We start from the raw sequence: 70,991 nt of genomic DNA on the forward strand, positions 1-70,991 counted from the left end.
TTATCTTGTAACATTATCCAGTTAACGTTCTTCATTTAATTCCTCTCCCTCTTATTTTGTGTTGGGTTGGGGGGGGGGGGGGGGGGTTTGTGTGTAATTGTTTTGTAGACTAGACTGTTGTTCCTCCTGTTGATTGTAATATTATATGGTTAATTTCATGATATACTCTGATACTCGTACGTCTGTCTTATTTTGTGGCACTGGTGATTTTGTAGCTCAGGCTCAAACTGCATTACTTTGATATTTTAGCGACGTCTTAAGGAAAAATTCAATTAATGGGTGAACGATTGCAATTATTTTTGCAAGAAAAGCAATAAGTTCTCGTTCATGCTACTGTAGCTAGTTTAATAGATTGAGGCAGCTCCAATACGAGTTTCATGAAAGGACATAGAGACTAGCCCATCCACCAAGTATTTTATAAGTAAAATTAGCAAACTGCGCATTTACATTATCACATGTATTCATATTCTGCGTAGAGGTTATAGCTAGCACACCACAACTGCTAGGATTTTCCTTCCAACTTTCATCCGCACACTGTTTACTCGGACCTCTAGACAAATAGTGAACGAACATCTAAACTTGCATGGTCTCTTAATTGTTACATAAACAACGAGCTTCAATTTCCCAAAAAATGGAGTATATTTAGAACACTGAAAATTCTATATGAGGTCACTTTTACCTATCTTTTCCGTTTCTTTTCATCAGTCTGGATACATGAATAATGACTTCTATTAGGGAACCCACCGAAAAGAAGAAAAAAACATGTAGGATTTTATTCAACAAACATATTGACAGGTTCATGACGCAAATGATGATTAGTACACACCTCAATAAATCACTAGTGGGAAAACTATCAATCTGCTAAGACTATTGATAATCTATAGTCGCGATGCACAAACAATTCTAGGCCCAACATTTCCTAACCTCGAAACCAAAAACACAATTGAACAAACACACATAGTTATCAGAAAACTTTGGATTTGAATTGTGGGGTGCGCCAGGCCAAGGCTGTAGTGTAACACCAAGACGACGCTTGAGAGCCCCGATAGCAAGCTACCATAATGAACTCTCCCCTCAAAAAATTGAGTTAATATCGTGTGGATCGATGACCCACATATCAGATATTAAACTGATAAGAACAGATACTACACTTGATCTTAGCCAAAAGGCCGAGAAAGGTATGCTTTACTCAATGCTCGGCCCAGGTCTTTATTTGCAGCTCACTTGCGTTCTTCCTAATGCACCAGCGATGTGGTATCACTCATTAGTTAAAGCAATGGGAATTGCTACCTTTGCTTAAATCATTTTATTGTTTTATAGTTTCCATAGTTTACATATTCTCCAACTTAGGATGAACTTTTGTTGAGCTTATACTAACAATATTTTTAGGATTTCGACCTCATGAGGTCCTTTAATTAATTGGAAAATACGACCTCATAAGGTCGAAATTTTTTCTAGTGCAAATAATAAATGAAAAAAATTATTTTATCCATAATATAATTTTTAAAAAAATTAAAAATTTCGACCTCATGAGGTCGAAAATTTTAGTAAAAAAGGGTCAAACATGACATAAAATTTTCGAGCTCATGAGTTAAAAAATTTTAAGATATTTTTTAACAAAGACGGGTTTTCAACCCATTTTTTTCTCAACCCCCCCCCCCCCCTCTCTCTCTCTCTCTCGTGTGTGTGTATATATATATATATATATATATATATATAGACACACACACACACACCCCACCACCGCTGTCCCCACCCACCCGCACCACCACAGGCCGCGCCGCCACCACTTAACTTAAGGCCCACGCCCCTGCTGCCTGCCTCCGCCGCCGCCTGTTTAGTTCAAAAGGGTGAGTTTTTCATTTTAGAATCTCATTTTATAATTATTAGTTGCATTACATTGCTTAACTGTTCGAAAAATTAGTAGATTTCTTAACTTTATTTATTGTTCAATATTAGTTTTTAGGGTTTAACTTTATTTTAGGGTTTTGAATTGAAATTGAATGTTGTTGTTGTAGCATTGAAATTGAAATTCCAATTAATTTGGTTCAAAAATTGCATTTGTGTTTAAACATTGCATTTGTAGTTATTTGTTAATATTTTACAATTGTAAATTGAAATTGAATGTTGTTGTTGTATTGAAATTGAAATTGCAATTAATTTGGTTTAAAGATTCTTCTTCTTGTTGTTGTATTGAAACTGAAATTCCAATTAACTTGGTTTAAGATTGCATTTGTAAATAGAAATTTCCTTCAAAGGTTGTAAATAAGTTCTTTTATTCACCATCTAAAATTTGTTCATGAGGATAACTGGGTGATCCTGTTTCATTACTGGACGACTGATCCACGATTTTTGCAACAAAGTGAGAAAGGGAAGAATGCCAAAGCCTCGAAGAAGGGTGGATCGCTACACACTGGTGGGCCTACGATCCAGATTGGCGTGAGGAAGAAGTTGGTATGTTTCATTTTATCATATTTTAAAGATACTAAATTTATTTACTTTATATGAATAATAACTCAAATAATTTGTTTACAGAAACTCTAGAGGGGGCAAGTAGTACCTCAAGACGAGGCGTTCAAGATCACTCACATGAGGAAGATGAAGAACGCCGATGGTACAGACCAATGGGTTGAGCCACAGGCTGAGCAAACCTTGGTAAGTCAGTAATTAACAATAATAACTACTTTCTTTTTCTAAATTTAGCTACTAACATTGTATCCTTCAAATTCAGAACGAATTTCAACAACACTTTGAGGAGTTTCGTGCCACTCAGCCAGCTGGTAACCCCAGATATAATAGAGCAGCAGTGGATGGAGAGTATTGGTCGGCCGACAAGGTTTGGGACAGCTTATGGCACGGCTAATCGAGCCTTTCTTTACTTCCTGTCGGCCTATAAGGCATAGGTTCTAGTGATGAGGGGGTTGTGGATCCTAAGGAGTACCTAGCAATGAAGCAGCATGTTACTCAACTAACAAGCACACTTAATGCCTCGTAGGCCAGGATGTTGGGTATGAAGGCCCAAATAGACAACTTACTTAATTCGGGAGTTTTTTTTATTCCCCCATGTCTCAGGGATTCTCTTAGGTAACAACCCCCTGACCTTCCCAAGGTAGACAACGTAGGTCACGTACTAATGTAGATCATGCTCTTGTTGATCAGTCTAGTGGGGAAAATACGGATCACGTCTCTAACACACAACGTTGACCTTTTTGATTTGTATACTTTTGAATTCTAACTTTTGTTGGATATGTATATATTGTTTAAGTTTATGATGTTTAAGTGTCTGAATGTAGTTTTAATTCGAACAAGAAGTACTTTGAAGTTGAATTTGATGTATTGTTGCAACTACTTTGAACCAATTGGTTGTAGAATGTAGTTTATGCATGGTTGAAGTGGTTGTTGCATAGTTTATGTTGCATTGTTGAAGTGGTTGAATTGGTGGTAGAATGTAGAACCAATTGCTCGTATAGTTTATGTTTGTTTTGGTTGGATTATGGTAGCTATTTGAGCTAGTTGTTCAGGTTTTGGTATTGTGTTTTATTTGGCAGGTGGGCTACTGTAAAAGCAGCCAAATTCTGAATTTTTTTTTCCAGATATTACTAATTTTAAACATCATGGGGTCAAAATTATACGTAGAAATTAGAATTTTGACCTAAACGAGCTCGAAATTTAGCAATATTGTTTCCAGATTTTGACCTCATGAGGTCCAAATTCTGCCCAGCATTTTGGATTTCGACCTAATGAGGTCAAAATCTGGCAACAATATTGCTAAATTTGGACCTCATTAGATCTACATTCTAAAAATAAAAGTTTTTTAATTATTCATCGAGTTTTCGACCTCACGTGGTCGAAAATATTAAATAATATTTAAATTTTTGACCTCATGTGGTCGAAAACATTAAATAATATTTAAAATTTTGACCTTAACAGGTCGAAATAATTAAAATAAAAAAATTATTTTTATATACTCATTCATGTTTTCAACCTCATGAGGTCGAAAACATTAAATAATATTTAAATAAAAAAAATACTATGTTTGACCTCATGAGGTCGATTTTTTTTTTCGACCAAGCTCTTATCGACCTGGGTTTAAGGTCGAAAATTTGACTTTTTCGACATCACGAGGTCGAAATTTAAGATCGTAATTCACTATTTTTTTTAGTAGTGTTTAAACATGCCAAGAATCCTTGTGGTCAATACTTGGCAATAAGCAAAGGGTGAATTAAAGATGTAACTTTCACAAAATTTTCATATAAAAGAGAGAAATGCCCACTGATTTCTATAACATCTCCGGAAAGTACAAAAGGGAATCCAAAATTGGAGTACATTTCTCAAGGAGATCCATTGTACCACAATTATGAATAGTTATCTTAAAATGTTAAAAGACACAACTTTTCGGGCATAAGTAGTTCAGTTTTGCCACTGTTTGGAGAGATGGGAACTACATTAAAACAGGCTTAATCTTCTCTCACTCAACTTTGTGATTTATTTGTTGATTTCACCCCATATTGTAACGACCTATTAGGTCATTTTGGTTGTTTTCCTGTTTTACCCCTATTAACCTTTCTTCTATCTTTTTAGGGTTTATTTAACTTGAGGGGATGGGTGACGCGATTCCCGAGGCATTCGAATGAGATTTGGGTAAGAAAATGAGGTTTTTAGGAATCCTTAATTAATTAATTGGTTGATCAAAGTCAACATTGGGGACAAATGAGTCTTTTTGAAAGTTTCGTCTTCTATTAGGTCCGGAATATCGATTATGACTTGGCTGAGTGGTTGGTTCGGTTCCCGAGGAATTTGTTGAAAATCTAATTTTATGGGATTTGGAGTTGACCACGGTCAACACCGGATCAAGATGACCTCTTTTGAGAATTTCGAGTATGTGAGTGAGTTCGTAGCGTGTTATTTTTCTTGGTTTCAACTGTTTCTGGTGTCCTTCGCGATCGCGATGCCACGTGGCTCGATCGCGAGCTGCAGCTAGTTTGGTCATCGCAGTCGCGATGTCTTGGGCTGCGATAGCGAGAGAGAGATTTTTCGGTGTCCTGCGATCGTATGAGTGGGCACCGCGATCGCGATTAAAGGGATGATCAAGGGCAGAAACTTAAAACCCCATCTCGAACTTGAACATTTCATTCACATATTTTGAGCTTGAGACCTCGTTTTGGAGAGTTTTTGGAGGGGTTTGTCAAGATTCTTCTCAAGGGTAAGTTCGTAATCCTACTTTTACCATTATACCTTTGATTATTAAGAAAATTTATCATAAAAATCATGATTTAGGATGACGAGATTTGGGTTTATGAACCCTGTGTTGGAATTGGGAATTTCTTCAATTGAGTATCAATTTGATGTTAGATTTGGTTCTTTTTTTATTTTTAGACTCCAGATTCCATGGATTATGGGTAGACTAAGTTTGGACAAATTTCCCATTTTACCCTTCGAGGCACAAAATTCTATTTTGAGTGGCTTTTTAGGTCCGGAACTAAAATATAGAACTATGGGTATCATTAAATTCTTATAAATCCCTAGAGTAATAATTTGACCATATTGAACTCGATTTTGCAATGAAATTATGATTTTGACCTTCGGGGTTTGGAGCGGAGTTTTGGGTTAGCTTTCTAGACCCGAATCTTTTGTATGGATTTATGGATACCGATAAACTCGTATTCTTATCTAAATATCATATTTGGACAGTTTGAGATCGTTCGGAGGCTTTACATAAGGGCAAGATTGTGTTGTGATCGTTCGACTTCAATTTAGACAAGTTGAGACTTTCTGACCTTCACTAAAGCGCCGTGGTTGGTCTAATTGAATTAATAAGAGAGGATTATGGGGTATCAAAAGGGGGTCCCGATACTTGTGAGGTGATGAGCACTTGTATCGCGTATTTATGTAATTTCTGTTGTATAGTCTGGTGAATGTCATGCTTTGGGCATTAGCTGATAACATAGATTGATTTGTATCTGTGATTGGGATATGAGGTCCATTATTTATTGCTTCTATGCTATTACCTGTCTTATTGTGATTATGTGTTCTCATCACTCCTAAACACTCGTTTAAAAGTTGGGAAAAAAGAGCTAAAGATTGAGTCTTTATTGCTTAGCTTGATTGCTAATGGTAGTGCATGTTGTGACGGTCCACATTTTTCGCGGGCGGGGTTAGCGCTCGGAAAAAGCTTCTTCGAAATCGTTGGTGCTCTTTCGGACTTTTTTTTTAAAAGAGTCGCCACCTAATTTTTAGGAAATTAGGAAAATCAGTTTTGAAGGGTTTATTCATTCGCCGTGAAAAATCTTCTTAAGCCAAAGTTCTAGGTAAGGGTTCTGATGATCCCCTAGGGAAGGTGTTAGGCACCCTAGTATTAAGGATCCGTACTATACGGTTGACCTTCGAGTTCCAATGTGTGGGCATTTGCATGAACTGTTTATTTAGTGTTAATTCCCGTAAAATCTGTCTTTTTATTTGCATATCAAATTCTTTTCTTGAAAAATTTGAGTATAGTTCCCTTATATATGGGCTATTTTTTAGGCTGAATCTATCGTATATAAAATATATTTCCTCTTATATATGAGGATAAATGATCTTTTTCAAAGAGGGAAAATGAAATATATATGCTTTTAGTTCATGCTTTGCTCCACATAGGTTCAGGTTAAACATATACTTTTATTATATGAAGGACGTCTTAGTATATTTGAAATAGGTTATTTTAATATATTGGTCCGCGAAAACAAGTTGAATTGGTGAAGGATAATTACCTATTATATATTTTGGACTTAAAATCTTATTAAAAAAAAAAAAAAAAGGAAGGATAATGAATTTTTTGATGCAATGTTGACGGATTCTAGCCCAAAACTTATTTCTTTTGGTTTTCAAAAAAAGGACTCAAGACTAACTTTAAAATTGAAATCTGGTCTAATAACAGTTTAGTGGGCCGTGGCCCAAAAATTCAATTTTGTTGGTTTGAGACTTGTCAAAATTAGGGGTGTTCATGGTTCGGTTTGGGTCGGTTATTGGTTAAAACCATAACCAAACCAATTTAGTCGGTTTTTAAATGTCTAAAACCATAACCAAACCAAGTAAAATAATAACCACCGGTTTGGTTATTGTCGGTTTGGTTCGGTTTGGTTCGGTTTTTCAATTTATGACTAGCCGTGACAATTCAAATATTCTCTCTCTACATTCTTCAAATTTCTTATGAAGCTCTTTTTTTCCTCACGGCCCAAGTGGCGAAGCATTGAGGAAAGACATGCGGCAATGTAAAATGAAAAGAGATAGTAGGATTTTAACTTTTTTCCCTTATGCTTACGACTTATATTGGGCTTGGATTGTTGGACTTGGACATATTCTTTTAAGACATGGGCCTTAAAAATAAGTAGACCAAAATTAAATTAATAATTAAAAGGTATAAAATATCTTTAATTATTTATGAAAAGTTAATATTATACATATAAATAATTATAAATTTTATGTATATAATTATCGGTTTGGTTCGGTTATTTATTCGGTTATTGTTTACTATAACCATAACCAAACCAAATATTATCGGTTTTTCAAATTTAAAACCAAACCAAACCAAACCAAACCAAATGTCGGTTTTTTTATTCGGTTTGGTTAAATTTTCGGTTTGGTTTTGGTTTTAACCAAAACTGTGAACAACCCTAGTCAAAATCATGCCAGTTTCTCAAGAGCAAGGCACAGTATACACTTTGATTTGTTTTTTGAGTTTACCATGATACCGAGAACCTTTCATTGCTATATATTTTTTGCAAGCTGGATTTATTTATGAAAAGAGTCGTGTCCCTTTTAACGCTAAGTGAAGATTTTGACGACTAATTTTGATAACAAAAACCGTTTAAGTGCTAATCTCTGCCAGAGTTTCCAAATCCGATTTGTTTCTTTAGGAAAACATATGTTTTGTTTTCTGTTTTAGAAATTCTTTTTGAAAGTGAGAAAATAAAATAGGTTTTTGGAAATTCGCAAAAGGGGCCTAAAGTCCAACTAAACGGCTTAAGTACCGTTTGCCTAAAACGTCTAGTTCCAACCATTTGGTTTCCAATAATGTTGTGAGTTGTGAGTTTTACAAATACAAATGAGGATAAACATATCATATCACAAGAATAAAACAAAACTTGGGGTGTACCAAGCCCCTTAACCATTTTCACCCATGGTTGGGCCTTCATAGACATATATTAGCTTCCCTTATTTCTCGTACTTGGCAGAATTTGAAAGAATTGTCCTATTGGGCCTTAGGCCCAATAGGGAGGCTGTATCCCGACCCAAGTGGCCATGCGAAGAGTAAGAGAGGGGGGGGGAAAAGAAAAGGAAATAGGTTAGACTGAATCCTATGAAAATTCACATAATATATGCTGAAAATATACACATATAATGATAACATTGAGATAGGAATAGCCAAGCTGTCCTAGCATGATATTTTTTCCATGATGCATTTTAGTGATGTGTGGGCTGAGTGTATTGGAGTGGTATTAGGGTGGTTTCCACCCTTCTTGTTCCCAGTGTCGCACAAGATCCAAGGGGTTTCATCGAACCCTAGGCATGGCTGGCACTGGGGGAAGGTTTGGCCAACCCACAATCAATCACAAGTGCATAACTAGGATCCAATATCACTAAACAACTTTAGCCTTCATCCCAGGATGGAGTACAAATATAACTCTTAAGAAAAAAGACACTACTTCATTTCTACATTCATTACTGCCATTTAATCACCAAGGAAACCGGAGCATGTTCATCACATTATGTATTGTATTTAGGCTAAGAGTGGTTTATGCCAAGTAAACTTATCAGTTCCTATATATAAAATATACAGTCATAGCAAATATCAATATGAAATTTAGTTACAAACTACACATGTATAGAGAACCCAACAGACCCTGGCAAATAAGGAGATGTATCCTAAGTCACAGTTTACAAGGCCAAGTATAGACTGAGCAGACAGATATCATCATAGAAGAGGGACTAACTTTAAGTCAAGCTTAAGATACATGAATCATGGAGATAGGTGGGTGAATTCCAGGTCCCAGTTGGACCAAACAAGATGAAGACACCAAGCAAGAATATGCAAGCTACACTTATAATATAAAGGGGTATGCATGGAATCATTTATGTCTCTTTGGGTGGTGTTCCTTTTAAAAAGAAAACTGTATGATCTTCAACAATCTTAATAACTCTGTTTCAATTTTAACCCCTGATTATTCAAATTTCCTATTTACTCTTTTAAAGTTCTTCCCTTGGTATTCAGTTAGATTATGTACATCATGCTCACTGGTTCGTCAGTAAGTCTTTACTAAGCACTTATCAATGCATGTCTGATTCAGCTTATTCCTTTAGGTCCTGGCAGTAAGTCTACATGATTTTGGAAGGATGTATTCAGTCAACCTGCACCACCATAGGCTCAAGAAAATGCCATGGTGCCTTTTATACAAAGGGAAGATGTGGTGGATCCAACAGTGTCATGATCACCCCTTCTTTAGATCCCCTCTCAAAGCACCTCTTTTTGAAAAGACTCTTCCTGGTCATGGGGTTTGAGTTTACCTTCAACCCCTTCCAATTATAAAGGCTATTTGCTACCAAGAATCTTTTCTTATAGCCAATTGTCTTAATAAGTTCATTACAAGGATGTATAAATGGATAGGATCATTTAGGCTAGAGTCATGATCATTTCAACACTAGAAGCTAACAAGTTCCATGCAGGGTCACAACATAAGTCAAATGTCACCAACAAATTTCTTAAGTCACTTCATAGAATTACCCTAGACCAACGTAGGAATTTAACAATGTTATGTCATATCACAAGCCTCATCTAGGCAGGCCATAGGAAGTGTATAAGAGACAGTCAAGGAGATAAAGGCAAACAAAACATCTTGACAGGGCATTAAAGATCAAGCCTAGACATAAATTTACTCAAGTAGTGGACAGTAGGCAATTCCCATTTTTATCTTAAGCTGGTTAGGTTCCAACAGACTCATGCAAGGCATTTCATGTTTTAATTAGCACAAGCCAAATGGGAAATTTGACCTTGGATATGGGGTAGTCACTTTCTTTTTAAGAAGACAGCATTCAGAGTCTCTAAATGGAGCACAAAGGGAACTCAAACTACCATTTACCAAATGGCCATGAAACAAACATTTATATTTTTTAAGTAAACTCCTCCATTTTTCTAAAGGGCCAGATCCTTAAGCTTTTAAACATAACAAGATTCACAGAAGTAGAAAAACAAAAGGAAAAGGGAAGATATGCATTAACTGGCAAATGAAGCACATTTCTGAAACTGTCATACAAGTGCAAAGAAACAAAGTGACTCTTCATGAACAGATCACATGGCAGACACTTTAGGTTTCTAATCCAATTTTTAAAAGGCTAGTTAATTAGCAAAAGATTGACTTAAACCCCCTCCCTCCCTTTGCTAACCTAATCTCTAGACAGAATCCTCCTTAACCTACACATGGTTCAATCTAGTCTAAACAGTCTCACGTTCTTTTTCCTTAGTCATGTTTTAACAGGTTGAAATAACAGGGTAATGACTTTTTTATCAAACCAATGGTTCATTGTTAATCTAGACCTTTCCATCCCTCCACACAGTCTTGTTTCAACACCCTCCTAAACTTATTCTCATTATGATTCTATCCCTGATTTGCCTATTCAAACTTTTGTTTTTTAGTAGTGATTAATTACTGAGACTAAGTCCACTCAACAACTCCTCTAACCCTGCACTTATATTGTCAACAACAACTAGTCACTTTCATTAGTCAGACCTGATCAAGAAGGCACAATCCAATAAAGCTCCAAACACATCAACCTCCCATAAAGGGAGAAGAAACACACATACTAGGCTGTTAACCTTGTTTTAATTTAGCTTGATTTTACAAATGAAACAGTAAGCCAAGCTGATTCTCAGGAAAAAAAAAAGTGGTTCCTTATTTAGTGAAGAATAAGAATGCTTGATCTATCTATGTCTCTAATCCCTTTTCATCTTATTTACCAAGGTCAATACAATTATTGCACATTCATAGAGTTAACCAGCTAACAGGAAGTAAGAACAAATCACACAGAAGATCAACCTAAGTCACTGGTACAGCAAGGTAGCACCAACCATAGATGACCCAACACATTTTCACACACACACTCTTTTAGGCACAGTCTTAAAAGAATTTTCAACTCAAGCATGATAAGATAGGAGCAGAGCAGCCTTACTTTGTAAAGAAATATCACAAATCAAACTGGTGACAGTCTCAGATATGTTCAATAAGGCAAATCAAGAGGTCCTCAAACATAACTAAAAATACTTAAGTCATGAATTCCTTTTGGAGACAGGTATTATCATATCATGATGCAAATATTACAATGCTGATCCCACAAACATGTCATAATGACTTTTAACACTAAGCAGTGTCCATCAAACAGTCATACAAACCAAATTAATATCCTAAGCAACCTTACAACAACCTAGGTATTTTCTTATTAAACTAGACCCTCTTGTTTCAATAAATACATATTAATAGTGTATTGTGACCCTTATCAAAAATTCAAGATCACACAAGCCATTTCCAGATTCCAACAACCTCAAACACCTTTGCAAAGTTATAGCATTGAGATAGGGCACCCACCTTAAACCAGATAATCATGTACACATAAGTAAAGCATCATATTTGTAAAGAATTTACTCTAAAGCTTGCTAAACAGTGCCTAAATCAACAATTATACTACAAGGCCATCAACCAAGAGCATTTTAACAATACAGACTAACAACTAACTTATAAAATGACAAAGAACATAAAAGAGGGGCTGGGTATTACCTTTTTTCGATGCAGCCCTTGTCAAGAATCGATTCGCAAGCTCCTTGTGCTTCCAACCCAAACTCAACCACAACAAAGGAGAAAAAGTAAATAAATTTTTGACTAAGGGACTAAAACCAGACGAAGAGGTTTTCTTTTGAGTCTAAAAAATTATACTTTGCTTAAATTTCAAGTTTTTAACTTAAAATTCTTGCTTTCTTTGATTTTTTCTAATTCTGAAAACCTGTTTTGTGATGAAGGTTGGGGTTCTATAAAATAGAACCCCAAGGCTGTGAAAAAACCTAATAATACCGATCTGGGACGAACCAATTTCTTTCAAATCACCCTTGCAAATGAAGATCTACGGTTGAAATCGACCAGAATAAAAAACGCATGGCTAGATCTGAGTATTGTTCTACTCGATCTGGCCCGTTTGTACTCAACCAATGAGAATCAAACAAAATACAACAATACAGTAGCGAAAATAAAAAACAAATGCAGAAATCGTGTAATAGAATAAAAAATTAAAAGAAAGATCGAAGCTAAAAGCGACTTATACCGCGTTTGGAGCGATTTTGAGTGAGAAATCGTTAGATCATTAATTTTGCATGCATTTGGATGCACAAAAAGATTTTGAGGTCTGAGACCTCTGAACGTTTGCCATTTTTGGCGATGAGAGAGAAGAGAGAGCATAGGCGGCGTTAGGGTTAAGCTGGAAGAGGAAAGAGAGAAAGGGAGAGGGTGTTTGGCCCTTTCTTTTTCTGAAAATGAAAAGTGAAAGGGGTAGTTACCCCCTTATTATTTGACTTGGGTCGGGTCAGCCCCTATTGGGTTTGGACTCGGTCCAGTTGATTTGAGAAAATAAGATGGCCCTTTTTTAGTGTATACACATATATCTCACATATATGTTGTGTATACTTGGTTTATATGCTGAATATATTTAGTCATTAACCTTTTATAATTAAAAATACTATTAAAGAAAATTTAAGCCATGGGGAAAAATAGGTTGCTATGTATTTTGTAATAAATAATAATAAATAAAAAAAGAGAAATGATTTTTAAATGCTGGTTAACTCGTTGATGGGCCTAAAATTCAATTGGTCCAACACATTCATTTTAATTGTGGCCTCTTAGCCTAGATTCTTTTTTTAGAAAATTAAGACAACATATTATTTTAAATAAAATACCGACATGCTAATCTAAAAAATATGAGCTAATTCCTTTAAATGAAAGAACAATTAAATTAATTGAGACTAAGGCAAAAATCAAGAAAAAAGGAAAGTCTATATGAAAAGGGCTGAGTTTTGCAATAATTATTATTTAATTAATTAACTAGTATAATTAAATAATTAAAGGGCGATTATACTTATTTTTTGTAAAAATCAGGAGTAGTAAAGAAAAGGTAAATAATTAATTACTTAAACTATTTAAATTATCCAAATTTCAGAGGTGAAAATAAAAAAGAGAAATGTTAAACAAAATAATTTTAAATGATTAAACAAGAATAATTCAACCAAATATCTTGAAAATTATTTATTATTCTCTAAATAAAATATGATGCATGAAAAATCTTTTTACCGATTTAAAAGGAAGAAATATTGACCTAGGCATTTTTTTGTAAAAATCATTTAAAGCCATGAGAGATATTCAGCTTATTCAATTATTACCCAGAGACCCCGAGTGATTAAAGTGACTTACGGGAGGTCAAAAATTATGTGTCACCACATGTCATATTCATGCTTTATATAGTATCTCATAGGCATTAGAGGATACATGTGCAAGATCCGAGGGAAAATGGTTTCAGACGGAGTGATACTGATGATATGAGCCAGATTGGTTAAGTGACAGGTAATGTGATCCTACGGGTTGAGTTTGATGTTTTGGAAATCCTAAAGAGGCTAGGAACCCGAAGAAAATTGATTCTGGATTGGTATATGGACCTCGCGAGTGCCCCACGAGTCACGATTCATAGCATTTGAACGTGTGTGTACCGGGTGATGGAAAAGGCCTTGCATTACGTAGCATTTGCATATCATGTTATTTCTTTGGTTCCTTGTTTGTATGACTTACTTGGATTGTTGTCGGAGTTGCCCTTAATGCTCCATTGGATACTTGACAGACTTGAGGATTTAGAAGCTTTTACCTAGGCCTGTAACCTGAGATTATTGTGCTTATTGCGATTATTATTGTGGAATAGTAGCAGTTAAGTGTGGAAGTAGTAGTCGTAGCCCAATCCTCGTCTCTATTTTTGTTATGGTCGGTCTATAATCTTTGCTGAGTACACATTGTTTTCCCGTACTCACGCTACACTTGTCGCACCCTTTTTATGTGCAAATTATGTGCCCAGTGCCAATGGATCTCGTGATTACACTGGTTATTAAGGAGGCCATCTGCAGAGTTCAGGGTGAGCTACATGAGGATCCATAGCACCGGATTTTCCCTTTATCCTTTACTTTCTATCTTTTACTTCCTAGACAGTATTTCGGGTTGCAACTCAGACTTGTAATTCTTTAGCCAGTTCTTGTACTAGTCTACCAGATTTTGGGGGTTGTAACACTGTCTTCATGTTTTTATTATTATCAGACTTATTAAGACTCTAAAATGACTTGTATGATTTCTTTCTGCATTAATTTCCTTGTTGAACTTTTCTAATTGGGTTGTGGATGGCTTACCGACTTAATGGGACTTGATGCCTTCACGACTTAGTAAATTGGGGCGTGACACATATGATTTATCAATTTAATTTTTATAATTTTGATGGTAAATGTGCATGTATGATCTCAAAATTTATTTTATTTGCATACCATATTGTTAATTAGTGTAACGACCCATTTGGTCGTTTGCAGTTTATCCGTTTTCTCCAAATTACACTTCCCGTAGTTGCATTTCGGGATTTATGACTTGCAGGGATGAATGACGCGGGTCCCGAGAAGACCGTTTGTGTTTCGAGTCATTGGTTGGAAATGTTGGAATTGAGTTTTGATTGTTGGGATAGACGCATATCGAAATTTGTGAGTCGTAGCAACTTGAATCGTCAAATTCCGATGTCGTATGAGGGAGTCATGATCATTTTAGTGCGGACAGCTGTTGCTAGTTTCTAGTGAGTTTGCAAATGCGAACTTTTGGTTGCAAAAGGGATATCTGGTCCCAAATGCGGCATTCTGGTCTAAAATGCGAAGAAATCTGATCACTAATGCGTAAAGTTGGTCGCAAATGCAAAGACCTCTATGTATAAAATTTCAGACTTCGTCCATTTGAAATTTTCATCATATCTTGAGTTCTAGAGCTTTGTTTGAGGTGATTTTCGCGTGTTGTTCTCTTGTCAACTGGGGGTAAGTATCTAACCTTTATTTTGGTGATTCCCCATTATTATTTTTGTTGGTTATCATTTTTATTCGTGTTTGGGTTGTAGAAATTAGGGTTTTTAACACAAAAGTTAGAAAATAGTAAATCATGAATTTGAGGATCAAGATGATGGCTTTTTGAATGGATTTTCTGGATTTAGACTAATTAAGCTATGGGTAAACCAAATTTGAAATAAATCAGTTTTACCCTTGTGGGCTCAGGGTTACCTTTTTGTGTTCATTTTTAGGTCCGAAACTATAATATAACAATACAGGTATCTATGGATTCATATTTTAATATAAATTCTATATTTGATAGACTTTGAGCTTTCAGAAACACTTCAGAAGGGAAAGGCTCCGGCTTGAGGTTCGTGGCACCTATTCGGCCTTCGAGGTAGGTTATGACTTATCTTTTTAGACCCCGATTAGAGATTTGTATGTAGTTCGTAGTTATTGACGGGGAAAGCATGATGGCCTCGGGCATGGTTGTGGTGATGAATCCACTGATTTGGTATGCATGTTGTTATGTGGGCTTGTCGCCATGTTTGCTAATAATTGTGATTATTGATTGAATCTACCTTCTTACTTGATATCTTACTTATCTCATGGAGAAGGGAAGGATAATATTATCGACTTGAGTTGTGATTGTATTCATGACGTGCATTTATTGCTTCTATGATTCGCGATGTTGTTGAAATTGATTTTCATGCATGACATGCCTTCTAATTTCATAGATGACTGATATGATGGTGAGAGAGTGATTGATAGCCTCTGAGGTCTTTGCCGGAGAGCGAGAGTGGTACATGGACGTCGCCATTCCCCCATGGGTCATGGCTTTGAGGCATAGCCCTTAGCATGCATGTATGGGAGTGAAGAGTTGGCCAAGGCATTGCATTGTATTACATTTATTCATCTAATTCTTATTTAGTGATTCACATTTTCTTTCTGAACTTTTACTTGAAGTATGATTTCGTGACTGTACTTGTTGATTTCTATATCCTTATATGCGTTATCTAATTGTTGTCGGCCTATGATGCCTATAGGTACTAGTGTTGTACTAATACTACTCTTGCTGCACTTTTTGTTGAGTGTACAGTTTAATCCAGGTTCCAGTTCGCGGCCTCGTAGTTGATCCCGAGGCTATCGCATTCCGGATTCTAGGGTGAGCTATAGTTGGCCCGTAGCCGTGGATTTCCTCTATTTATGTTATTTTGTCCTTTATATTTCGAGACAGTTTCTTCTTTTGTATCTTCAAAGACTTGTAAAATTCTATTAGAAGCTATCGTACGAGTTAGCGAGGTCTTAAGTTGTATTTGACTAAGTTACATTCCACACTTATATAACTACGTTGAGACTGTTGGGTAATGTTGTCAATTCTTTACTTTACTTTTTAAATGAATAGCTATTTAGGGAATGGTTCGCCCACTTGGTGGGATAGTGTAGATGCCATCATGACCCGTGAATTTGGATCGTGACAAGTTAGTATCAAAGCTTTAGGTTCACCAGTCTCACAAGTACAAGAGCAATTTCTAGTAGTCTTGCAGATTGGTACATAGACGTCCGTACCTATTCTCGAGAGGCTATAGGAAATTTAGGAAACTTCCATTCTTTCATTTCTTATCGTGCGTATTTGATTATGAGTTCTTCATTGCTATCGTTCACCACCAAATGATTGCGAAGCATGTAAAATGTCGGGCCCGTGCTTGCACAGGACATCAACATCTAGTATAAATATAGGTAAGACTCCATAATAAATTAGATAGTGACTTGTGAGATCAATCAAGCAACGTGGTAAAACATGTTAGATTACCCTAACAGTATAAAAGTTACCTATGATGTAGTATATATGTGCGTTCGAGTAGCGTAATATCAACAATGACTACAAAAGTTGGTTGGATGGATTACAAACTTATAATTTCTTAGGATTTGATGGATTTTGTAGTTGGAACTTGGATTATGGGACAAACACAACTCAACCAGTAATACTTTTTTTTTTTTTTTGGGAACTTGGAAGTGTCAGAATGATGGATCACAAACTTACGACTTCTTTTTTTATTGCTTTTCCAAAAAAATTCGCTAAAAACCTTACTATTTGATTATACATTGTGCCGACTTTTCACTCCAAACCTCAAAAAAAAAAAAAAAAAAAAAAAAAAAAAAAAAAAAAGGTTTGCAGCTCGAAAGAAAATTCCCTCACAAGACTTAACATTTTCTCAATTGAAATGCATGTCTAAACGCTACTTTAATTTTCAAATACTCTTCTTCAACTTAACTTCAAATACTATTTTCTTTTCAAATATCACTATATTCATATCCAACGCCTACTTAGTAAACTAATTACCTTACAGGAATCATCATCAAAGAACACGAATTTCATGTATGGCACCATCAATAAGTGATACAGAAAACATATTGGCCAAGCCAGAAATTTTTCTACATCTTGCAATACCAGTGCTCATTGAAGTAAGACGAAGGAACTTGCTGTATTGCAAGACAGACAACCTAAAGAGCATAGCATGACCTCATTTGAATTTATTGCCAACTTTATTGAAAATTCCAAATGGCACATCATTTAGTGCTAGAACCATATCAACACAATACGTCAAGACAACAGAAAGCAACATCTGAGTCTGACCAATTTACGACACGAGATCGAACACACACGAATATCCACTTCATGAAATTAGTCTCATTGCAAACCAATTTATTTCACGAGGCATGATCACATAATATTGCAAAACATCATCAAGCACGTTATTGCAGCAGCAGCACGAGTTTGCCACGACCAGAGAGCCTGGTAGAAAGGGAATTCCATTAGTTAAGAATCATATGAAATAAATCTCCCCGAAGCTGAGAAGAAGGAATTGCTTAGCTAAAGAAGCGGCAAGCAGATATGAATTAGACAAAAAAATTACAGGTAAACAAAAGAAAATTTAGGACCAAAGAGAAGGGATTCTCCTCCAAAACGGAATCAAGGCACAGTGCATATTACACTTTTCGCTCATACTTGCATTCTGATGGTTATTGACTGGCTAATAGCATTAAATGTCCTCCTCTAATCACTTCCGAATTCCGGTTATGGAAGCCTAGCTTCCTACTTGGAAAGCACACCTTAGCCCATAATCAAAGCCAAACTAAACATCTCTGAGCACACGTTGACTTATATGTATATTCAAAAAGATCCATCTCTTCATCATTTCAATGGTAAATTGTTGCTTTAGCGAACATCTTACTCTACTTGTTTTTTGCAAAAAAGGCAAATGGTTGTCCAAAAAGGCATGGTAGTAGCACATGCTTCGCACTTTTTGCTCTTGATCCTTTAGCTTTTTTTGTAGACTAGCTCGAAACAAATCTAAAGGGCAGCCCTACGTGATGCACAAAGCATCTCGCGTTCACTCAGGGATCGGGGAAGGAGCCCACTCTAAGGGGGTGTGATCCAGACAGTCTACCGTATGCAAGGGTCAATGATTGAATGTACGGCTCAGACCGTGACCAATAGGTCACGGGGAGACAACTTCACTGTTGGTCCAAGCCCCTCCCTTGAAAATAAATTTAGTATTAGTAACTTATCGGCCCAACAACAAATAAGTTACCCATCCCAAAGACCATATATAATTCTCACCTAAATCAACTGCAATCTTCTCAATACCTTTCAGAAGTAGACCGACTATTGTTTTATAGGAGTTAGAAGCTTGAATGGTCACTCAACTTTAGGTAATTGGCCGTCATAGTCACTTAACTTTGTTTTGCCTTCCAAAAGTCACTCAACTTTGGAGTTAGAAGCTTAGACGATTACTCAACTTTGGGTAATTAGCCACCATAGTCACTCAACTTTGTCGTCTTTCAAAAGTCACTCAACTTTGCCTAGTTACCGTCTATGGTCATTTTAGCTAGAATATAAGTTTCGTCTTCCGACACTTCTTTACTAACGTTGCAGCTATAAATTTCTAGAAAAAAATATTTAAAAAAAAAAAAAAAAAAGGATCCAATTCATCAACAATATATTTTATTTTTATGTATTAATGATGAATAATATTCTTAATATGACATGCAGTAATTATGATGAATTAGATCCTAAATAAATTTAAATATTAATTTTAATTTTTTCAATATTGTTTTTCTACAAAATTATAGCTGTCACGTCATTAAATAAGTAGCAAAAATTATATTTCCAGATACAAATGATCATTGAAGCTAACTAGGCAAAATTGAGCAAATTTTAGAAGACAAAACAAAGTTAAGTGACTATGGTTGTCAATTACCCAAAGTTGAGTGGCCATCCAAGCTTCTAACTCTGTTTGATGGTAGACACTCATGAAAATTGGAGTGCACTGCGGTTCCAATATATACTCAAATGTAGTTAAATGCTTGCTCATTTCTCCCTTTTTTTTCCCCTTAAGTAAAATGGTTGTTTCATCATGATTTAGTTTCGGCACAACATAACTACTCCAATTTCCCATTTTAACCTTCAAAGCATTTGATCTACTTGCATCTTATGCATTACCTACTAGTCAAAAACTTGTGTTAGATGAATCTGGTGATAACTACATACGGAAGGGATCAGAAAAGGCACAACCTCCCTATGGTGGTTCTCGATAGTTGAGAAATTCTAGTAGTATGCCCAAGTTATAAGATACTCATTTGCACAGCAAATAGTTTCCATCATGTCTATTTTAGACAATTTACTGCAAACAGTTGTGTTGTCAGAGCATCAAGACATTCTACTTCCAAACAAACTAAAAATATGTTCTGGAATTGCATCCTAAATCTTCTAATACTGTCTGTATATGTCAATTATTCCACCATACCAGCTCTAAATGCCTCCCTTCAATGAAAAGGGTGATACCCGCTTAGTTGAAAAAAGTGAGAGGAAAATATTGCATGCTATGTCACAATGTAAACACTGCAGAATAAGTGACCGGAACAAGCTTCCCTAAATCAACGAAATCCACAAATCCACAATCCCTAAGTCTGTTGGTTGAAATAGATTAGACAACAACAGAAGCAAGTCCACCTTAAGAGGTGCATTTTTCACCAAATTATCTTCACGGCTAGTCATTGTTATAACTTAAAACTCACAGAAGCTTGTAATGTGTATAGCATGACCTGACAGGAAGAAAGAACCCCCTTTTTCACCAATTCTCAAGGAGTCAGGTTAAGCAAGCAGAATTAGCTACTTCTAGCTCCTAACTAAAAAGATCAAAGTGTCAACATTCATATTTTGCCAGTTTCTTCTAAACATTAGCTCTTGTTCATGATTTTGTTTGCATTGTGATATAGTGACTTCAGTCCCCTTCTTCTTTCACGGGATAATGGAACATCAGTCCTTTTTATTATAAAACACATACACACACACACAGAGGGAGAGCGACATCAACCTTAACAGCAAGGTTAAATAAATCAAGGATCTCCTCTTTAAGAGGAATATGTCAAACCAAAGATGAAGCCGTAATTCCGGTTTCCTGCCATTCCTCTTTGAAGTACACTCTGATGGAGAATTCATATACTTATAGAAAACATGATATATTTGCAAGGCCAAACCCATTGGCGGCCCCTCGTGGTCGTCAAGATTTTTCACTTAGACACCTCAACTAAACTTTATTCCATTTAGAATGTCAAATATGTAAAAAATATATAACACACTCGCCAAGGACATGTAAAAGTGACGAATTAAATTAATACACATGGCATTAATAATAGTTAAAAATGAATTATGAGAAAAAAGAAAAGAAAAAATACTTTTCAGCAACAACTTAAAAAAAAAAAAATTGCTTTTTTTTTTTCCCTCTCCAGCACCACTTCGACCAATTTGCCTCCTCCACTTTCACCATTGTTGTGCCTCCATCACTTTCAGATCTGGAAGTTCAAATTTGCTATCTAAATCTTGATTAAAGTGAATATTTAGTGTTTTTATGCTGAAATTCGTGATTAAAATATTATTTCGACACTTTAAATTGAATAAGCTGAGTTAAAATTTCAAAACTCCATTAAACCTGTTGAAGCTTCGTGCTAATCAGTCCACTCATCTTCTCTGAATAAGGGCTTTAGTTGAAAATAGACTCCATCAAACCAAATGTACTTAAGAGGAGTTGATAGGAACATGATAATTAATCCCAACACCTGATTCCGTGATACTCTCTATAAATGGGTCTTCCCTGCAGGCTGCACCACTTCTCCAATCTAACCTCACATTCTTCCTCTTATCAATTTCTGTGTTTTTAATTGATTCGTTCTCAATTTCCCTTATCCAACGGTGAAAAATTCAAAATTATCCAATGAACCAATCTTCTTGGCCGCCTTCCTTACGCAATTGGAGATAAAAATGGGGAAAGGTTTCTTAATGGTAGAATATTAAGTGGAGAAGAAAGAGAAAAGAATAAAGAAGAAGAAGGAGGAGGACATAAAAAGAATAAAAAAAAAAAAAACCGTTTTTAGGCAATAGGGTTTTCCACGCGCCTGTTTGGTGTGAAAATCACGCAACTTGCCAAGTCAGCGAAAAGTGACTAAATGACACAGTCGAACTCTACTTCATGTGTTTAAATGGTAGAAGTCTTAGTAGAGATGCCTAGGTGAAAAATGTTGCCAACCTTAGGGGGCTTCCGATGGGTTCAGCCTATTTGCAATAATCAGAGAGTCTTCTAATACTCCTTTTGATCTTGACTAATCTTCATGACCATTCATACGTAAGGCTTTTGCAATGTGATCAGGTTTCTTGCCAATAATCAGCCACCTTTTTCTTGAATAACCTTTCCGACTTTACCAAGTGAAAGTTTATGAGAAGTTCCTCCTAATTTTGTCCAGCTTTCTCTCAACTGCAGCTGGTATTTGGAAAACAAACATTAGATATACAGGCATCGTCCATTACACTATTAATCAATGCTGATCTGCCTCCCATGCATAAATATTTTAATAGTCTTTTTCTAATTTGAATTTCCCCCCCCCCCCCCCCCCCCCCCCCCTCAAACTTCACTACTGCCCCCTTCCATGGGGAGATGGAATTATGTCAAACCTCCAGAAGTGATCCAACATATACAGTAGAAAATTCACCAACTCTGCAACCAAGAATCTCTTGTTGGTCATTTTATGCTGTCGGTCATTGTATGCTCAGAACTTCATTGACTTGGTATAGAAAATTTATGATGAATTCATATGCAATCCTCTACAAGAGTTCACCAAATTCTTTCTTTGAATATCATATGCAGTTTAGAGATTTAAATCCAAAGCAGATTCCTTAAAGAGGCGAACTCTCACGTCATCCTTCAATTAAGGATATAATAAAAAACCTAGCTTTTTTCTCCTCTTAGAATAACCAACCAATATCATGAATCTGTCTCCACTCTTTATTCAGAACCAACCCCTCATTAGCATTAGCAGTCAAAACACTAGTATTGACTAATCGCTCTAACAAGAAGTTCTAACTTCATGAAAAGAATACACATACCTAATCATTCCATTGAACATTTAGCATGGCAAGACTGGTTTTTTTTACGGAACTTCTCCAATATTTAGTTACTCCACTAAACTTCTACCATAGCAGAAGTCATTTCCCTTTGTAGCTACCGATTCCTATTTCACATCACTTGCTTCAATCAACAGCTATACACTGCTATCCACCTTTAATATAAAAAATATCACTAAAACATTATCTTCGTACCTTATTCTATAATTTGTAGGATTATTAACATATATCACCCACTTTTACATCCAACCAAACACTGATCTCCTACCAAAAACACTTCCATGAAAAATATTTTTTTCCTAGGCAAGCACACCTAACAGGAAAAAGATAAATGCACTAAAACTAAAACCCAAGTACTCCCTCCTTCCCAATTTAAGTGTCTTAGTTTGACTGACCACAAAGTTTAAGAAATTAAATGAGAGTTTTGAATCTTGTGTTCCTAAATTAAAGATGTGTGTGATGTACTAAAATATCATTTGAATCTTGTGGTTTTAAAATTGCCATGCAGGATGTTTGAATTGTCAACTTACCAAATATAAAAAGAGACACTTTTTTTTAGATGAAGCAACACTTAAATTGGGAGGGAGAGAGTACAAAATATAAAAAGGTGTCATTCTTTTGGATTGACTAAAAGGTAGAGAGTGTCACATAAATGGGGACGGAAGGATTAATATTTTGGTCAAAGCAAGAATACCTAAGACCTAACAGGAAAAATAGATAAATGCACTAAAACTAACAAAACATATGCTTTCTCTTCAGCCAAACGAAAATAAAAGAGGAAAAACAAGCCATATGCTATACCTTCTATTTCTGGTAGCCACCACCAATAGCATTATCATCTTCCTCAACCTTAGCAGTCAAATACGGCTTAGGAAAATCATTAATATCAAATGTCTTCTCCTTCATCATCTTCTCAACATCAGCTTTTTTAAGTACAGTTCTCCTTATAGGAGGACGATTACGCCTTTGGTCACGTGAAAAGTAGTTGATATCATATACAGTCTCAGGATTTGATGATGGGACTATAGCTTCAGCTTGTGGAGTTGCAGGTGAGAATATTCTGTACTCTGTAGCTTTTGGTATGGAGGGTACATATTCAGGACTTGATTGTGGTCCTGTTATTTCCCAAGGTTTCTTGAAGTAGCGTTTTAGTGTTTGGATTAAAGATTTGGATGTGGAGGACATTGTTACAAGTTTTGTAGTGCTTCTGATCTGTGTGGTGCTGTGCTAGTTGTGACTTGTGATATTGTGATGGTGAAGAGTAGGTGCAGTTATAAATGGAACTTCTTCTAGAATTCTCTTTACTTTTCTTGTTTTTTCGAATGAATAGTTTCGGTTAATTTGGCGGCAAGGGTATAAATATGGAACGAAGAGGTGTTAACGGAGAAAATCCAACTTTTTTTTAGTGAAAATTCAAATTCAAATGTTATATCGAAATACCGACATATTTATTTTTGGCTAGATCAATGGCACTCTCTCAGTCTCAATTTATGTGAGGTGTTTGACTCGGAATCGAGTCTAAGAATGAAAAAAAGGATTTTTAAAATTTGTGATAGAAAATGAGTCATAAATATTTGTGTGACTATAAATCATCTCATTAAGAGTAAAATGAGAAGTTTAAAGTTAAATTGTTACTAAAAATAAAAAAATATTATTTTTTAGGACTAATAAAAAAGAAGAAAATATCATATAAATTGAGACGGATAGAGCAGTATGATTATTTAAATGTGCTTACATATAACGATTACATTTACTTTATTATTATCGAGGGAGTATTGTTAGAAGTTTTGTGGTGCTTTGGATCTCTGTGATTCTCTGGGACACAAGGGTAGAATTTGTTCGAAGTTGTGATTTTGTTGGCGAAGAGTAGATGTGCAGTTCTAGAATTAGAAGGTCTTCTAGAATTCTGTTATAAGCTCAATGTATCCATTAATGCGGATGTCCATCTTAATTTATTCAATAATGTATTTAATAGACTAGTTAATACATTGTACGGAAAAGGGCCTAAAATGTCCTTGAATTATCGTTTTTGGTACAATAATACCCTCCATCCATCTTTCGGGCCAAAAATGCCCCCGCCGCCGTCACCCTTTTGGCTCTAAAATATCTTTATTTTTATTGGCGCCCTATGAAATTAATATTAATGAATTTATTTATTACGTGAGCGATTCTATTGGCTAATTTATAATGATCCTAATTAATTAAAATTCCAACCCAAACCTAGATCCATCTAAGAGCCATACCCGCCCCGCCTAAAAGCCCCATTTAACTAAGGAAAACACCCTCAATTCTTATGGATTCACAACATACCCATTTGGGTGTCTTCAAGTGTCACGACCCAACCCCGTAGGCCGTGACTGGTGCCCTAATTGGGCACCCATACACACCTATCAGACGCTACCTCGAATTATATCAAACGCATCCAAGAATATCACAAAAGCCGACAAGGCGGTGTTTCAAAGTTAGATAATTTCCAGAAAAATTTCGGCAGAGTTTCCTTTGTTTTACTGACTATCCAAAATAACCCTGCGTACAGAAAATACCAACAGAGGTCACACAGGACCAACAGAACATCATATGTACATATGCGGACCGGCCGCCGCGGCGAATGGGATCCCCCAAACACAACGTATACAAACACAACTGAGCAGAGGTAGGCACGACCCACAAAACATGTCCACAGACCTCTAAACAGACAAACAGAATCATATGGCGGAACAGGGCCCCGCCGTACCCATGAACAATATATACAAAAGCAACAGACGAGCATATATATATATACCAAAAGTATAAGCTCCGGAATGAGGGGAGCACTCCAAGTAGCAAGGGTGTCCTAAACAGTGGATCACCAACCGTGCGTCCGTACTCGCGGGCATGAAACGCACCCCCCCCGAAGAAAGGGGGTCGACGAAATATGTACCGAGTATGCAAAGCGTAAAATGTAATGTACAATCGAGATCAAATCGAAATAGGTACGCAGAAAGTAAATGCATTTCCAAAATATCAAATGTTACTTCAACATATAAGTCATGCATAGGGCACAGGAAATATGGTCGCCCGCCTGTCGATGGCGCCATAACACAGCATAACACCGGAAGGTTTCAAATCTCCGAATCTCCATCACATATCACACACAAGATATCGCCATACACAAAGATAACGCCAAACATAAGTGGAACCCCCCTCGAGCTCGGAGCTCGGTGAACCATAATCACAAAGATAACACCGAATGTATCATAATGCGCACGACAACGAACCGGCCCGGAACCGGCGAACGATTTCATAGTAGGCACGAGCGGAGTAGTGAGTAATCATATGCATAAAATCGTTATCATAAATCCAAAAGATAAGTAAAATAGTCATATTCGAAATCGGAATAATAATTATCACTTTTGTTTCAAAGGTTATCGAATTCACATAAAAGGGCGTCGCGGGACCCACGGACGAGTACAGACCCGAACTGAGCCCGCCTATGAAAAACATACTCATTATATATCATACAAACTCCTACGAAAGTTTCAAAGCATTCCGAGCTTTTCTGAGAGAGTTATGAGCGTTTGTAGTTTTTGAATCGCAAATGAACAAGTTCTTCAAAAAAAAAATCAGCTTTTAAGTAGCCTTTGCAAATTATTAATTCCAAGGGTATAAGGATCAACGTTATGGCATATTAGCACAAGGATACCAAGGAAACAAGTGCAAATCATATACAAGCTCGGATTGCGAGAATAGAGTTTCCTCGAGGCTTGAATCATAGCCTAATTTAACTAAGACATGCCAAAAAGGAAGGTTACTTTACATACCTCAAACGCTCTCCAAAATGATCCAAACTCAAGCTAATCTAATCTATGATTCGGGCTGCCCACGATCTATAAACAAGCCATAAAATGCCAAATATTAGCTAAAGACTTTTTGGGCATTAGATTCCAAATTTGCCCTTAATTCTACAGAAATTCGGTCAGCATTTCCCCTGTAAATAGGCTACCCCGAGAATCTAACTCGGCCATATCAATCAACAACAACAACAACGACCAACCTAACAACATCAACAACCAATCCGAAAGACAAAACAACAATAATAGCTTTCTTTTCCATTATTCAACAACTTACATAAATTCAATTCGACGACTTACCTTCAAGCCAAAATCGACGCTTATACATTCACATACTAACCCAAACCCCTACCAACGATATTTAAGGACATTCTAAGCAATTCATACAACATTTCCAACAACCCAAATTTTTCTCCATCTTGGCCGAAAAAAATTGACCCAACCGAGAGCAAATTTTTTTTTTTCTTCATTTTTAAATCATGATTTGAATCCACAATTCACATTCTAACAATGGTATTCTCATCAATATACAATTTACATTAAATGTACAACAACCTCCAAATCAGTCCGCAACATTTACGACATCAATTTGAGTCAATAAACTTTCATTTCCAACATAGAATTCATAGCGACGACGACTAAAACAATAAGCGATATCCATTTGTTCGTTGTCATGTAATGTGACCCATAATCATCTATCACTACACATAGACATGTATTAATGATTCTTAGCCATCCCACACACTACAACAATTAACATGCTACAAGAAGTTTACTCAACAACCCAATCACAATACCCATTTACACGGCTAGCACACCCATCACACAACCCACTTCCAATCATACTATATTTCATGATTTCCAACCATTATAAGATACTACAACATGAATATAACCTTCATAACACAAAAACATAATGAATGCTTACCTTTCTTCTTCAACTTTCCAATAGCCTAGGGTTTCCAAAAGATGAAAATAATGGGTTGATCGCTCCAACGATGCTTCCACGCTACTTAGGGACCTCAATATAGTGGGTTTACATCAATGGAATAATTTTTGAAGAGCTAAAAAGAGGGGATGATTTTTGGCCTTCTTGGCCGTGAGCTTCAATGGAGGGAGCTTCACTTTTTTTTTTTTTTTGTTCGAGTGGAGAATGAAGTAAATGAATTGTGGTCATCTTTTTATCACTTAATGAATTGCACAATTGTCCCTTGGCCCACATTAAAGAGTTGTTCCACTCAAAAGATGACACAAATTGTGTGGGCACCACAATCCACTATGCATGGCCCACATGGAATTTGTGGATGATTTTCCACTTCCAAATTTATCACTTTTGATCCCAAATTTTCCTAATTGTTCCATACCAATAAATTCATGCATAACTTATATCTTAAAATAAAATCGAAAGTCAAGAATCCCGACTTTGTATCCCGAAATAGTTTTTGTCCTTAACTTATCATAATTAATCCAGATTATTCCAATGTACAAAATACGGGTTCTAACATCAAGCTTTTTCAAACCCTCAAATGGTGATTATAATTTTCCTTTAATACATCCCTAAATTAGTCAGTAAATCTAAACCTAAGTACAACAAATGATTCCGCAAAAAATTTTAACAACAGATAACCTACAAACTTTAGTTCTTAGATTTTGAATTGAGATCTGAAATCCTTCAGCTTCAAAAATGGAGTTTTAATGGTTTTTTTTTACCTTCCATCTTATTCACCAGAACAACAACTAAATCAAATTAGGTCAAACCAAAACGACCTCAAAGATGCATGGTTATACTTAAAGACTCAGCAACTTCAACTTTAAACAGAACCCCAAAAAGATTCGAAATCCTTGAACCTCCAAATCAGTAGATAAATTTAATTTTAGTAAACGTGCGATTTTGAGCTTAAATCTGATTGCGTATTTTAAATTTAGAACTCAGTTGTAAAAGAGCTGAATATTGATAAGAAAAAAAAAACTGGCTTTAAACTCTGTTGAACATTATTGAAGCTCGAATGCATCTCTAATGGAGATTTCGAATTTTGATCTATAATTTATTGCTCATTTCGAAGTGGGTGATTCAGATTATTGTTCTTAGCATCATTGTGAAGTTGTATTTTAATTTTGGAGTGCTTTGAAGCTGGATTAAGGAGGCTTGAATCGATTTTGAAGCTGGATTCAACGAATTAATGATGAACATTTTGAAGACCAAATCAGATTTAAAATAATTAACAAAATGAGAATTATTGGGGGGGGGGGGTGTTTTTCTTAGTTAAATGGGGCTTTTAGGCGGGGCGGGTATGGCTCTTAGATGGATCTAGGTTTGGGTTGAAATTTTAATTAATTTAAATCAACTCAAAATTAGCCAATAGAATTGCGCCACGTAATAAATAAATTGATTAATTTTAATTTCAGTGGGGGCGGTTAAAAAATAAGGGTATTTTAGAGCCAAAAGGTTGACGGCAAGGGCATTTTTGGCCCGAAACATGTATTCTTATTAGTTTAAAATTAAAACACATACTCAAGCAGTCATCCATTCGACTCCCCAAGCTTAAATTTTTTCACTTACACCTTTGGATTTTGATTCATTAAGCTAAAAAATCCACATTTGCATTTTGAGTTTTGGCTTTTTTTGGTTTCCCCCAAAGTAGAGATTATCAGTTTCAATATAAATTTAAACCAGAAAATATGCATGACAACCAAGTTCCAAATCCACAAAGAAAAAAGAAAATATTCACCATTTTGAGCAGATCAATTAGTAGTCTGAACTATTCTTTCACACAAAAAAAATATAGATCACTTCTACCATTCAGACTTGAACAATTAGTAACCCGAATTATTCTTGACTTTCTCGTCTGGGTTTCTTATTTGAATTAAGCAGGAATCTTCAATAGAGAAACACATAACAACAATAGGGGGAACCCAACAGATAGCAGCAAACCATCGAGCAGCTCAAAGGTTCAATAACCTCTTGTGTGGTGCATATGGAGGTGCCTCCATCAATGTGATTTTAGGTCTATTTCCTCTCGTGTTAACAAATTTAATCATCATATCGTGACATAAGGACCCATGCATATGGAGTTCTGGTAGGACATAACCACCATTGAATTAGACACATTGAAGAAGAGAGAGCGGTGAAAAGACAGAAATAAAAAAGGAAATCAACTTATTGTACGTCCCAAATACAGCAACTCCGAGGGCAAACTCGAACCAAAGAACGATAATCTGAATTGAGGAGCAGTACGAGGGTAGAATCAGAGAAGAAGAAGCGATGATGGTAGAAGCGGAGAAGAAGAAGCGAGCTCTTTGATTGGGTCGGTTCTAGAATAAGGAAGAAGAATGTATATATACAGAGTAGCTTCAGTTCCAAATTTGTCCAAAATAAACATTAAGATTATATTTTTTCCCCTATTCATCCTTTTTCGTACTTTTCAACTGTCATTTCTAAATAACGGTAATAAAAAGATAGATAACAAAAAGTAATACTTACAAGACCTGCGGGTATTTTGTATGTAAAAAATATAAACAACTGCTTAAGCATTATATTATAACTAGTGAACCAATCCATGCTTCGCGCGGTCAAAAGTTTCAACATCCCAATAACGAAGTTAAATATTATCACTCCGTTTTATTATTAATAAAAACATTTAAGTTTAGCCAAAAGCTAATTAATACACTTATATAACCATTGAGATTTATTTATGTTTTTATCTAACTAAGAAAGATTCAATGAGTAGGTAAAATTCGAATTACATAAATTTCATCTTATAACTTCTACTGGGATACGAATAAAAATATTTAAATACATTTTGTAATTGTACATTAAGAAGATAATATATATGAATGAAATATTAAAAAATTTATTAGCAATAAAAAGGTTCATTAGGCAGCAAATCAGGTGCTCGTAATCACATCCAAGAGCAGATGCTTCTTATTAATAATTATGTTGTGCTTTTCACCGTGAGTTGTAATTGAGTCAATTACAACATTATAATCATTCATTATAAATTCACTAAACTAATAACAAAAATTATATTAGAATCAAGGTTTGCATTTATCATTCTAACAAATCAAACTTACATAAGCAGGAAATTAACCACCAAAGGATATAATGCAGCGGATGGGGCTGCTCCTTCCTTAACAAGAGGTCTCGGGTTCGATCCCTGGGTATGAAAAAATTCTTGGTAAGGAGCGCTTCCGCACGAATGGGGCCCTACGCAGCGCGAATCGGGATATAGTCGGGCTCCAATGCGGATACCGGAACGGGGTGGGAAACTAAAAAAAAAAAGTAGGAAATTACTATGTACAAACATTTAACCCGATGATATGAGATTGTACATCTCTAAAGAAATCCAAGGATTCCAACATATTCCAAACATAATTTTAACTTTCAAGATCTTTGTAAACTCTAATAAATATAGAATTAACGGTGGTAATTCACCTTGAATTTCTTGAATCTGCATGTGCTCACTTTCTTACTGTTCATTTGAAATATCAGTTCAATTCATAATAAAGATGAGTTTATCCGGATTAAAACTTGTTTGAACACAATCATTTTTTTTCATTGACACCAAATGTCAGACCCAAAATTAGATAAATTAAGTTCCTGTTATCTTTTAGCCAATCAATTATGTCTAGACTAAATATAATTACTGATATTATTTTTCAAAAACTAAAATCAAACTTTCTAATATACAAATGCTGGGTAAATAATTGAAATGAAAGCAAAAAATCACCGACTTTCTATACAACGGGACAATTTTCTTTCCAACATCTATACTTTTTTGGCAATTTGTAACACATCGCCAACCATCCACGGAAACAAAAAAAAAAAAAAAAAAAAAAAAGGGGAGAGAAAATAATTTCTAACATAAAATAATGAACACATAAGAATTTGAAGTCCAAAAATCAAAAGGGTTGAATAAACAATCACTATGAAGTAAAATTAAGCTATCTAAGTTTCAGTATTATAAGAGACACGCAAATTAAATAAACCTAAATTTTATTAAAAATTTAAGAAAGTAACGTTTGAATGATATCGGAGGGAGATTAATCCATTTTCTAATTTCTCCGACTTCCAAGTGAACCTTGCCTATAACTCTTATTGTTTTTTGCAGAAGCAAATAACAAAGATCAATTATCAAATTCGTAAGATAAACATATATATCGAAAACAAATGATAATCGAAGGAAGAGAAGAAAAAGGAGACCTTTTTTTTTTTTTTCAGGAAAAAATGTCCATTTCAAGTTCTCATCATGTTTCAACTTATGATAATTTGAATGAATTACAACCACCAATTCATAAGACAACTTTCTCCAAGAGAATTATATACTCTTGGTATTCATCAAATTACTGTCAAGAATTTCGAATTATATTTTTAGTTTTCTCAACGATAAATACCTTGTGCGAATAAACTTTAAAACGACTGATAGTTTGCTAAACCAAAACAATGAGGGGAAAACATATAAATAAATAGCATCTAATGGCAAGAAATAATAATTTTAAGTTTGCTGGAGCTGTGGAGCAAGATAAATACCTGTGAAATCCATGAAATTGACAACAACAATCTTCAATTAAGAATGATTAAATACTCATCGCATGGAGTGAGAATTAAATTGAAGAATCAATAAGAAAATGAAAGTAATAAAAATATTGTAGAAACGGTATTAGCATCCAATTAAAGACCACGTTACCATGTTTGATTTTTTTATTTATCAAATGAGTAATGACAATATAATTAGCAAAAACGGTAATCACTGATGCGCGAAAGGCAAAGGGCAACAATTCATTTATGGAACTCTAAATGCCATTATTTGGCTGTAACTCTCAGTGAACAAAAGCATTACTCGTTTAATTACTGAATAATTGCATTTACAATGATCAACAAAATGCCAAAAAATAAGAAAATAGATAAATAGGAATGGTGATCATAGAGAGGTGCCACATCACCTTATCTATACCTAACTTTATATTATATATAGATATAAAGGAAACAACTGCTAACCAAAACTCTTGACTCATTACATAAGCAGCTGTTATTACAACATATTCTCGGGAAACTACCCATAGTGTTAATCTTCATAATCATCTGCAACAAAAGTGCTGGTGAGATTAGGAGAAGAAAAAATACAAGAGTTAAAAAAATCCACCAATAGACTACACATAGCATTAGAAAAAACCTAGTCCAACAAATTAATATAGAGCACAGAAAGAGTAACTTTTAGAATTCCCACACCTTAAAGCATATTGACGCAAACATGAAGCAAAAACTTGATTCTATTTCTCTCCAAAGCAAGAAACAGATGGCATTGGGATATTATGCAAAATTAAATAATTGGGTTTATGGGCTTGAGAGTTATGGATATTATTAATACTAATTAAGAGTAGAATTTATGAAGATAAAGAAGCGTAGGTTATGAAAATGATTTTTTAAAACAAAATAATTGAGAAAAGTAAGAGGAAAAATTCCAAAAAAGGAGAAAAAATATAAATAGGATCCTTGGCCAAAGAGAGGTATTGCATCATCTTTTCTATGCCTAGCTTTATATTATATATAGGTTTATAGCAAACACAAGTTTAAGTTATACAATCTATATTCAAGTTTTAATATAATAAACTAAATGTCGGGAAAAAATAAATCCTAGTATTACAGTTTTTTGATTTACTAATGTGTTGCATTAGTGATCTCCACATTGCCATATCTGCTTATAACTTGTTCTAAACCAATCGACTCTTGAATGTAACGTAGGGATTGTCTTTATCATTTAGGGTGTGTTCGGTACGGACGAAAATATTTTTTAATTATTTCATGTTAGGTTGGTCAAAAAATTTTAAAAACATTTTCTCTAGAAAAATAAGTTCCTTTAAAAATGAGAAAAATGATTTCCCTAATGAAAGTAGGAAAAATAAGTTCTACAAGTAATTGTCTCCTCCCACCCTCGAACACACCTTATCTTCACTACCTACCCCTCCCCCCCCCCCCCCCCACACCACCTCTCCACCCTTACCCCCACCCATCCTCCATAGTATCCGTCTAGATTGTATACGAATACTTTTAGAATAATATTTTTTGTTTACGTACCGAACACAAAAACATAAGTAAAAAACCCACTTATTTTCATGAAAAACATTGTTCAAGAAAACATTTTCCTTCATACTGAACACACACTAAATGATAAAGACAATCCCTACGTTACATTCAAGAGTCGATTGGTTTAGAACAAGTTATAAGCAGGTGGTGTAATGTCGAGATCACCAGTAAAAAACATTAGTATAAATCGAGGTATAATTGAAAGAGTAAAGAAAAAGAGTTGAGGGGTTAAATTGTATAAACTACCAAATATTCGGGAGTTAGTTGCAATGAAACAGGGGTGGTGTATACTTCTGGAACCAAACCCCCTGTTAGCCCGTGTTCCCAATCTCCCCGTCACTCACAGGTAGCTTTCACTCAATATTTCATTCCTTTTCTCCAAAACCAAAGTAAGGACTTACCAAACAAATCCTTAACTGATTACTCAATCTCTTCACTCATCTTCCACAGGTACTTTCTCTTCGCATTTAATTAACACTTAATGATCTGCTTAATTAATGTATTAACTGTTTTAGTTACTCTTCTTCTTTTCTCTATTTGGATCACGTTAACTTTAATATATTTCCTAGAAGCAAATTTTTGTTTTGTTTTGTTTTTTCGTCGTGATCATTATGGTCAATGTTCCTAAAGTTTCTATTTTGAAAATGTGAATTGATTGAATTGTTTTTTTAAATTAATTTTTATTATCTTGGAGTGTTTGGTTTCTGGTTTAGAGGAAGGGCTAAAATTTAAAATAGATCTGTGGGTTGAGCTTTATGTATCTCACACTTGTAATTATTACTCCCTCAGTGTGTTAGTTTGACTAGACAGGGAATTTAAGAAATAAGGAGGGACAATTGAATCTTGTGGTCCTAAATTAAAGATTTGTATAATGTACTAAAATGTCCTTTGAATCTTGTCGTTATAAACTTGCCTGAATTGTCAACTTACTTACTTACTAAATATAGAAAAGGCATTTTTTTTGGCACAATCCAAAAAGGGAAGTAAGACACATAAATTGGGACGAAGGGAGTACTTGTTTGCGAGTTTTAGTTCTACTAGTTGTTAAGATTCGTGTTTGTGAAATGAAACCCTAACCTGCTTCCTCCAAAAAAATGTTGTGGACTTATTAGGGTTGGTGCTTTACCCATTAGTCTGGTTCATTTCCCAGAACTGTGCTTTTTTATTTTGGTTGATTTTGGAATTCACTAACGATTTTACCTGACATTGTTGTTCTTTATTCCGGTGCCACTAATCTGCTTACGGCCAAATATACCCCTGTAGTATTAGAAATGGTTTAAATATACCCCTCGTTATACTTTCGGTCCAAATATACCCCTTCCGTTATACTTTCGGTCCAAATGCACCCTTTCCCTTATACTTTGGCACTGATTTACCTTTAATTTTAATGAAATGACACGTGTCAGCTCAGAGACCCACCCTAATATTTTTACCCAGTACCCGACCCAAGTCCAAAGCAAAGGAATTTACGCCCATCTATAACTACCACGTCGGCGCCGTTGGCCTTGGCTTCGATGGTTGGATGAGACAACAGAGCTGGCTGTTGGGTCCGACGGACGGACGGAGCAGAAGAAGAAGAAGTATGTGGATCTTGGTTGTATTATTGTGAGTAGGAATATTATCAAATGGACTGTTGGGAGTATTCTTGTGGCTGCGCTTTTAGCTGGATTCATTACTATGATTGCTAAACTTGCACCTAGACACAAACATCACTGTCTGAGCAACCATAGACTGACTGATTAACATTTGAATAGATTTTGGCACTCATTATTAACATGGGTTGATAACTTGGAAATTGGATAGTAACGTGCTAGAACTAGTTAACTGACACTGAACACATATATATTTTATGCTTTTTAATGGGTAAAACATAGATTCATTCATAAAATGGCAGTAAGCAGCAAGCTAACAAGGACTAGGAAGAAGTCCCTCCAATATTTTGTGTTTTTTTAGTTTCCAAATCCATGGATTTAGTGGGTGTGTTTGTAAGCTCATCTTCTTTAATCAATTTTCATGGCCAACACACCCATGTCGGAGCCGAGGCCAACGATGCCGCTGTGGTAGTTGGAGATGGGCCTGAATCCTTTATTTTGGAATTGAGTTGGGTAGTGGGTAAAAGAATTGGGCCAAGTCTTTTTATTTCTGAGCTGACACGCGTCATTCTGTTAAAATTATGGGTAAATTAGTGCCAAAGTATAATGAGAGAGGCATACTTGGACGGAAAGTATAACGGAAGGGGTATGGTTTGACCGAAAGTACTGCGAGGGGTATCTTTTTATACCCCTCCGGTTATACTTTCGGTCCAAATATACCCCTCAGATTATACTTTTGACACAAAATTGCTCTTAATTTTGACGGAGGAACAAGCTTAGAATCAAATGACCCACCCTCAATTTTAAATACCCGATTCCTTTAGAAACCCGACCCATTTTCATCATCTTCTTCTTCTCTTTTGTGGTCGGAAAAAGTGGTATCTCCGGCGATCATCCATCTTCTTCTTTGTCAATAATGGACCCATTTGGAGCTTTGAATGCAATAAGCGACTAGTGCCGATCATTGTTGGGGCAGTGGGATTAATTCCCCAAGAAACCTAGCCATCGGAAGAAGGCTAGGTTGGTCAAAAAAATAAGTTCCTTTAAAAATGAGAAAAATGATTTCCCTAATGAAAGTAGGAAAAATAAGTTCTACAAGTAATTGTCTCCTCCCTACCCTCAAACACACCTTATCTTCACTACCCCCCCCCCCCCCCCCCCCCACCCCACCACCTCTCCACCCTTACCCCCACCCATCCTCCATAGTATCCGTCTAGATTGTATACGAATATTTTTAGAATAATATTTTTTGTTCACGTACCGAACACAAAAACATAAGTAAGAAACCTACTTATTTTCATGAAAAACATTGCTCAAGAAAACATTTTCCTTCATACTGAACACACACTAAATGATAAAGACAATCCCTACGTTACATTCAAGAGTCGATTGGTTTAGAACAAGTTATAAGCAGGTAGTGTAATGTAGAGATCACTAATACAAGACATTAGTAAATCGAGGTGTAATTGAAAGAGTAAAGAAAAAGAGTTGAGGGGTTAAATTGTATAAACTACCAAATATTCGGGAGTTAGTTGCAATGAAACAGGGGTGGTGTATACTTCTGGAACCAAACCCCTGTTCCCAATCTCCCCGTCACTCACAGGTAGCTTTCACTCAATATTTCATTCCTTTTCTCCAAAACCAAAGTAAGGACTTACCAAACAAATCATTAACTGATTACTCAATCTCTTCACTCATCTTCCACAGGTACTTTCTCTTCGCATTTAATTAACACTTAATGGTCTACTTAATTAATGTATTAACTGTTTTAGTTACTCTTCTTCTTTTCTCTATTTGGATCACGTTAACTTCAATATATTTCCTAGAAGCAAATTTTTGTTTTGTTTTGTTTTTTCCTCGTGATCATTATGGTCAATGTTCCTAAAGTTTCTATTTTGAAAATGTGAATTGATTGAATTGTTTTTTTTAATTAATTTTTATTAGCTTGGAGTGTTTGGTTTCTGGTTTAGATGAAGGGCTAAAATTTAAAATAGATATGTGGGTTGAGCTTTATGTATCTCACACTTGTAATTATTACTCCCTCAGTGTCTTAGTTTGACTAGACATGGAGTTTAAGAAATAAGGAGGGACAATTGAATCTTGTGGTCCTAAATTAAAGATTTGTATAATGTACTAAAATGTCCTTTGAATCTTGTGGTTATAAACTTGCCTGAATTGTCAACTTACTTACTTACTAAATATAGAAAAGGCATTTTTTTTGGCACAATCCAAAAAGGGAAGTAAGACACATAAATTGGGACGAAGGGAGTACTTGTTTGCGAGTTTTAGTTCGACTAATTGTTAAGAGTCGTGTTTGTGGAATGAAACCCTAACCTGCTTCCTCCAAAAAAATGTTGTGGACTTATTAGGGTTGGTGCTTTACCCATTAGTCTGTTTCATTTCCCAGAACTGATCTTTTGTTATTTTGGTCGATTTTGGAATTCACTAACGGTTTTACCTGACATTGTTGTTCTTTATTCCGGTGCCACTAATCTGCTTACGGCCAAATATACCCCTGTAGTATTAGAAATGGTTTAAATATACCCCTCGTTATACTTTCGGTCCAAATATACCCCTTCCGTTATACTTTCGGTCCAAATGTACCCCTTCCCTTATACTTTGGCACTGATTTACCCTTAATTTTAACGAAATGGCACGTGTCAGCTCAGAAATAAAAAGACCCACCCCAATTTGTTTACCCACTACCCGACCCAATTCCAAAGCAAAGGAATTTACACCCATCTCTAACTACCACGTCGGCGCTGTTAGCCTTGACTTCGGCGGTTGGATGAGACACAACAGAGCTGGCTGTTGGATCCGACGGACGGACGGAGCAGAAGAAGAAGAAGTATGTGGATCTTGGTTGTATTATTGTGAGTAGGAATATTTTCAAGTGGACTGTTGGGAGTATTCTTGTGGCTGCACTTTTAGCTGGATTCATTACTATGATTGCTAAACTTGCACCTAGACACAAACATCACTGCCTGAGCAACCATAGACTGACTGATTAGCATTTGAATAGATTTTGGCAGTCATTATTACCATGGGTTGATACCTTGGAAATTGGATAGTAACATGCTAGAACTAGTTAACTTACACTGAACACATATATATTTTATGATTATTAATGGGTAAAACATAGATTCATTCATAAAATGGCAGTAAGCAGCAAGCTAACAAGGACTAGGACGAAGTCCCTCCAATATTTTGTGATTTTTTAGTTTCCAAATCCATGGATTTAGTGGGTGTGTTTGTAAGCTCATCTTCTTTAATCAAGTTTCATGGCCAACACACCCATGTCGGAGCCGAGGCCAACGGTGCCGCTGTGGTAGTTGGAGATGGGCGTGAATTCCTTTATTTTGGAATTGAGTCAGGTAGTGGGTAAAAGAATTGGGTCAAGTCTTTTAATTTCTGAGCTGACACGCGTCATTCTATTAAAATTATGGATAAATCAGTGCCAAAGTATAATGGGAGGGGCATATTTGGATGGAAAGTATAACGGAAGGAGTATATTTTGACCGAAAGTACTTTCGGTCCAAATATACCCCTCCGGTTTCTATAGGCATCGCGTATTTAAAATTGGGGGTGGGTCATTTGATTCTAAGCTTGACACGTGTCCCTCCGTTAAAATTAAGGGCAAATTTGTGTCAAAGTATAATGGGAGGGGTATATTTGGACCGAAAGTATAACGGGAGGGGTATATTTGGATCGAAAGTAAAATGAGGGGTATATGTAAACTATTTCGGATAGTACAGGGGTATATCTGACCCTTTTCTGTTCGCTCAATATTCATTCCTCCTCTATAAAACCAAAATACCAAACAAATCCTTTACTTTCTCACTTGTTTCGCTAGGGTACTGATTACTGAATCTATTCACTTTCTCCGCCGTCATCTTCAACAACTTCCAATCAGGTAACTTCTCTTCGCATTTAATTCTTCTTTTTTTGGTCCGCAACAGTTAATGATCTGCTTAGTTAATGCAACTGTTTGAGTTACTGTTCTGCTTTTCTCTATCACGTTAACTTCAACATTTCCTGAAGCAACTTTTTGGTTTTTTGTTTTGCGCTTCCCCCACCCCCCTTTTTAACATTCATTTGCACCGCCGTGTTCCTCCAGCAGCCATTTGGAATTATGATCAATGTTCCTAAAGTTTCCATTTTGAAAACGTCGATTTTAATTAATTTTTATTTTTTGAATTGCTTGGTTTCTGGTTTGGATGAAGGGCTAAAATTTAGAATAGATCTTTTTGACGACATGGGTACCCGCAGCCGCTACCCTTCGGGTGCGCACAGGGTAAACCCCGCTCCTGTGCAATAGCCCGCAAACCACACAAAAGAGATAACCCGCACTAGGAAAGCCCCGGGCGACGAGCTCGACCTAGAAGGCAAATCCCCTGCTGTAGGCTGGGCGTTTCGAACCTGAGACCTCCATTAAGGAAGCCTCATGCTCAACCAACTGAGCCACCTTTGCGGGTAAACTTTAGAATAGATCTGTGGATTGAGCTTTATGTATCTCACTTGTAATTAGTGCTTGTTCATGAATTTTACTTCTGCTAGTCATTAGGAGTTGTGTTCGTGAAATGAGACCCAACCCCGCTTCCTCCAAAATATGCTGTGGACTTATTAGGGTTCTGCTTTACCCATTAGTCTGGTTCATTTTCCAGAATTGATCTTTTGTTGTCACTAACGGTTTTACCTGACATTTTTGTTCTTTATTCCGGCACTAATCTGCTTACGGAGGATGTGCTTGTGTCAGTATTTGTTATTTAGGGCTTAATATATATGTATATTATATTTTGATTAGTGAGGCTTAATAAGGCTATATTAGGACCTGACCTTTTCTTTTGCAAGTACGTGGCTTTTGCCAACTACCAGAAACTGCCAAAAGAAAACCCTCAAGATGTAGGTCGTACAAAGATTAATTTTGTATACCCTGTTTGTGGTGTCCTAGGATCTAGCGTCATACAACTGACAAAGTTATCCCAGGGATGTTTTCATATTTGATTTCCTGACCCATAGCAATGTTTCCCATATGTTCAGATTCTGACCATTTTTGGTTTTCTTTTTCCTTTGCTCCATGGAGTAATATGTATTCTGGTAGTTTCTGTGTAAGCTATACTGATGTTTGCAGCTGATGTCTTTTTCTTGCACAATTAATGACAACCAGGATGTTTTTTAGTGACAACCATCTTGTTGAATTTCTACAGAATGGCAATGCAAGCCGCAGCTCTACCTTCTGCTCAAGTCGTTGGAAATGCTTTTGTTGAGCAGTATTATCAAATTCAGCATCACTCCCCAGAGTTAGTATTCCGATTCTACCAGGACTCGAGTGTCTTAAGTCGCCCAAATTCTAGTGGTGTGATGTCATCCGTGACAACAATGAAAGTGAGTATAAATAGAATCGGTTTATTTACTTCTATGATACGTAATGTGCTGGAATGGTGTTGTGCAAGCAGAAACATCAACTAAGTCATAAATCGTATTTATCTGTTCCATATACTTGCTCATGACCAAAGGTTTCTTTTGAATGTTTCTTCCACTTACCCTAGATCTCCTCCAGTAATAGCAGCTATACAGATATTTGAAGCTTGGACAATTTTTGGCCCCTGAAATTCAGCTGTGCTTACTATAACTGATACGTAAAGCTTCAGATTTTAATGCTTAATTGCCTGCTCCAGTGTGGTGAAAGAGGATTTTATTTACTTTTTCATGAATAGAAATAACCGAGTTCTGTTCTTTCTAAATGTTGTTTATCAAAAAGGAAAAACACACCATCTGATTTCTGGATGTAGACGGAGTTTTCTATTTTTTTCCTTGACTTGAGGTGGATACTTTGGTCATACCAGCACAGAATCTACTAGTTTTAGGGTGCTGACTGAAAAGGGCTGAAAGCTTTTGGTTGTTCCCAATTATTTTAATTTGGGAAATTCTGAGTGATTGTTGATACGTTGTCGAAAGATATCTTTCTTCCGAATGTAAAAATAGATGACACCAATTGGTTACCTATCAAAATAAAAAAAGGCATACCGATTATTTTCCTATAGCATCTTTTACTTCCTGTTTGAGAAAATTGAAATGGGTACCTGACATCGTAGGTATACTTGTTCGAAATGGGCACTTAGTTTATATTGTAGAGAAGATGTGCTTACTAACACCAAAACTTACTTTTGATTTGACAAAGTCATTGAGCGTTTGGTTCATGAACTTGAAAGTGAGGTTGAAGACTTGAAGTAACCACTTGGTGGGGTCCTAGAAGGTCGTGTGTGGATTTGGTCTCAAAATTAATTTAGATTGCGTTTCAGAGAACATATTTGTGGTTGGATAGTATTGGAATTGGTTTTGAGAACTGGCCCTCAATGCCTTGGTACAATGGCAAAGGTAATACAACATGGACATGCGGTGCACGCACTTCACGAGTTCAATTTTGCTGTGAACTGGTTTGGTATTTAAGTGAAGAAGGGTGGAAGATTACCCGTCATCCATTGAGTTTCGGAGACAGAAACAACAGATTTTTCGGCCACAAAAAATGGGTTTCAGAACTTGTTCTTTTGAATATGGTTATACACTAACCCTAGTACTATAGAGCATTTCGTTAAAGAGAAGAATCTGACTTCATTCTATATGCTACTAGACTTATTCCCAAATTCTCGAAAAGCCAAAAGGCAAAAAGTTAGTTTCTGCTGCATGGACCAAACTGTGGGAAAAGAAAAAAGGGAGAGCAATTTCCTGCCATGAGGTCTATGACGTTCATAGCTAACTTTGGCCTTAATTGGACAAGTCCTATGATGTTCAGGAACGTATTAGAGTGTTGGGAAACTGCATGTCCTAATCAGTGGCGGATTCAGGATTTTCACTAAGGGGTTTCGATAAATAAAAATGTAGTGTCTGAGATTTGAACTTGGAACTTCAAGGTGAATTTTGAACCCCCAAGACCATTGAGCCAATCTCTAGTCTTGTGCTCAGGGGATTCAAATCTATATTTTTACATAAACATAAATTAATTACCTTAGATATACAATGTAATTTTTTGCCGAGGGGGTTTGGGTGCACACAATCCCACCCCCTAGATACGCCCCTGGTCCTGATGCATCCCTAAAGAAGATCTAGAGAGCTATTCCTCTTAGCATAGCCTGGACTATATGGAAAGAAAGAAATTTGAGGTGTTCTGAAGGCAAAAAGGAGCAGTTGCAGTCTCTGAAATATAGTTGTTTGTACCACCTGTATTATTGGAAAGATGGAAATGTTGTCATGAATTTAGATAACATGGTGGACATGCTAGACTACTGAGGTTTAATCTAGCCTGCTTTTACCTTGTACTTTCACAGTATCATCTTGATACTGTATTTAAATAAAATCTTACCTTACCAAAAAAAAAAATAAAAAAAAATCATGCCATAAGGTCCAAACAGGCGGTAAGCAAAAGAAATTTGGTTAGAAATTGGGGACCTAAATGTAAAGAGGGACGCTGATTTTTAATTTGTAGGGACTAAAAACAAAATCTAAAACAACTTTTTGGCCGTTTTCCAATTGTGGTGTTGAAACCAAACGGTCCATTTAGTTGGTTTTTGGTTTGGGTTTGGAAAACCTTTTAATACCGTTCATGAGCTAAGCTTGCTACTTTCCTTGAGTTGAACCAACCAATGTAAAAACGGTTGATATTTAGGTTTCAATTAAATGTTCAGTAGCTATTAGAAGCAGAACAGTATACTGATAGATGTGCACTATTGACTGTAAAAGACCACACATGATGAAAAATTAGTTGGCCTGTTGATTTTCTTCGATTGGAAGGACAGGTATCGTCATTTTAGAGACATGAAAAAATTTGAATGGGATCTTTAGACTCTATTACTCGTTATTGTCATCACAAATACTTTCGAAGCTATGACTTCAATTCATGCTGTCCATTCTATTCTGTAATATGACAGAATATGACCAAGAGGAACTGTTGCGGTCCCGAAGTTAAAAGTCCTGTCAGAGGCTCAGAGCTTAAGAAATGACGTTAAACATGTCCAGTGTGCAAGATATAGAAATTTCAAGGTCGTTGGGTATCTTCTTTTGATAAGTAGATCATTGGGTGTTAAGAGCTGGCGAATTTATTTGAGACTTCTGAGAATTCCCTTGGTCTAGAAATGCCTTCCTCATATCTATTGCCTTAAACCAACTCCTTGTGCAATCCTGAAAGAGGAACTGTCAAACTTCAAGTTCTGATAGAAGTTTGTCTTCCATTTTGGGGTTTGTCACTTAAAGTGTTGCTAAATTGCTTACATGATTAGCAGCATGACAGAAGTGTATTTCCTGTATTCTTCTTTGTTGCACCTTTTTTTTTTGGAATCCTGTTTAGAGGTATTAATTAAAGAAGCATTAGCTAGAATTTCATAATAAGGTGATAAATTGAATACTATCTTGCAATATTAAAACCTTATCGCTTTTCTTGATTTTTGAGCAGAATATCAATGAGATGATATGTTCATTAGACTACAAGAACTACAAGGCGGAAATAAAGACTGCAGATGCACAAGAATCCTTTAAGGATGGGGTGATTGTTTTGGTAACTGGATGCTTAACCGGAAAGGATAACTTGAGAAGGAAATTCACCCAGACATTTTTCCTTGCCCCACAGGACAAGGGTTATTTTGTTTTGAATGATGTTTTTAGGTATGTAGAAGAAAATGAGACTGATACCGTCTCAGAAATGGTTAATGGAACTGAGGATGTGCAGTCAGAGGTTTTGACTCCTGATCCAGGTTGGATATATTTTCTGATTCGATAATTGTACTTGTTCTTGTATTCTCTTTAATCTTTTACTATTTTCATTTTGCTTCCAGAATATACTCATGTGGTTGATCCTCCAAATCTCGACCAAGCTGGTTCATATGCAGAAGAAGTTCAACATGTTGAGGAAAAAGCCAATGAACCTTTGGAAGACGGAAGACAAGTTGGTGATGAAAGCGAGATTGTTGTGGAAGCTGAATCCCATTTCAATGAGGACCAGAACCCTGCAAATACAGAATCAGCTAATTCTGTTACTCAAGAGGATGCTCCTAAGATGTCATATGCATCAATTGTCAGTTCACAAACAAAGAAAGGGCCGATCAAAATCTATGTACCTACTAATACTTCCAGAGCGGCTCCTCCGAAGGCTGTAAAGCAGCCAGTTGCTGCAGTAGCACAAACTCCAGCCCCTGAAGCATCAAATCGTACTGGCCCTAGTGGAACTAATGTACCTGTAACTAATCACACTGAAGATGAAGGTATAGTTTCTTGAAACTTGCCTGAAATATACTCATTACTATCATCTAGGAAAAACCTTGTGATGGGCACAGAAAAAATGGAATGGGGATGTTCATCTTTGATTTTGAGCAAATGAAGGAGCACGATAAGTAGATGCGTTTTGAGTTTGATCCAGATGTTGGGTTATATGATTACTTGCATGAGCATGCTTGTCTGCTTATTCTGCTTCTGTTTTCTTATTGTTTACAGTCTCATTAAGAGTACATTGTCATCTAACTTACTTAATTTTAATACTTGCAGCTGAGGGACACTCCATTTATGTCCGCAATTTGCCTCTAGATGTAACTGCAGCCCAACTTGAGGCTGAATTTAAAAGATATGGGCCTATTAAGCAAGGAGGTGTACAAGTTAGAAGTAACAGGGTTGGTTCAGCACACATTATATTCATCTTGGTTCACTGACTCCTACAGATCGTTAATATGTGTCCACTTCTTCCCTTTTCTGCAGCATCAAGGGTTCTGCTTTGGCTTTGTTGAATTTGAAGATGAGAGCTCCATGTACGGTGCCATACAGGTTTGTGCCCCCTGAAATATCATTGCACAGGCTATCTTCTCTAGAATTTAGAATGTGTTAACTTCCTACACTTGGTAGTATATGATATGTTGCCTCATTAGTTTCTTCAAGAAGATGCATGATAGACCCTTGATCACCATAAAGAGTGACCGTACATGGTCAATGACATGCCAGATTTTGAAGTTAGTTCTATTTGGAATATAATGGTTAATGACGTGCCAGATTTTGATATGGGTGCTGTTCAGCATATAATGGTTATTTGTCAAAATAGCAACTGTTTGCTTAGAGTAGTAAAGAACCTTTCACTCTCAAGCCGTCTGACAAGGCTTGTGCTAGTGAGCAAGGTCACACATCTTCCAGTCGTGGGTACTACATTGATATAACGCAGGCTTAAAGTATTCTTTCAATTTGAAAATTGTTGATGAATGTGAAGGGAAGAAAATAATATGAGAAGATAGACCTTAATATTTTTATTTGATAATTTTTATTAAAGCTAGTACCGAGGAGGTACTGCAAAAGTACAAAAGAATAGAAATTACATCCTTAACAAAATGATCTTCAGCTCATTCCCCAACCATCTGTTCCTTGCACCAACAATATAAATTCTGTAAACATCCATAATTTACAAAAGAGATATGTTGTGTTTCCCCATTAAAATATCTCCTGTTTCTTTCAAATCAAGAACTCCACATGATGCATACAGGGACAGCTTTCCAGGCGTTTTTAAATCTGCCATCAACTTTCTGCCATACCAGCTAAGAAGTAAATTCTTCACATCATATGGCATGACCCATTGTACTCCAAAAATGTTTAAAAACATAGTCTGAATCTGCCAGGTAAAATCACAATGCAAAAGTAGGTGATTAGCAGACTCTCCTGCCCTTTCACATATAAAACACCTACAATGCCGGATACCATCAGACTTATAATATTAACAGACACGACAAACATTTTTCCCCGTTAATGATTGCAAAGCACTTAATTGCTCCAGCTTGCTACTTGCCCTTTTACTGCTTTGACTAGTGCCCTGCTTTCGAGACTCCTTCATATAATTCCAACAGTTTCTCACTCATCAAAAGCTCAAAAGAACGAAATTGATTCTCCTACATCCATAACATGAGTGTTTAAAAAAAATAAGTGGGGTGTGTGTGTCAGTGTTATCAAAAGCGAAAAGCACAAAAAAGCTCTAAGGTGAGCTGGGGCTTTAAGCACCAAAGCGCAAATAAAGTGTGGGCTTTAGTGAAAAAAAAACACAATGGTGCAAATTTACAAATATGTGTATGTTTAGTCCAAGACTAATAATAGTAAGCATGAATAACAAATATATGGACAAAGAAATTGTAAAAACATCACGATAAAGTGAAATATCAATCATCTAGTGTCACCTCTTCAAGAGAGGCATACATTTCAAGGGAAGTATGTCTTAGAGCCTTGATGACGACATTGAAACGCACATAAAGCGAGGCGAAGCGCTCAACATGTTTTGAGCCTCGCTTCAGGACTTAAGCGCACTTAAAGCGCGCCTTTGACAACACTGGTGTGTGTGTGTACACATACATTTTGTGTATTATTAAAGAAAAGTTATTGTCTAATAGTGTAGAGACCCGCAAGGGGGGTTTAGTTGGTTGAGCATCGGACTTTCATAATGGAGGTCTCAGGTTCGAAACCCCTTGCCTACACAGCAGGGGAATTGCCTTCTGGGTCGAGCTCGTCGCACGGGGCTTGCCAAGTGCGGGTTATCTCTCATGTGTGGTTTGTGAGCCATTGCACAGGAGTTGGGTTTACCCTGTGCGCACCCACAGGGTAGCGGCTGCGGGTTCTCATGTCATTAAAAAAAAACAGTGCAGAGCAAATGTTGTAGGTAAAAGTAGATTATCAATTAATGAATAGATTTAAGGCCTCACATCTTAAATAGAAATTGGAAGACAAGGAGGAAGAACCTAAATTGATGGTGTATGAGAGAAGAGGTAGGAATAGGGTTAGGGGCAGAGGTATGGGAGATAAGAGGAGTGGGGGTGAGGGTAAAGATGTTGTCCATGGAATTTAAAATCATAACATGGAATGTGAGGGGGGATGAATGACCCAATTAAAAGGGCATCATCAAAACAGGAGTTAGGGAATGGGGACCGGATCTCTTGTGCCTTCAAGAAACTAAAATGGAGGTAATGACTGATGCGGTTGTGACAAGTCCATGGTGGGAAGATGGGTGAAATTTGATTGGATTCCGGCGTTAGGGAATGCAGGGTTTATTATAATATTATGGGATGAAAGAAAGATGGAGGCTGTGGAGGTAAGTAAGGGGGAGGTCATGATCGCAGTCCGTATAAAAAATTTAGGGAGTGGTGAAGAGTGGGGTTTTGGGGGAGTGTATGGTCTAGTGGGGAGGGATCTAAAGAGAGTTTTTGGGAAGAGGTAACTACTTTAATGGCAAGGTGGGAGGTACCTTGGGTGTTGGGAGGAGATTTTAACACAATAAGATTCCCGGAAGAGAGGGTTGGTTGTCAGACAATTTCTAGGGCGATGTAGGATTTTTCGGAGTTTATTGATAACCAGGGCCTTATTGATCTTCCGCTGATGGGGCAAACTTTACTTGGGCCAGAGGAGGAGACTCTATATCTAAGTCTAGACTTGATAGATTCCTGGTGTCCACCGATTGGGAGGAGATTATTCCAGATGTCTTGCAAACTTTATCCAGATTGATCTTGGATCATTCGCCTATTATGCTAGATGGGAGTAGGAGGAGGAACATTCGTACCATGTTCAGGTTCGAGAATATGTGGCTCAGAGCATCAGGTTTCGTTATGCCGATGCCATTTTGGAATTGGGGCCGCCGCTAGCGATTATAAATGATATGATATACGCAAATTTGATTTGGAATGCCGAAGGCTCCTCGCCTGAGGGCTGGAGCCATGGTGGGGGTTCGGGGCGTGTAATACCTATCGGTGAGCTGGAGAATTACTTGGAAAATAATATGCCAGACGGTATTAGCAAAAAAATGGAGGCAACATGATAGTGCTAATGCTTGGTGGAATGGGTATTAAGTAGTTGGTTCACCATCTTTCCGACTTGCTTGCAAGTTGAAATGGTTAAAAGGAGATATAAAGAAGTGGAATAGGGAGGTGTTTGGGAGGCTGGAAGTGAAAATGAGGGAGTTAATAAATGAGGTGGCAGAGATAGAGAATGTGGAAGGGGCGAGGGGGCTAGATGAGAGGGAGATGATTAGGAAGGAGGAGGTAAAGGGTGAGATTGCCGCCTTAGCGGTTGCTCAGGAGATTAGTTGGAGGCAAAAATCGAGAGTGTTATGGTTGGAAGAGGGGGATTCTAATAAAAAAAATTCATAGGGTTACAGTAGCAAATAGGAGGAGGAATTTTATTGAGTCCCTAGAGGTGAATGATGAAGTGTATGAGGGGAGAGGAGGAAGTGAAGGGGGCCACTGTAGGGTTTTATGAAATCTGTTCAAGGAAGACGTCGGGTGGAGACCAAAATTTGGGGTGGGGTGGGTGTGGGGGGGGGGGGAGGGGTTAATATTTAGTCAGATAGTGGAGGGGATGAGGGATTGGCTGGAAAGGACTATAGAAGAAGAAGATGTAAGAGAAGCGGTGGAGAGTTGTGCGGGGAACAAGGCTCCGGGACCAGACGGATTCACTTTAGCTTTTTTCCAAAAAAGTGTTGGAGGATAGTTAAAGGTGATTTGATGGAGACCATTGCAGATTCCAAGAAACTGGGGAGTTCGAGAAAAGTCTCAATGCCACTTTTATTACCATTGTGCCAAAGAAGGAAGGAGCGACAAGTATAAAGGACGTTAGACCTATTAGTCTGGTAGGAAGCATTTACAAGATCATGTCTAAGGTGCTTTCTAATAGGTTACTTGGATGAGACGGTGTCCTCTTCTCAGAACGCTTTTGTGGAAGGAAGACAGATTCTAGATGCAGCTTTGGTGGCAAATGAAGTGGTTGATTCCAGCAGAAGAAAGGTGAGCCCGGAATTTTATGTAAGTTGGATCTAGAGAAAGCATACGATCATGTGAATTGAGAATTCTTGGAGTTCATCATGTCGAAGATGGGCTTTGGGGACAAGTGGAAGAGGTGGATCTATTTTTGCATTTCTACGGCCAGATTCTCTGTTATGGTGAATGGGAGTCCTTGCGGATTCTTTGGGAGTTCGAGAGGTTTAAGATAAAGGGACCCCTTATCTCCTATGTTATTCATTTTGGTTATGGAAGCATTGAGCAACATGATGGATAGGGCAATAAGCGGAGATCTTTTGAAGGGTTTTGATGCTTCTTTCAGAGGTCATAGCAATGTGACAGTTACACATCTTTTATTTGCAGATAATACGTTGGTCTTTTGTGATGCAGAGATGTCCCAGTTAGATCATTTGAGACAGATCCTTATTTTGTCAGGTTGTGTCAGGACTTAAGATCAATATCAAAAAATGTGAAATCACACCAGTGGGAGTAGTGGATAACATCGAGGAGATGGCACAGGTACTGAATTGCAAGGTGGGTGCTCTACCTACTACCTATTTGGGTCTACCTTTGGGTGCGTCCAACGAAGATCTTGCAGTGTGGAATCCCGTGATTGAGAGGGTAGAGAAGCAGCTAGCTGGATGGCAAAAGAGGTACTTATCGAAAGGAGGCAAGGAAGTTTTGATCAAAAGCACTCTTTCCAGTATTCCTACGTATTTCATGTCACTATTGCAGGCTCCTGACAAAGTGACTGAAACGTTGGAAAGACTTTAGCGTAGCTTTTTATGGGATACAGTGGATGGCGTCAAGAAGCATCATCATGTGAACTGGAGAGTTGTCACATCTCCAAAAGAATGGGAGGTCTCGGAGTGAAAGATCTCAAGATGTTTAATAAAGCTTTGTTAGGAAAGTGGATATGCAGCTTTGGGGTGGAGGAGAATGCTGTTTAGAGGGGTGTGGTAGCGGAAAAGTATGGGATAGTGGAAGGGGGATGGAGGACTAGAAACATTATAACTCCATTTGGGTGTGGGTTGTGGAGGAGTATTATGAAGGGGTCGGAAGACTTTTGTGGACATATATCATTTAAGATTGGAGATGGAAGTAGGATTAACTTTTGGGCTCACAAGTGGTGTGGGGAGAGCGAGTTGAGGGAAGCCTTCCCTAACATATATCGTGTTTCATGCCAAAGAGAGATGACAGTCCAACAAATTTGTAGGTCTCATGAGGGGGTTATTCATTGGGACTTAAGATTCAGAAGAAACCCTCAGGATTGGGAGATGGAAGAATTTTACAATTTGAGTGAGTTATTGTACGGGCTAGTCACACCTAACAACTTATCAGATGTATGGAGCTGTCGAGAGAGTGGAGATGGTTTATTCACTGTTAGCTCTTTTTAAAAGAGACTATTAGTGAGAGAGGAGTGTGTTTTCCCTCATGATTCGATTTGGATACCTAGAGCACCGAGGAAGGTATGTTTTTTTGTTTGGGTGGCGGCAAGAGGTGCGATCTCAATATCGGAGAATCTGAGGAAGAGGAGGATCACCTATGTTGGTGTTTTATGTGTAACAGTACAGGCGAAAGTGTAGATCATCTCCTATTGCACTGCGAGGTGTCTAGTCGGTTATGGAAGGTTGCCCTTACTTTGTTTGGGATGCAATGGGTGATGCCATGCACAGTGAAGGAGGTTTTGCAAAGTTGGTCTCATAGGAGAGGGAAGAGAAGCATAAGGGCATGGAGGGTTGCCCCATTAGCAATCATGTGGGTCATTTGGAAAGAGAAATAGGAGGGCTTTTGAAGGGGTGGAACAAGATATTGTAAAGATGGAAAGTAGTGTTTTGTCTCTAGTTTCTTTTTGGTATACTTTCGAGGTCCCTATTTGTATAGAGGATTGGATCTCTTTTGTTGAGAACCATATTTGATGTAGGTTCTCTTCTTATGGTATACGGCTTGTATATGGGGTTTCCCCAATTGTTAATAAAATTATTTACCTTATTAAAAAAATGTCCCAGGAGCTAATGTTCAATATAGATTAGCCTACTAATGGCTACAGAAAAGATCTTTCAACCCAAGGAGGAATATCAGGAATGATATTATGGATACAACCCCGTTGGCTACAGAAAAGATTATGTGGTGTTAGTTTCTCTTGCTTGTGTTCTCTGGACATTGTACTTGAGCAGATGTTGACAACTTAAGCCTATTATCTGTTGCGTATGCGTGTTCCTGACTTACCATAATTGAAACTTCACCTAAAATAGCAGTAGCAATTATGCAAAGTTATTACTTATTAAAGATGCAAACCAATTAAAGTTGAACTTTGATATTCATGTATTTATGACGAATTATTTAATTGGTAGCTGATGAGTTTGGGATCACTGGGTTCGACATGCATTAGTTAATCCTAGTTCTGAGACCATGGACTTCATTTAAGGTTTAACAAAGTTTTGCCTGAAGTAGGATCAGGAATGTGCAAATTAGTTGCATAATGTGTGTGAAAATAGCTTTTATCCCTCTTCTATCCTTTTAGTTATCTTTATACTCAGGGTATTAGATGATTCTTCTCTGTTATCTAGTACTTGAAACATGTTTATGGTTGAAACTGTAAAATTCGTGGATCCATTGTTTTACCGTGACAATTCTTTTCATCAGGCTTCACCCATTACCATTGGGGGTCGTCAAGCTGTTGTTGAGATGAAGAGAACTACAACTAGAGGTAAGTGAAAAGAGTGTGTTATCCTTAGAAGTTTCGGATGCTGAGTCCACATAGACGTCAAATTCTGCAATCTATTCATCCCATCAATCTGTAGGAGTTGATTGGACCATAGACTTTTTCATATAAAATTATAAACCTGGTTTTCCTATTTGATGTTGCAGTTGGTAGTGCGAGAGGCCGTTTCCATACTGGAAGAGGAGGGTTCCGAAATGACAATTTCAGGGGCCGCGGAAACTTTGGTGGAGTTCGAAGCTATGGGAGAAATGAATTTGGAGGACGTGATTTTTCAGGGCGTGGTAGGGGTCAAGGGGGACGAGGTGGTGAAGGATATCAAGTAAGAGGGAGAGGGGGACGGAGAGGTGGACCTAGTCAAAGTTCTGCTACAGCATAGTTTGTGTGGCTGGATAAATTTTGACCTAGTTTCTTTGCCAGTGTGCAAGCAGCGGAACAGTTCTAGCTGTGTAGTGATATCAACTTAAATCAAAGTTGAGGTTGACATTAATTCTTTGTTCTAGTCATTTTTCCCTTTTTTCCTTGACAGCTTGAGTTCTCTCAAGTTAAAGTGTGGGGCATTTTCTTTTACTAACAAATTTTTGCGTAGGTGACCTGTGACTCGTGTTTCACAGGGTAGAAAATGTAACTCGCAGCGCTTAATGTTATGTCCAATTATATATAGGAAAAGGCTTGTGTTGAATGCTAAGAGTGATTAGCTTGCTTCTTTGCTGAAGCTAAGATTGGAAAGAAAAAGAAAGGTAAATTTAGCATCAATGAAGTATTTGCTTTCTTGATGTGACCTTTGGTAGAAAGTTTCACCTCTCTTTTTGTTTATATATTTCCTATCTTGATGCATTGTTTAAAATTTTATTTCTCAATTTGTGGATCGCCGCCCACACTACAGCTGTTTGTAGTGGTCCGCTGGCCAGGTAGGACTTTTGTGGCATCATTTGTCATCATGGGATGAATAATGAAAAAATCTGGATTAAGGGTTGCGATTGACGTTCTTGCTGTTATGCCTAATTGACTACGACAGTTTTGACCCCATGGAAGGCACTTTCATTTCTTGGGCTGTAGTCAAATGAAAATTATAGTGAAATAACCATAGGATATAATGTACTCCCTCCCATGCAAAAACAACTGAAAACCATGGAGTAAGTTGAAAGTAGAGCATTGCGAGTTTAGGATTTCTTGATGTGTAATTCCACGTGTCATTCAACGATTCCTTTGATGAAACTTGGCTCTTTTATTACCCGAATTATTCAGGTTTCAACTCATGTGAACTATAGTCAATGTCAGTAATTTGATCTCCCTTAGTTATTATAAGTTCCCGTTTGTCCTTACAAATCTTTCATTTTTTGTTCGAAATAAAGTTTGGTTATATATTGGATTGATCTTTTGTAAAACAAAGTTTGCAAGATGAGTTTCAAGTTTTTTTTTAAAAAAAAAAAAGTTTGACCATTTTCTAACTGAAACTTTTTCACTAACGAAGTTTGAACTTTTATTTTAAGTTAAATAACACAATAACACAACTAGATATTTGAATATATTTTTATTTTTTTAAAATATTATATTTAATGGGATAAATCCTACAAGCTCTCTTCACGCCCCCCTCTGGCTCCCCTCAAACGCTTCGCTATAGCCAATCTTCGATCTTTGACTGCTCGTCACTTTTGACCGCCTTGTTCTATCACCCGAAATTCAAGTCAGCACCCGCACGTAGAAACACCTACTCCCTCCGTTTCACTTTATGTGAATCCATTTGAATGGGCACGACATTTAAGAAAAAGTGAAAATTTTTGAAACTTGTGGTTCAAAATAAGTTTTGAATATTTGTGTGGTTATAAATCATTTCATAAAGTGAATTTATTTTTAAATTAGAAAAGAGATCATTTATTTTGGTACGAATTAAAAAAAAAATAGGTTCACATAAATTGAAACAGAAATAGTAATAAATAACTCCGATTGTATTAATGTCCAACGAAGAGCAAAATATACAATCAATTTCGAAATTTGACTCTTTATTGTAAAAGGAAAAAGTAGATGTCACTTTAAAGAAACAGTGTCATTTTATCAAACATAGGGGGGCAAGTCTATGTTATAGCCCCCACAAAGAAGAAATGGCATGCACCGGCGACACATTTTATGTGGTATCACTACACACAACAAGTTGGCCTAAGCATTACTCCATCCGTCCCAATTTATGTGACATGCTTTTTTATTTTTAATCTATTTTAAAAGAAAATTTTGCAAAATTATTTAATTTTATAAAATAATTTATAATCATATAAATATATAAAATTTATTTTAGATCATAAATTTAAAATCTTTCATTTCCCCTTTAAACTTCATGTCACACACCATCGTATAAAAAAGATACGGAGCGACTAGCATTTATTACATACAGAAATGCTATCTTAATCTGACAAAGGCCCTTTCACTTTTCCAATGGCCAAGTCTTCTTCAAGCAAGTTGTTGTCTAACTTTAACCACTGAGTGTTTGACACGTACACTTCCACAAACCCAATAATTCCTCCACGTTTCGAACTTCCATTGAGTCTGTAAGTTGGATTATCTTGTGTGTCCCACCTAAGATTTTCTGCTGGATTTTTTTTAATCCTTGGCGTATTATTGGGAGATTCTTTTTTCTTTTTTGGGACCAACTTGCCATTTAAAATCATGTCATTTGGTCTTTGTTTTCTATTTAAACAACTACCCTAGGTTTTTATTTGGTCTAACTAACTAAATAAAGCAAAAGAAAAGACAGTTTGAACATACTTAAGTCCTAATTACCTTTCATTTGGTTCTAAATATAAATCGTTTAGCAAATTAAATTGATTAAAATATTTATAAGAAATTAAAAATGAGAACAACTTTATTGTTTTTTTCTTGGTCTACCCTTACTGTTGGTATTAAGTAAGATTTTAAGAGAAGATAAAAGGACAATTTAGACATTTCTTATGGTTGAGGCTATTACGACATATTTTTCTTAAATGGCATGCAAAGACCTTAAAACAAGGATAATATGGATTGGATAAAGTACTATTAGGGCTCGATCAAAAAAGTATAATCGCACTCAGTGAACTAGGCGTCTGAATTATATTTAGAATAAGTGAAAATGCTACTAATCTTTTTAGCCGATGCAAATAGTCAAAGACAAAAAAGGTAATCTCAAATTTTTCGATAAAATAAGGTCAACTGATTATAAGAATCAAAATCGGTGTAACTTTATTTTGTCCTCATTTCTTTCTTTTTTTACATGAACTAATTTGTAGTATTCGAGTAATGCAACTAGACTTTTTCTAATGAGAGGACACACAAAAGTTGGATATATAGTGTGTGTTCTTGGACTATGACATGTAAGAAAGAACAAGTTGGGTCCAATCATAAAACATCATGCAAATCCCCTATTATTTTATTAACCTAAATGCCTATGGGTTTTGTTATTACTTTCTCAATATCATAGTTTTTTGTTGCCGTCCTTTTCTCATTATTCCAATATCAAACGAAAGAGAAAGGAAACAGAGTTACTAATTAGCTGCAAATTGCATTAAAACTGTACTAAATGATTAAAGGAAGAGCAAGTTGCAGGAAAAAAATACAGTAGTATTTACAAAGTCTAAAAATGTAGGCCAAGTTGGAATAAAACATTATACTGGGGGCAATGTGCTGTTGCTGTCTGCTGATGAATCCGAGATTGCTTGTAAAAAATTAATTGTCAAATGGGTCGTGGATGAAGTCACTAACAAAACATTTCTTCTGTGGTTCTAATTACTTTGCATTAAATCAAAATCATTAAACACATTTCTTTTATATACTGTAGTACAATTATACTATATACAATTAATTGAGTGTAACTCTTCTACACCAGCAATGTATAATTTTTTAACATCATCAAACCAAGATTACTCACTATAATGTATAGTTCTCTAACAATTTTAATTGAGTACACTAATTAATAACTGCAGATAATATAATATAATAGATTAAATATATTAATAATGTTAAAAGTTATTTATATTCTCAATACATATTATAAGTTAAATGCTTAGCATGTATCGGAATTAAAAGCAATCTAAGGACCTTTTGGACTAATAATATTTTAGGAAATTATCGCTTAACGTAAGACTTAATTAGGAGATCAAATTATTTGTATTTGAGAAAGATCCTTCTAATGAATTCTTGATTTTAAAGATTCTCACCACTAGTTTTTAGTAAGAGATAAAAAGAAATTAGCGGGGTAGATGGTTGCCAACGAGCATACATATTTAGGTCAAGTTTTTCAATGGAAGTTAAAAAGAAACATTATACTCAATAGTTCAAAAAATTGCGAAGGATGAAAGTGAATCGAGAATCCCGAGGTTTTGGATTTAATTTCCTATAGAAGTAAAAAATATTAGTTGTTCTCTTCTTACTTCCTAGTTTTGATAGAGTTACCGGCACTTATGTTTATGAGAAGTGATAAATACCCTGTGAATTAGTTGCATGCACGAAAACTAGCCGGGACACTATAATTATATTACAAAAATAAAAGTTCAAAAAGTATAGTGGATAACTGTCTACTCCATAATCAATTTCAACTTAAGCTTACAGTATTTAATGCGAAATTTTACTTAATATGACATTTAAGTAGCATAATCGTTTGCAATGAGGTGATTTACTTCTTAAATATTTTAGAACAAATTTTATTTAATTCCTTAACTTTTAATGATCGGAAACCACAAGTAAAATTAATGTTATTCCCTGAAATTCTCTCTAGATTAAATTTTTCTAATCTAATTAGTTTATCACATTTAATTATTTTCAGTGAAATGAAAATATACATGCAAAATGTCTTTATTTATTTGTTCCAGTAGTACTATAATTTAGTGGGTAATTAATATTTATGAAAAAGATTTTTTATTCAACAACCTTTTATGCAAAAAGATACAGTATGTATAAGCAGAGATTTTCTAAACACGTAGCAGGGCCACTCTGGTTCTCATTAGGTAACTGACACGTGTTCCTTTTGTCGGTTACCTCTGAGATTCTAGCTACGTAACGTCTGTTTGGTATCACTTTCCAAAGTCCTTTTCTTAGCCACGTGGGTCTTTAGTACTCTCACAACACACCACGTGTCAAGTCCTCATCCATTTACGTTTTACTTTGTAAGGATAATTCTGTCATTTCATTAAACCCACACAATTAAATTCAACCCTTCCCACCCTTTTATTAATCTTCTCTTTTATAAAACCTCTCATGGCTGACTCTATATTTTTTCCGGCCAGTTTTAAAATTCCGACAAAAACACTTTTCAAGCTTTATTGGAGTTTTTCCATTCCCATTTTATAAAAAAAAAAAAATTTAGTTCAAGATTTTGATTTGGGTATTCCTAAATTCAATAGCTTTCTTGTTTTTTAGACTTCATAAATGGAGAAAACTGAAGAAAACAGAGAAAAAGGGTGTTTTTATATTCCCAATTTATAAAAAGAATCATTTTTCAATTTTAGTTCAAAATTCTCATTTGGGTATTCCTAAATTCAATAGCTTTCTTGTTTTGAAGATTTTCTTGATCTTTTTTCCTACATGGAGGAAGCTGAAGAAAACAGGGAAAAGGGGTGTTTTTCAAGAGATATGTTGGATAAATTCATTAATGGAAAAAGGAATCATGAAAATGTGGAAGGTGAAGGTGATATAGAGTTAAGTTTAGGACTTTCATTGAACGGTAGATTTGGGGTTGACCCAAAAAGAGCAAAGAAACTGAACCGTTCTTCATCAATAACGAATTTTGTGCTTTCTGGTGATGATAGTAATGGAAATGGATTTCAGTTTCCATTAATTAGGACGTGTTCTTTGCCTGTGGAAACAGAGGAAGAGTGGAGGAAAAGGAAAGAATTGCAATCTTTAAGGCGTTTGGAAGCAAAAAAGAAGAGATTGGAGAAAATGAAGAATGTTAGAGTTGTTACTATTAAGGAAAATGAAGAAAATGGAAATTGTTGTTATAGTAATAATGGTGAAGTTTGTGGGAATTCTTTGCCTTCTTCAGGAGGATCACAAGGTAGTGGTTCTTCAGGGATGACTGATTTGGAAAGCCAACAACAACCTGTTCAAGGTATCAAAAAGTTAATTGCTTTATCCACTTGAATTTCTTCCTTTTAATCCTTCATTATTTTTTAAAATTAGTCGTTTAGTTTTGGATGATTTTTATTTTTGTAACACGACCTTAGAACTATTAGCCATATTTAGCATTGCACGGCGTTACAACCCCCACACCCCCCCCCCCCCCCCCCCCTCCCTACCAAAAAAATAAAATACTATGTGCCATCTCATGAAGGGGATCCTCATCCTTATAGCAGCAACGGTAAAGTTGTTTCTGTATTTGAGCGTGAAATTAGCCGCTCATACTTGTAACATAGGTGGGTAGGTGGTCTACATCTCAAGCAGCTAGGTGGGTTGGGCTAGATTTGAGCTAGTCAAAACGGGCTGAGTCATTAAAGGGAGTTGTTATTAGGATTGGACATTTGAACCAAACTCAGATTGGAGTCAGTAGCATACGGCTAGTACTAATTTGAGGTAATAATAGAGAGATGTATGAGTCGATGTCGTTTGAATTAATTAACAAGAACTTCCAGTGATAAGGTTAAGGTTTTTGGTGGGCAACTGTAATGCATTTGCTATAGGCAGAGCACTTTTCAAACTCATCTTATTGAAACCTAATCCCTTGTTGACATACGCCAAATTGCTGTTTAACTGTTTTGTGAAAATGTTGTTAATATTGCTTTAGGTAGAAGTTTGTTAGGAGAACAGTACTTTCTGGTTCTTTCTGCCTACTTTCATAGGATAGATATAGGATATTGATGAGTTAGGTGGAAGAAATATGTGCAAGTTCACGAAAAATTGTATCAACCAGCTACTTCGAGTGGCTTGGCACTAGAAACCTAGTAAAGTTGCGTTTGGTCTAATCTTTCAAAATTTTGAATAAGAAACGGGGAAATATAATCATAGTTATCCATGTCAATCTGCTGAATATAGGTAATTCTACTTTGTAAGAAATGGTGAAATTTCAAGTTGAGTAGGTAACCAGCAGCTTTCTTAAATAATATCCATCATGGACAACCTCTTTAAAAGTCTTTCAATTCCACATCAGATATATAGAAATGTAGATGGTCACTATTTTGGTAATGTTTGTTAGTCAATAATCTATAAGTAGTTTAATCAAGAATTGGGAAGAAAATTATCTTTAAGGTGTGATTCCGTTCTCGGAAGAATGGTGGCTACAGAACATGAACATCTATTTGGGCAGTTTCATTTGCAGAAAATGAAGAGACCCTCTAAATTATTATTCGGGTCTCGTATTTCATCTCTATTAGTGAAATATGGTATCTGTACTTGAACAATAAGGTCGTCAACATGCTGCAATATTGTTGTGGAACTTAAGCCTCTTGCAAAAGTTAATGTTATTTGGAAATTTTCTCTTGCTCTCTGCTTTGCCCTAGTGTCAGTAATCTTTTTTTTAGGCCCTGCAGATATTGATTAATTAGCACACTAGTTGTAGTTATGTCTAGTGCATAGCAAGTCCTCGACTAATTTGTTAAGGCAAAGTTATTCTACTTGTTTATGAGAGATTAGAAAGAGATTAGAAAATGGATACACTTTACACACGGAGGCCAGATTATATGTCTAATTAATATATTATCTATGTATTCTTCTTCGTTGTCCAAAAAATTCTACACTATTCTTCTTTGGCCCTTGAGGAGAGTTAAATGCTTTTGTATTTTCCTTCACTGGTAGCAACGGCGTTTTAACTCTATAATGGGAAATGTGTGCTGTTGGCTGTCCAGCCTGAATCAGAGGCGGTTCTTATGTGATCAACTGGACTCATTACTTTAGGCTTGAACAGTGCATACATAATATTATAATAGATTAGTTCCTGGATTTCGCCTCGACCTGAGACATTATGCCAAGTTAATCTTTTGCTTGTAGTAAGTAGAATGAATCTTAACTTCATACTAACTTTATTTCCTTGTAGTGATCGAATTTTCGCAGTCTATATCTTGGTTATTCATCATTAACTAGCAATGTGTACCTTGCACTTCTCTTTATTGCAGGGTCAAGTGATAGCACTGAGGCAAGACCTCCCGTCAGCGGCCAATCTCCGTTGCACGAGCACGAGCAGGAGCAGAAACCTGTTGTAGCAATAGCACCCGAAATGACAAATAAAAAACCACCAGTCTCGTCAGGGACAGTCGGTAAAAAAGCTAAAGAAACGCTCAGAAACTTCATGCTCAACATGCCTTGTGTTTCTACAAGAGGCGAGGGACCAAACGGAAAGAAGATTGAGGGATTCTTATACGGATATAGGAAGGGAGAAGAAGTGAAGATACTCTGTGTTTGTCATGGTACTTTTCTATCTCCAGCTGAGTTTGTCAAACATGCTGGTGGAGGTGATGTAGAACACCCTTTAAGGCATATTGTTATTAATCCTTCACCTTTGTTGTGACGATAGCTTTTTGCCCAAAAAAATGGATTTAGCTTTAATATCATTGTTATTTAATCTTCCTTTTGTCGTGCGGACTAAGTTCCTCTAATCAAAGTTATTATGGTTGTTTTTCATTCTGCCTGTTTTGCATATATGTTAGTATATGAGAAATAATATGGAGTAACAAAGATGACAGTACCTCTTTTGCAACTTATAGAATAACAATTGAAGTGGTCACAGGTGTTCGTTGCTGAAATCAGGCCTGCTGATTTGGTCTTTAATTGGAAGCAACCAATAGTTCCTATTCGACAAAAAATTAACCTGATAGTTGGTTGGCCTTTTTGTCCCGTTTTCAAGAGTGGAATGTATTCATGATTTTAATATGTGATCTTGAAAACCGTTCCAAGACTAATTGCGAAGCGGTGAGTGACGAAAAGTATATGCAGTATATAATTACATTAAGGTATTTCAGCCTAGCTCACGTCGAACGAGTCTTGTGATAATAGTCAGAGAGTTTTTCATAGAGAGTAAAGAGTTTGGATGAATTATATGAGCATCCATTTGGGGGTGTTTCAATAGCTAAATGTCCTGATGACCATTTGCTCGTCGGGGGGCTGCTCTCGTTACTGGTTTCGGGCCAATAATGGGCCGTGCTTAGGAGGTTACGTCTTGCTCTGACCAACAGTGATCAGGGCTATTAGTACACATTTAACTCTAGTACACTTCCTTCTTTTTCATCTTCCTACATTAATTTTGGAGCTTCTTCGAGAAAATTTGCATCTCATAAGCTCATATAATTGACTAATTTCACCAGACAAAGTTGATTTAAAGAAATTTTTACTCTTTATTTGTTCTGAATATATGACTGAAGTTGAATTTCACTATAAAAAATGTAAGGAATACATTATCATCAAACTAAAAGGAGGGAGCAATAGAACTTCAATATTTCGAAGAAGGAAAAAGAGAAAACATACAACATGAAGAAAAAGCAATTGCACCAAACTGTCAACTGCAGGTCCACAGCATATTTGCAAATTGGCCACAAGAAAGAGGCCACAGCCAACATATAGGTTACTACTCTAAAGTTCAATTATAGTTTGAATTCAGACTACGGGTCTAAATTTGGCTATAACAGTTCAACTGGCGACCTTCAGACCCGAGGCCTAAAAGTTTGCTCCCATCTGAAACAAGTAGCTAAATTTTAAATACGTTGTTTCTTGGCTATTTTTAAAATAGCAGCCCCAAGAGTAACTATTTGTGCACTTCTCACCCTCTTCTTGTGCACCTGGTGGCTGGGGACTGGGAGCAGTGATTTCTATTAATTATACATGGGGGGTAGTGATTTCTATTAATTATATATGGGGGGTGGGTGAGGGGGATCTTTTGGAAATAGTCTCTCTATCTCTACGAGCTAAGGTTAAGGTCTGCGTATACTCTAGTTTTCCCAGGCTCACCTGTAGAGTTATATTGGGACGTTATTGTACTACAAAGTGATGAGAATGAAGAAAATCGAATCCAATTTTATCCAAATTCTGGTTGTGAAGATTATGAAGAAGATAATGAAAATGACATCTTGAGCAAAGAGACAAAGACTTCGATTACTTACTTTGTTTTGGCTGAAACTTCTAAAAAATTTATTTTAAAAAGATTTTTTAAAAGTATTTTTCAAAAAAGTACTTTTGGCTAAAAATAATTTGTGTTTGGCCAATTAATTTAAAAAGTACTTTTGAGCAGCAATTAGTGTTTGCCAAGCTTTTAAAAAGTGCTTCTATGTGTATTTTTCTCAAAAGTACTTTTCAAAAAAGTGCTTTTAGGCAAAAGCTATTTTTTTTTTTTTAAAATCGCTTTCGCTACTCCCCAAAAGCACTTATTTTTTCCCAAAAGCTTGGCCAAACACCTCACTTTTTTTAAAAAAATAAGTACTTATTGAAAAAATAAGTATTTTTGGGGGAAAAATAAGCTTGGCCAAACAGGCTATACATCGAAGTCTTTGTTGTGTGTGAAAGAAGTAAAAGAAGATGGGCCAGCAGATAAACAAAAAGATGATATTGGGCCACTCATTATTCAGCCCAACAAGACAAACAAAGAAATGAAAAGCACACAAGGCCCATTTCGATTTCAGTTGTCACAGATGTGATATTTCCCAAAATATACAGTTGTGATATTTTAGGAAACTTCCTAGTCTTTTCTTAGAAACTTCCTAGCATAGAGTAGGGTATATTTTCAGAAAGTTTGTTATTTTGATAGCCAATAAAAAGTAGACAAATTGTATAGGATTTAAGAATTTTGTTCTTTATTTTTAAATTCATGTAGTCGTATGAATACACAGTTTGTGTACAAGGAATATACACAGAGAAAATTCTCATATACAAAGTTTCTTTATGGTATCAGAGCAGTAGATCTTGATCTCTGCATTCATTCTTCTTTTCAGTTCTTCAATCTCCTTTTCATCACAAATTCTGAATCATGACCGGAGTAATCACTGATTCTACTAGTGGAACTCAAAACAACTCAAGCACAAATGCTGAAAATGGACTTGATTCTAGCAACCCTTTGTTTCTTCACTCTTCATATGCACCAGACATGAACCTAGTTAATAAACTCTTTTGATGGAACAGGTTATCATGGGTGGAGAAGATCAGTGCTTATTGCACTCTCAGCTAAAAACAAGCTTAGCTTCATCAATGGAAATATTCTTGAACTAGAAACAACAACACAGGATCATTCATCATGGAGCAGATGTAATGACATGGTTACATCTTGGCTCCTCAACACATAGCTCACTCTGTCATCTACTCCAGGAATGCAAAGGATTTGTGGACTAATCTGGAGCAAAGATTTGGACAGTCTAATGGTGCTAAGTTGTACCAGCTGCAAAAGGAAATCACAGGATTAGTTCAAGGATCCAGTGATGTAGCTGGTTATTTCACAAAGTTAAAGAGACTATGGGATAAGTTGGATTCTCTCAACTCAGATGTTGTTTGCAATTGTGTCTGTGTTTGTAATGGCAAACACAAAATGCTTAAATCTGTGGAGGACAAAACACTAAATCTTGGATCATAGATACTGGTGCTTCTGAGCACATGTGTTTTGATTCAAGTTCCTTTATTAAACTAACATCTCTGCCTATGCCTCTAAGTATAAATTTATCAAACTCTTACAAGATAACAGTCACACATGTAGGAACTGTTAGAATCCTACCTCATATTACTCTACATAATGTTCTTTTTTGTCCCTCCTTTCAGATATAATCTATTATCTGTGCATAGGTTTTGTGTTTAATTCTCTTGTACCCTCAATTTTGACATTTCTAGATGTGTAATGTAGGACCCTTTAATGAGAAGGGTACAAGCTTTTGGTGAAGCTAGGGAAGGTCTTTATGTCTTTGGAGCATACCAAGTCTAGAAGTAGAGTTTTATTGTCTAATCATGTAGTTTCTTTACCAGAAGGGAATTTTTCCAGTCCTAGTTCGCCTTTGTGTTCCTTTTTCAGCTAGTGCAGTTTCTAATGTAGCCTTATGGCATGCAAGACTTGGTCATTTACCTTATCCAAAGAATGAAAAAGTTGCTTTCATATCTTTGCCTTCTAATTCCATTTGTACTTTGTGATATTTGTCCACCTGCAAGACAGACTAGAAAACCTTTCCTACCAGCCAAATTAGCTCTACCAGGATTTTTGAACTAATTCATATTGATACTTGGGGACCTTTTAAGATTGCTACATTTAATGGCTATAAGTATTTCCTCCCTATTGTGGATGATTTTAGTAGAGGAACATGGACTTTCTTGTTGACTATTAAAAGTAATGCTTTCTCAGCTTTAAAGGATTTCATATTGATAGTTGAAAGACAATTTGATGTGAAAATAAAGAAAATTAGATTAGATTAGACAATGCCCTAGAATTGGGAAAAGGGATAGAGGAAGATAGTTTTCTAAAATCACAAGGTATAATCAAGAACTTCATGTGTTGCAACCCCTCAACAAAATGAGATTGTTGAGAGGAAGCACATACATCTATTGGAAATAGCAAGGGCCTTGCTTTTTCAATCAAATCTTCCTAAAGCTTACTGGGGGTAATGCATATTGACTGCTACACACTTAATCAATAGAATTCCCTCTAATGTTCTTAAGGGAAAGACTGCTTATCATCTTCTTTTTGGTAAAGCACCAAATTATAACAACTTAAGAATTTTTTAGTGTCTATGTTATGCTTCTACTTTAAAAGGAAACAGAAACAAACTTGATCCTAGAGCTACAGCTTGTGTATTTTTGGGTTATCCACAAAGTCAAAAGGGATATAAGTTGCTTGAGTTGTCTACTAGAAAAGTTATTGTGTCCAGAGATATACACTTTCTTGAAACAATTTTTCCTTTTTCATCATCTTCCACTGTTGCTCCAACCATCTTTCCTAGACAAACATCTGATTTTGAACAACATATACCAACTTCACCATCCACTTTTCCTTATATTCCTTCTGTTCCTGATCCTAGTACACAACCATCTGACCCTTCTATTCCTGAGTCTATTTCCCATCATCTCATCTTATTGACCATACTATTCAATCACCCTCACCATCTGTTCAATCATCTTCTGATTTCTCTGATCAAAATACACCTAATGTCTCACCTACTCCTATACCTATCATCCCTACTTTACCAACAAGACAGTCTACTAGACCACATAAAACACCTGCATATCTAGGTGATTTCATTTGCAATCATGTCTACCTCACAAATGTATCCAAGACTTGTTTTTCCCAACCCTCTCAAACTTCTACCTTTTCTTTTGGAGCTTTGTCTTTACCAAACCAAAAACTATTGGGATCTATTACTACTATTACAGAACTATCCAGTTACAATGAAGCTTCTCTCCATCCTGGATAAAAAGAAGCAATGAGCAGGGAACTACAAGCTTTGGAGGACAACAATACTTGGGAGGTGGTTGTTCTGCCTATTGGAAGAAAAGTTTTGCCTAGAAAATGGGTGTATAAGGTCAAGTAGAATTCAGATGGTCCACTTGAAAGACTAAAAGCTAGACTAGTTATCAGAGGAGACATACAAAGGGAGGGTTTGGACTATAATGAGACTTTTTCCCCTATTGTTAAGGTGACAACTATCAGATGTATTCTAATAATTGCTATCAAAAGGGGTTGGCCTATTTCTCAGCTTGATGTGAACAATGTATTTCTGCATGGAGATCTTCAAGAGGAAGTCTACATGAAGTTTGCAGCAGGTATGCTTGCACCTAGTCCTAATCATGTTTGTAGGCTAAGGAAATCATTATATGGGCTCAAGCAAGCTTCAAGGCAATGTGCCAAGCTTACAGGTGCTCTAAGTTCATAGGCTACTGTGCTTTTTGACTACTCTTTGTTCTTTAAGAAATGGGTGATTTCATTTCAATTATTGTTGTCTGTGTTAATGATATTCTCTTCACTGGGAATGATCCCTCACAGTTTGAAGCAATTAAGCTCTTTCTCAACATTGAATTCAAAATCAAGGATCTAGGTGAGTCACACTATTTTTTAGGCATGGAAATTCTCCGAGAACCGCAACGATTCATAGTAAGTCAAAGGATTAAAATGTTATACCCCATTTTAATCGGGTCAAAGCGGAGTACAACATATTGGTGATTCCTAATTATTTAACTTAAGGAGTCGCCACCTAATTATTTTAACGGTGAATTAGGACACCTATTTTAACTAAATAAATGCCTAAAATAAACTCCAATCTTAAAGGTCTTACTAACCTAATAAATTCTAGGTAAGGGTTCTAAATATCCTAATGGGAAGGTCTTAGGCATCCATTAGAATTCGTTAAAACGGTTACCGACCAAACTTAGGTTAATATAAGAAATTGTGACAAAAATAGTATTTTAATATTTTTACAGGTAATGTAAGAAAAAGTATTTCTGTTTAATTATTTAGGTGATTAAGTAGAAAGATATCAGTCCAAATTTAAAAGAAAGACTATAACAAATTTTCAAAAAGGTTATAGAAGGAGGTAGAAAAGAAAGTTGCCAGGATATGGAATTTGATTCAAGAATGTTATAGAAGGAAGTACGAGCTTTAAAAGAGACCCAGTGATGCCAAAAAAAGTACTACTTTTGATTAGTTCTTCCGAGTGAGAGCTTGATAAACCCAAAATTATGTCTCTATATTTGGACTTGATAGTTATCTGCAAAGAAACTTCAGCCAACATTTGCTAAATCTTTCTCCTTAAAGAGAATCCACTTTTATTAACTAAAAGGAAATGGTCTAGATTCTGAAAAATCAGTTTGCAACAAAAAAAAAAAGATTAAGTCAATGTTTTCTTTTTCAAAAGACCAACAGTGAAACAAAAGGTTGTTGTATAAACAAATCCAATTTCTTAATACTAAAAAAAAAAACGTTATAGGTATTATAAAGGCTTCCAAAACGGAAAAAAAAAAAGCTATTACTTTTCCCACATAACATCTACCCTTTCTAACTTAATACTAACACTGGTCCTATTCCTCTATCAAAGTAAAATAGTTCAGCAAGTTGTAACTAAACAGAAAGAAGTCAAAGAGAAAGAAAGCAAAAAGTAGAAGTAACTCCCTCGCTCTCATTTTATTCGAATGGTAGAGAGCAAGGCGATGAACGATGAGGGTTGCAAGTTTCAAATCTTTCTCCCCCCCCCCCCCCCCCTCCTTCCATTTTCTGTTCGGTCGCATAGCAGGAGGAAGCAAGATGTGTTTGAGAGGACGAAATGCAAGTTTCCTTGATCTAACAGTGATATCGAGTCTCATTTGAGACTCCTCGTAATGCCGGATGTCATGCAAAAGAAGTTGGAAAAGAGAAAATTAGAGCAAATAACATATGATTCATGATAAATAGTAAAGGTAGCTTCAGTACACAGAATCACTTGATCACAACATGTAGGACCAAACTTGGGCAAGTAATTTGCACCTCAAGCCACTAGAAAGCATGTGATTAAACCATATTTTACACGAACAGAGTCTTAAACAAAGTACTTCTATTTTCAGAAAATAAGCTCTTCTTCTTTCATCCTTTAAATCTTAGACAGAAAGAAATGCTCACATGTCCGAACATTATTTTTCTAAATGACAGCAAATTACGCTATAAATTTTAAACCATTTATAAAAAAAAAATTCCTCTTTTCCGGGTTGACATATGAACTAGTCCAAGAACCTATACTCTCGCATAAAACATAATCACGAGGTTCATATTTTATCAAAACTTCAAGGCCAAAGCATAATTAGAAGTGAAGGTGAAATGTACTCACTGATTTTAAAGCAACAGAGGAGTAATTTTAGACTAACTGTTCATTTAGTCACTTAGGAAGCTTAATTTCCATTATTCCCTAACATTTAAAGCTCGTTTTTAACAAGAAACATATACTTATTTATGGAACTACTGAATTATTCTTGAGAGTAAACACAAAGGAAAGGTATTACTCGATTAACATGCTTTACTTCTTTTTAATCTAACCTTGTGATCACATATAAAACAAAACTTAAACTTCCTATAAGAACAGGAGAAAACAGCCCCCAAACACACATTAACACAAACTAGAGCATGTACCTTTTGCAAGATTCATAATAATTCCTATTGTGACAGAACAGTGAAAACTCAAGACACAAACCTACTATATTCTTTAGTGCAACAACAAAATGAAGAATAAGTGCTTAAATACTCATTTTTTATTTTACAAACAAAGGAGTTAAAGGCTGAAAAACAAGCTGACAGAAGTTAAACTTGATTCTCTTTGTTTTGTGAAATGTTCAGATTACACTAGCATGTATAGGAAAGAAAGGGGGCGGTCATATGTCATTAAGGGGTAATCCTCTTGTTTAGTTTCTAGAAAATGTACTCTATAGTATTGAGGAAAGGTAATCCTAACCAAAATAGATTCTCAAGACAACTCTCAACATCAGACCAAATTATAGGGATTTGTCAAGTTAAATTCGAAAGGAAATACACTCAGACCAGGTTTATTACTAAAAACAGTGACCAAACAAGATATTAAAACCATACACTTTCAGCCTCATACTTAAACGACCACATGCACATATCCGGGAGCACCTTGAGTTTATTAACTTCCACAGAAAGGCGGTAAAATCACACACTTTCACCTATTATTTCATAACCATAAGTTACGCATAGGCTTCTTCTTAATAGTGAAACAAAGATCTTAAACTATTTTTTCAAATAAAATGAAAAACTTATTATGGACAGTAATCCTAATTTAAGAGCACCAGCAATCATCAAAAAGACAACAAACATGCTATTTTTATAACATCCAACATAGGAGAAACAACGCGAAATTGAAAGCGTTTTTTTAAATACAGAAACAACATTGTGAACACACAACAAAGCTCTAAACTAAATCGAAAAGAGAGAAAAGGAATGAATAACACTGACCTTTTTCGGGTGCAGTTGATAACAACGAGGTTAGGGAGATCCCAAATTTATAATTAAAATATAAGAAGTGCGGAAGCAAATATAGAAAAGAATCTAAAAACTAGAAAATAAAAGATATGGGAAATTCGAAGGAACAATTCACGAATTTCCAAGAACGTAAGTTCTAAAGTCTTGACAAGATCCAAGTAACAACGTATAGATTTATAGGAAGAAATCTAACGCCTTTACTTGAGATAACAAATCAAAAATAGTAGATTCGGATCCTGACCACTTTGTGAGTAACTTAAGACAACAATTAGTATTTAGAACTAATCGCCTTCGAAAGAATACCAAAAAGAAATCAAAGATATCAAAGAAGAAATTATCTTACTACCTTGAACTAAGAACTAGTTAGGTTGAAAGATAAAATCCTAAAGTAATGCCACAAAGGTTCAAAAGAACTCTCAATATAATATATTCTTCAAAATCTGATTTACAATGAATGACAATCACCCCTTTATATAGTTGTAAAGAAGGAGCTAGTCAAAATAGAAATTAATGGGAATTATCTTCCCTAGAAACATAGAAGACTTCCCACACTAAGACCAATGTAGTCAACATAGATTAAAACAACCTAGAAGACTACTCACACTTGGACCAATGCAAGTCAACATAGATTAAAACAACAATTAAATATTTATTCTAGAAACTAATATTTGGGCCAATTTGGGCAGCTGGAAACTTCTTCTTTTGGGGATGATTTGGGCCTCATTTCATCTCACTTTGGACTTTAATTTGGGCCTCCAAATAGGTGTAAGACTTGAGGAAAAAATCTGAATAGGGCTGTAGGTCTTCTGCCATCACAAGACAATTTTTTCATTGCTAATTGAAGCCCGTTAAGCTTGACATAACATTTCCTTGTCCTTCAATGGAGTTGAGCTTCCATGGCTGCTATCAGTAGTGAACTAAGGCTTTATGTTACGGATCCACCCTCAAAAGACGACGAACACGGGCACGCTCAGATTAACCAAAAGTTCCAAACAGAAAGGTGAAAATATAGTAGTTTTGAGTGATATGTGGTTGTTTCTTATTGTTGTTTTTTTTAGGGTGAGATCGTGGTTGTTCAACCCTCCTGGAATGAATGCAAAAGGGTGATATTTATAGCTGCGAGCTAGGGCTCTTAGGATCGACTTTTAGGTGGGATTTTGAAGACAAGGATTTCAAACGGTAATAAATCTCTATGGGCAAGCATCATAGCTATTTTTTGGACAGAGCAAAAAGCATTCATTTTTGTTAGAAAAGGGAAATATAAACAGAAGTGCAGAGGTAAACGTATGTCAACCTTGCTCGAACTCATCAAGGTTTGTCTTGTATTGAAGATTTGATTTCAGATCTTACCCGAAATGGAGAAGTCTTGGTCTGAATCGGAGATATTTGACTCTCTTGATATATAAATTTGGAAAATCTTCCTATGAGGTGCTGAAATCAGCAGGAAAGCAAAATCTTTACTCGAATTGAGAAGGGCAAAATCTGAACTTGGTTGATGGAAGGGTGAAAATTGATCAAAAATGGGCAAAGAGACAAAATATTTTCTGCCATAGAAGAAAAAAGAAAGGAGGCGTATGAGGAGAAGATTAGGGTTTGAGATATGACAGAGGGCTATTCAAGTCATTTAGGAAGGTTAAGTTGGGGGTAGGATGGTCAACTCATGGCATTTGGGAACTTAGGGTTTTAAGTTTGAATTAAATGACCAATAAAAACGTGACAAGTGGAGAGGAGGGTGTTGGGTGTGTGAGAGGCTTGTGAGAGGAGTGTGAAACGTGTGTTGGTTGTGTGTTGGTGACCGTTTGGCACTTATGTGGCGCTGACGGGGCGCTCGCGTGGCGTCCACATAGCAAGGAGGGTATGGAAATGGGCTGTGTGGATTGGGCTCTTCTTTGGGCTGTTATTGGCCAAATCAAGGATCAGATTTTATGTGAATTGGGCTAGTATGAAGTCTTTTATCTTGGACTTAAGATGCTTTCTTCCTCATATTTATTTAGGCTTCTAAATTAAGATGAAAGACACTCTTTAGATAATTATATATTAACGCGCGCTAAAATATTACTTAATATAAAAATATATTTATTAGTGCTCAAATAAAAATAAAATAAAATAAAATTATATGATATTGTAATAGTTGCGATAATATTTATAAAGTTTAAAAATAAGTAAATGTTGTCGTTCAATTGTATAAAATAAATGCGATGCGTTTTTGCGTAACTACAGTTGGATAACGACGATATTAATAAAAAGCTAATAATTGTAATAAATAACTATTCTTTAAGTTGTCAAAAATATTAGAAGCACAAATAAATATTTTGAAAGAAAGGCGGGACAAAATTGGGTGTCAACAGTACATATTGTTGAAACTGCTCCAACAAATCCGAAAAAGAGGGAAAATGAGTCAGGACCAAGGAACTATCCCGACAAGAAGAGATTCAACGGAAACTGCCACAATTGTGGAAAAATCAGACATAAAGCTGCAGATTGTCATGCTCCGAAAAAGGAAAAGAAAAAGGGTCAAGCTAATATGGTTGAAACAAATGA

The 70,991-nt window shown here is 36.1% G+C and overlaps 4 protein-coding genes and 1 non-coding gene across 12 annotated transcripts in view; 3 read left to right on the forward strand and 2 right to left on the reverse strand.

The window, feature by feature from the left end:
* The window catches only part of LOC132037143 (uncharacterized), an 11,148-nt gene extending 10,985 nt beyond the window's left edge, over positions 1–163 (forward strand). For all 3 annotated transcript variants that reach the window (XM_059427613.1, XM_059427605.1, XM_059427620.1), the window contains exon 7: positions 1–163. This exon is cut by the window's left edge and continues 449 nt beyond it. The gene's annotated coding sequence lies outside the window, so the exon portion shown is untranslated.
* Positions 164–987: 824 nt separating this feature from the next.
* On the reverse strand, positions 988–1,182 carry LOC132048425 (U2 spliceosomal RNA). The gene has a single exon (XR_009412971.1). It is a non-coding gene; the product is annotated as a U2 spliceosomal RNA (small nuclear RNA).
* Positions 1,183–17,481: 16,299 nt separating this feature from the next.
* Positions 17,482–23,906, reverse strand: LOC132037158 (uncharacterized). The gene is made up of 2 exons (XM_059427631.1): positions 23,388–23,906; positions 17,482–17,921 (listed from the first exon to the last, which is right to left on the reverse strand). Exon 1 carries the CDS (start codon positions 23,769–23,771, stop codon positions 23,391–23,393), a length of 381 nt encoding a protein of 126 aa, XP_059283614.1. The 5' UTR covers positions 23,772–23,906; the 3' UTR covers positions 17,482–17,921; positions 23,388–23,390.
* A 9,937-nt stretch (positions 23,907–33,843) lies between these two features.
* Positions 33,844–52,364, forward strand: LOC132037168 (nuclear transport factor 2-like). 6 transcript variants are annotated; one of them, XM_059427675.1, is made up of 9 exons: positions 33,858–33,947; positions 38,943–39,002; positions 40,297–40,474; positions 43,536–43,833; positions 43,915–44,340; positions 44,621–44,742; positions 44,828–44,893; positions 51,508–51,571; positions 51,733–52,364. In XM_059427675.1, exons 3-9 carry the CDS (start codon positions 40,298–40,300, stop codon positions 51,960–51,962), a joined length of 1,383 nt encoding a protein of 460 aa, XP_059283658.1. In that variant the 5' UTR covers positions 33,858–33,947; positions 38,943–39,002; position 40,297; the 3' UTR covers positions 51,963–52,364. The 6 variants fall into 6 exon arrangements, with proteins under 6 accessions (XP_059283651.1, XP_059283658.1, XP_059283623.1 ...); XM_059427640.1 differs by lacking the exon at positions 33,858–33,947 and adding an exon at positions 36,612–36,796; XM_059427647.1 differs by lacking the exon at positions 33,858–33,947 and adding an exon at positions 36,612–36,796 and having other exon boundaries at positions 43,969–44,340.
* Positions 52,365–56,785: 4,421 nt separating this feature from the next.
* LOC132037208 (ninja-family protein AFP3) lies at positions 56,786–60,160 on the forward strand. The gene is made up of 2 exons (XM_059427685.1): positions 56,786–57,656; positions 59,653–60,160. Exons 1-2 carry the CDS (start codon positions 57,131–57,133, stop codon positions 60,042–60,044), a joined length of 918 nt encoding a protein of 305 aa, XP_059283668.1. The 5' UTR covers positions 56,786–57,130; the 3' UTR covers positions 60,045–60,160.
* Positions 60,161–70,991: the final 10,831 nt, after the last annotated feature.

This window comes from Lycium ferocissimum, chromosome 2, assembly GCF_029784015.1.
Source record: "Lycium ferocissimum isolate CSIRO_LF1 chromosome 2, AGI_CSIRO_Lferr_CH_V1, whole genome shotgun sequence".
NCBI lineage: Eukaryota > Viridiplantae > Streptophyta > Magnoliopsida > Solanales > Solanaceae > Lycium > Lycium ferocissimum.

Excerpts from the sequence above, each read along its gene's own strand:
- LOC132037158 (XM_059427631.1), bottom strand. The coding sequence starts at position 23,771 with ATGTCCTCCACATCCAAATCTTTAATCCAAACACTAAAACGCTACTTC.
- LOC132037168 (XM_059427640.1), top strand. The coding sequence starts at position 36,627 with ATGAAACAGGGGTGGTGTATACTTCTGGAACCAAACCCCTGTTCCCAA. Across the intron at positions 36,797-38,942 it reads TCTTCACTCATCTTCCACAG|GGTACTGATTACTGAATCTA; the intron begins GTACTTTCTCTT and ends TTGTTTCGCTAG. Across the intron at positions 43,834-43,914 it reads GGTTTTGACTCCTGATCCAG|AATATACTCATGTGGTTGAT; the intron begins GTTGGATATATT and ends TTTTGCTTCCAG.
- LOC132037208 (XM_059427685.1), top strand. The coding sequence starts at position 57,131 with ATGGAGGAAGCTGAAGAAAACAGGGAAAAGGGGTGTTTTTCAAGAGAT. Across the intron at positions 57,657-59,652 it reads CCAACAACAACCTGTTCAAG|GGTCAAGTGATAGCACTGAG; the intron begins GTATCAAAAAGT and ends TCTTTATTGCAG.